A 72089-nucleotide genomic window follows, 5' to 3' on the forward strand; every position below is an offset into this window, starting at 1 on the left:
CTTTCTTCTTTCTTCTTTCTTCTTTCTTCTTTCTTCTTTCTTCTTTCTTCTTTCTTCTTTCTTCTTTCTTCTTTCTTCTTTCTTCTTTCTTCTTTCTTCTTTCTTTCTTTCTTCTTTCTTCTTTCTTCTTTCTTCTTTCTTTCTTTCTTCTTTCTTCTTTCTTCTTTCTTTTTTCTTCTTTCTTCTTTCTTCTTTCTTCTCTTCTTCTTTCTTCTTTCTTCTTTCTTCTTTCTTCTTTCTTCTTTCTTCTTTCTTCTTTCTTCTTTCTTCTTTCTTCTTTCTTTCTTTCTTCTTTCTTCTTTCTTCTTTCTTCTTTCTTCTTTCTTCTTTTCTTCTTTCTTCTTTCTTCTTTCTTCTTTCTTCTTTCTTCTTTCTTCTTTCTTCTTTCTTCTTTCTTCTTTCTTCTTTCTTCTTTCTTCGATTCGAAAGACAGTTTATATGAAATCATAAAATTAGTGTTACTATCGATTAAGCATTCCATTGGATACCGAAGTGATTCCCACTTTAGAGTTTTTGGTCATTATTTACGGTACTCTCGGAACCGGTATTCAGGGACCAGCATAAACCCAAAACGGTTCGTAGGACCATAAATTAATATAACGAATAAATTGGAAATAATTTTAAGCCCAACTTTGAAGAATTTTTGGAGTGGTCTTCTTCTATGACGGTTCTAGAATCAGAATTTCACAAATTACCATAAGTGATTTAATTTTAATATTTGTTTTATGAAATTCGTTTTGACTTTCTTTGAGAAACCCGAAATTGACATTTTTACGCTAATCCCCTGATCCGGAAATTCCATTCAATAACATGAGACGTTTCATTTTCAACTAGTTTCATCTAATTCGGTGCAGTCCCTGAAATCTTTACCTCTTTGCTAACAACATACATACAGCCACAAACATACTCACACATTTGCTCAGTTCATCGAGCTGAATTTGTCAGCCCTCGACAAAATTTACTATAGTTTGAGCGAATTCTATATATACTTTTTTATAATTTAAAATAAGGTGAAAACATAGCGGGGGCGGCCCGTTTGGTATGAGGTCATTTGACATAATACCGTTTGGCATAACGCCGTTTGTGGCATAATGGTCATCTGACATAATGCCATTTGTCATAATAATATTGGGATTCGCAATATTTTAATCTAATGTAAATTTTCGTTTGTTTTGCAAAGAAAACTCGAATGAAATGTGTGAATTTTATATTCGGTCCGAATATTTCGATAATATTAGGTGAAATAGCAATATTTTTTTATCTTTAAAATTCTGTAGTAAACAGAAATCTCCTTTGTCTAGTTGCGGGCGTTTGCCCGGATTACACAAAGCTAGAAGTTATCCCACAGTTAAGTCTGAACGAGCGGCAGTGAGGTCGGACATTAGGTCATTAAAAAACGATGAGGCGTAAGGAGTGTATCGAAAATAAGCTATCCACAAATTTTCCTTTCAAATTATGATAAAAAACAATATTTTATTCAAAATAAAAATTGATCCTTTATTGTACGAGGTTAAACTTAAGCATAATGAAAACCGGATGAAATTTAAGTAATTTTTTCACAAATTTTCGAACTTTTGATCGAACGCTCTTCATCAACTTCCGGACAAGTGTTGCATCGCATTTTTTTGGACGCTTCAGCCCAAATTTTTTTGAACTCCTGCATGTTCCCAGCTGCCTTACCAGTCTTCTTGAAGACCCTCTTCACGATTGCCCCAGTAACGTTCGATGGGTCGAAGCTGAGGGCAATTTGATGGATTGATATTTTTCTCCACGAAATTTATACCCTTTTCCGCAAGCCAATTAAGAGTGGTTTTGGCATAGTGAGCCGACGCTAAATCCGGCCAAAAAAGTGGAGTTGTACTATGATTATTATTTAAAGGCAGCAATCTCTTCTGGAGACACTTAGACCGATAGATTTCTGCATTTATACTTCCGGTAGTATAAAAAATGGTTGACTTCAAACCACAGGAACATATTGCTTTCCATACCAGTACCTTTCGACCGAATTTCTCCACTTTAATCGACCTGTCCGCATCGCTCACATCCTACCCAATGACGACAGTAAAGTATTGTGGACCTGGAAGTCCTCCTTTACATAAGTCTCATCGTCCATCGAAACGCATGCATCCGGACACTGCAAAAGACGCGAAAGCAATTTTCGGACCCTTGTTGCTGCTCGCTTCTTCTGTTCTACACTTTGTTTCGAGATTTTCTGCTTCTTGTAGGTCTTCAGGTGATTTCGCCTCTTGATATGCTGGATCATTCCGACACTCGTTCCTGCTTTTTTGGCCAAATCACTTATTGACATTGATTTATTCTTAATGATTAGAGATACCACTTTCAGGTCCAATTTTGGGTTGAAAAAACCGGGGTTTCTGCCTCTTCCTGGTAGCTTATCCAAAGAATAGTGTTCCCCATACTTATTGATGATGGTTTTAACACTGGCATGATGAATTCCAAACCGCTTCGCCAATTTTCGCATAGTAATACCCTTCTTACTTAGCCATGTGTCCAGAACCTTAAATTTCACTTCCTTTTCAATACGCGACATTTTGAAAACGAAGAATTTCAACCGCACAAACAAGTAAACAAACGAAAGCTGACAGCCAAACGCACAGCATGCTGTGATCTGAGCATAAAAAACCATTACAAATACATTCGTACAACACAAAGGTATGTGGATAGCTTATTTTCGATACACTCCTTAGCCGCATTAGACCTTTCAAAGTTGCAGTGAATTAGAAGAATTTCTATTAAGCCACATGTTCATCTGTTATGCCAAATGACTGTTATGCTTAATGACCATTATGCCAAATGACCATTATACTAAACAACCATTATGCCAAATAACCAATATGCCAAACGGCGTTATGCGAAACGTGGTAGCCCCAAACAAAGTATATTAAGTACAAATGTAGATATGTTAACATGTAGATTGTCCCGGGTTGGCGGTTCAATGCATAGGGTGCTGGTCTTACAAACCAGTTATCGTATGTTCGAGCCCCGACCTGGAAGGATTCGTAGTGTCAGTAGAATCGTAGCACCAGCCATGCAATGGTTCTGTACACTCTGAATCGGCTGCGAAGTCTGTTGAAACAGAATATAACCAATAAGACTAATGGTTCGAAATTCCCTACTTTTCCCCTATCTTTCAATATAAACATTTGTTTTTGCCTTTCTCTATAGAAAGGTATTAGAATTGCTGGAAAACCCGACTTTCGAACGGAGCCTCGGGGACCCATAATGTTATATCCCATTCGACTAAGTTCGACGAGATCGGAAAATGTCTGTGTGTGTGCGCGCGTGTGGATGTGTGTGCCCTTTTTGAAGATATTTTTACCGCTCATTTTTCTCAGTAATGACGCACCCGATTTTAACAAGCTTAGACTCGTTTGATCAAGTTCGAATATCAAGTGACTGTGACTTTTGGTTCCGGAGATATAATGGTATAAGTGACGTAACCGACAAAACACGTTGTTTTTTATCGCTCTAATATATATAAGGGTGCCAATATTTTGGGATCACCTCTAATTTCGTTAAGCGGTATTGTTCAAAAGTTTAAGCACCTCGAAAAAAGTTCCCATGCAAAATTTGAGCTACATCGGACATAGGGAAAGGGTTGCTACCCGGCGGTTAAGGTCCCGTTTATGTGCTAACAGTTTGCGGTTTTCATTGTGTAGTTGCACTCGCATGTCATTTTGTTCAATCTGTTTTTCCCTATAGATACTGATCAAAGTTAAAACTAGCTCCAACTTTGTTTAAAACCCCTAAAGGACTCCGTACTTGTCACCGTGTAATTTCGGAACCGGAATTCTTTAATGCAGTCTCTTAGGATCGCATACATTTTTACTCAATCTCAACGATCCCGTTTTTATTTTTTTCCGACATTTAAATCGAAGTTCGGACTTCTTAGTTTCATATACCATTCGAATCAATTCGTTGAAATTCCAGAATAGCTGTGTGTAAATGTAAGTATATGTATGAATTTAACATTTTTGTACAATCGCTTTCCTCGGAGATGGCTGAACTGATTTTCACAAGCTTAGATTTAAATTAACGGTCTTAAAATTCAAAATGGAATTACTGGATTTTAATCAAATTTGACTTCCGGTTCTGGTTGGTTCAGAATTTCCAGGGAAGTTTAAAAAAAACGAAAATATATGTTCTAACTTTTATCAGAGATGGCTAGGCATATTTCGGAAGCTTATAAGACCCCATACGAAATTGCGCAACTTTATTTTTATCCCTCATCCGAATCCTGAATAACAGGGTCAATAGTGTGAAAGTGTTTCTTGAAAATTGTTCATAAATATCTCTTGTTTGTAGATCTTATTAGTAGATGACCAAATATATACACTAAGGTCTTTTTTTATGCGACTTTTTTATGCGATGTTTCAGAGTTATGCGGTTTTATTATGCAAATTTTCAGAGTTATGGGGTGTTTTTATGCGAATTTTCAGAGTTATGGGGTATTTTTATGCGAATTTTCAGACTTATGCGTTTTTTTTTATGCGGTGCGTAAACTCGCATAAAAAATGACTTGCTAAGGTCTTTTTTTTTATGCGGTCTTTTGGACCACAATTTGTAGGTAGTATGTTAGTACAAACCGACTTCGGCTGTACCGAAGTACCTGAAATAGTGGAATCCACTAAATTTTCTCAGAGTAGGCTCAATTGATCTTAGAACTGTTTCAAGTTGATGCCAAAACAAAAAAATTTGCATTTTTTCAAGAGTGAAAAATATTTTGGGTAATGAATAAATGTACTGTAGCATGACGTTTCCGTTTAGATTTTGGGAATCATCAGTAGTTTAAAATGGAACTGATTTTCAAAAGTAATAACAATCACGTGATTTCTAAAGCCTCCAAAATTTTGGGTTTCGTTTGTTTTTCAAATGAATGTTTGTAATACTTGGCCGACTTAACAATTTTTTTTGTTTCGATTGTACAAGCTTTAACAAAAGGGTCATTCTACTCGTCGGGTCATTTCTGGATACTATGTACGGAACCAAAATACTCTCCATCGCTCTTTTAACATTGACACATCCATAAGGTAACATCATGATCTTCTTTTGAAAAATAATCATTAACATCCATTTCAAAATAACCAAATTTTGATATTTTTGCCTTTCTCATATAGAAAGGCTATGCAATCACTGTGAAAATCGACTTTTTAACCGAGGCCCGGAGGGCCGAATGTCATATACCATTCGACTCAGCTCGACGAACTGAGCAAATGTATGTGTGTGTGTCCGTCCGTCCGTGTGTGTGTGAATGTGTGTGTGTATGTAACAAAAATATGCACTCACTTTTCTCAGAGATGGCTTAACCGATTTTCACAAACAAAGATTCAAATGAAAGGTCTCATAGTCCCATAGTCTGCTATTGAATTTCATTCCGATCCGACTTCCGGTTCCGGAGATATAGGATGATATGTACCAAAAAAGTGAAAAAAATATGCACTCACTTTTTTCAGAGATGGCTTAACCGATTTTCACAAACTAAGATTCAAATAAAAGGTATTATGGTCCCATAGTTTGCTATTGAATTTCGTTTGAATGTGACTTCCGGTTCCGGAGTTATATGGTAATATGTGAAAATTTGAGAAAAAGTTTACACTCAATTATCTCTTGAACAACTCAACCGATTTTCGCCAACTTAGTTTCAAATGAAAGGTCTTATAATACCCTAAAAATTTATGGAACATTTTATCTGGATCCGACTTCCGGTTCCGGAACTAAAGCATGATAAGTGGAAAATTACCAATTTTATTAGTATTTTTCCACGAACGATGGTTAAAAACAGGTACAAATCCCATAAAACTGTCTGATAAATTCTTCTAGTTTGCAGAGCTTGTTAGTTTGTGGGCATAAAAACTAAATTCGGCAATACTGGTCCCCTCTTTTCCTGTTCCGAGAGCACCGAAAGTGGAGAAGAAAAACTCCTAAAACTAAATTCACTTCGATTTCTCTGCGATGCTTGAACCGATTTTCACAAATCTTGATTTGAATTAAAGTTCTTACTGTCTTTAAACCTACTGTGAAATTTCATTCGGATCCGGCTTCCGATTTCGCAGTTACAGGGCGATGAGTGTCAAAGTTTTCAAATCGCCATATAGAGTGACAATACGTACAACACCGAAAGAAGAAGAAAACACAAAACGAACAAGACGTGCTTTGTTCTATTTCGTACACGTTGTGTAGTGATGTCAATAATAATAATAACAATCCTACTACATGTTTCATGCTGCTGATTCATGTTGTTTAGCACGCAGTAGTAACAGAAAAGCAGGTTCGTTTCGTTAGATTCAGTTTAATTGGTTTAAACGAAATAGAGCATGAGATAGTAAGTATAAGTTTAACTACGTTCAAAACTGTTCCAATTTGTAGGTCATTTTTGTTGGTAGCAAACGAACCAACTTCGGCTATTCCGTTCATCTGAATCCGGTTTCGGGAGAATTGGAAATAGTGATTAGAAACTGCAAAAAGGATCTCACTTACTTTTCATGGAGATGGCCGAATAGATTTTCACAAACTTATAGGTTCAAAAGAAAAGTCTTACAGTTTCATACGGAATCCCTTAATTTGTTGTGGATACTACTTTCAGTTCCGGAACTACAGGTTAAACAGGATTTATAGAGTTTGTGAGATTAGATCCGAACAAATTATCCTATTCTTATTCAATAAACAGTTGTTTTTGCTAATTTCACGGTTATATTTATGATGTAATGAGTAATATGAGAAAGGCATCATTACACCACTAGGTTGATTAAAATAGTTTTTATTGATAGAAAATGTTAACAATATACCTCGCTCAACATTCGATTACTTTCCGAAGTTTAGTTTGTCGTGAAAGCAAAAACGAAATAAACCCTGACTTATAGAACCAATTATAAAATCGGAATCCAACCGGCCATGCCATAATCTTCGGTGTCCCACTATCACTTGTGCTCTGGACTCTGAAAACTAGAAATGATTTTAATTTCCAACATCATTGAACTTTACAGTAGGCGTCTCTAATTGCTCAACAAATTGACAAAAGAAACCGATCCCTTAGAATTTTCCAGGACCATAAAATCACAAGCTCATATTTCTAATGACGTCTTTGTCGATGAAAAATATCCGATAAGGCGATAACGAAATGATGAAATTCTGATCCGCGATAGACATTCAACACCAATTTCATCAGCGAAAACGTTAGAAGCTTCCATCCAAACGCAATATGTGACAGGAGGCGGTTAGAATCTAATTAAATGCCTTCTATGTTTCCCCAAGCAGATTGTCTAGCATTTACTTTGCTCCCTTCGAATTGAACAAACGGGTCCTTGTTGCAAGGTTACCGGGTGGCATCGAAAGTATTCCTTCTTTACCGAGAAGGTAGCTTCTCCCCTCCGTGAACCAGCATCGTCCGGAACGCGTCAACACCATCAACGTTTCCCTTCCGCGAATGATGGTTCACAAGGATAGAGGATGATGTTTAAGGCTAAGAAGGCAGCAGCAGCAGCATCATCAACGTCTTTACACTTTGTCTTACCACAGTCGGAGCTTGCAATCTTGGAATTTACATTGCATCATTCCATAACCTGTACCAACCACGGTAGGAGGAAACAGCATGCTTCACGATACTTGGCAGGTACTTGCTGTGGTGTAGATATCAAATTGTTCGCGGTGTTCGAGTTCCAACTCGATGTCGTCGGGGTTCTCGATGTGGCAAGGATGTGCAATCCCTCTTTGAATAAGTGAGAAAATATGCCAAGAGGAGCTTCGGTGTACGATGAGACCATATTATAATTGTATTTATAACGAGCATTGAGTTAGCACAGCGTAGTGAAGCCTTTCTCGGAGTGAATCGTCATTCAGAAATATTTGATTCGGTTTATTTCTATAGCGACGTAATTTCACGGAAATTCAACATGCTTTTACAAAGGAATAATTCTCCTCCCGATTCCGGTGTTACAATGTCGACACTGGAACGTGCGTTTGCTGAAAACAGGAGAGCTTTAATGTGTTACGTCAATATTTACGATCAATTTTCATTCAATTAATTAGCCGTTGTTGTTGAGCAAGCACTACTCTATTCAATCTAGTGAATGTGTAAACAGGATCATAATGCGGCTATCACAGCGAGTTTGGTTCGCCGTTAAAACAGAATAGTTTACCAAGGTGTGTTGACTAAACCGAAGTGTACATTTAATGCAACAAACAATCGATCGTTGAAACAGATTAATCATAGCTTAAATATATTTATCAGCTTAAATATATTGTCAGTACTCATCTCTTGGTAAATAATTATTATTATATCAGCATTGGCATTCGAAACAACGCTAGAGTTGTCACGTCATTCATAAGGACCTAGAAATGAAAACTCTACCTTAGTGACAGAATAATTTTGCAATAATTTTTGTCACAGAAAAGATTGAAAATAAACAAGATATAAACAGATTTGGAAGTTTTCTAGGTATAAGGTTTACTGTTTCACAGTGAGCCATGCCCAACCAAGAAGACGTAAGTAAGTCTGAGATGTCAGTGTGTCGAGCGTCAATTTGGATAACATGTTGCTACAATCAATTTGTACACGCAGCCAAATGTCATAGCAAAACCTTTTTGTGGATAATTAATGAAAAAAAATGACACAAAACAGAGTGGCATACACACTTATTTTCGGCTTGTCAGTTCAGTAATGTTTTTGCGGAAAAAATCATCACTATGATCTAAATAACCGAATTGTCCGCTATTCTTATAAAAATTGACATAAAATACATGTACCGAAAACTTGGTAATTTTGTACCGAACAGTTTGCATTTTGAAATAATTCGGTAAAATTGACAGAAATAGTACGGAACTACGGATCAGCAGTTAACGAATCGTTCGGTAAAAATGTCCGAATATAATTACTATACGCAAACACCTAGCACGACATTTTATATTTTAGTTGAATTTTAGCAAAGTGAGTAAATTGGAGTCGATTTTGAACAAAGTTCAATGTCTGGATGCTTCGTTATTCGAACTATTCAGTAAGTAATATATTTTTTTCTACAGCATTTCATCTTAATAATAGATGGATGCAATCACTTGTTTTTTTTTGTCGAAAATTTTAATTTAATTTTATAGAAAAATATTTATATTTTAAATAAATAACAAAATGCATTTGAATTTCAATTGTTTTGTTGTGTGTTTTCCGAAATTTCAAACATAAAAGTAACTATTCAATATTGATTTCATACTGTACTGAACTGTACGAATAACTGAACTAATTTTTTTTTTTTTGAGAATACGCTGGGTTATCTTCCCGTGCTGACTAAACAGTATAATATTACCGAACCCTAATCACAAATTACTGATCAGTATAGTGAAAAATGACAACTCGAACAGACTTCAGTTTTACGGAACGTTCGTCAATAAATAAATTGCTGAACTGATTGCGGTACGTTCAGCTGAGTAAAAGTCGGTAAAAATATTTCTGAGTTCGGTAAAGAAAATTAAGTGTGTAGTGTATAATGACAAATGAAAAAGCTTGTTTCATAATCCGAATACCAAGGGGCTAAAAAGTTACGTGGACTACCAAGGGTATCATGAAAAGTGGGAACCCTAATTTTGACCGATTTCATGAGATTTATCACCATTAGAAAGGTATGTTCGGTAGGAATGAAATCTACTTACTAATCTAGAGTAAAATAACCAAATTTTGATATTTTTGCCTTTCTCATATAGAAAGGCTATGCAATCACTGTGAAAATCGACTTTTTAACCGAGGCCCGGAGGGCCGAATGTCATATACCATTCGACTCAGCTCGACGAACTGAGCAAATGTCTGTGTGTGTGTGTGTGTCCGTCCGTCCGTGTGTGTGTGTGTGTGTATGTGTGTGTGTATGTAACAAAAATATGCACTCACTTTTCTCAGAGATGGCTTAACCGATTTTCACAAACAAAGATTCAAATGAAAGGTCTCATAATCCCATAGTCTGCTATTGAATTTCATTCCGATCCGACTTCCGGTTCCGGAGATATAGGATGATATGTACCAAAAAAGTGAAAAAAATATGCACTCACTTTTTTCAGAGATGGCTTAACCGATTTTCACAAACTAAGATTCAAATAAAAGGTATTATGGACCGATAGTTTGCTATTGAATTTCGTTTGAATGTGACTTCCGGTTCCGGAGTTATATGGTAATATGTGAAAATTTGAGAAAAAGTTTACACTCAATTATCTCTTGAACAACTCAACCGATTTTCGCCAACTTAGTTTCAAATGAAAGGTCTTATAATACCCTAAAAATTTATGGAACATTTTATCTGGATCCGACTTCCGGTTCCGGAACTAAAGCATGATAAGTGGAAAATTACCAATTTTATTAGTATTTTTCCACGAACGATGGTTAAAAACAGGTACAAATCCCATAAAACTGTCTGATAAATTCTTCTAGTTTGCAGAGCTTGTTAGTTTGTGGGCATAAAAACTAAATTCGGCAATACTGGTCCCCTCTTTTCCTGTTCCGAGAGCACCGAAAGTGGAGAAGAAAAACTCCTAAAACTAAATTCACTTCGATTTCTCTGCGATGCTTGAACCGATTTTCACAAATCTTGATTTGAGTTAAAGTTCATATTGTCTTTAAACCTACTGTAAAATTTCATTCGGATCCGGCTTCCGGTTTCGCAGTTACAGGGCGATTATAAGAAAAACTGCAAACCAGAGTAGTTAAAAAAAAGTTGGAACACTTACTTTGACTGCCCATATCCTAGTAGTTAGCAGTCCGATGTTGAAATTTCTATGAAGATTTGAAAATCAGGAAGCTTCGAATTTGTGCCATATCTTGAAATGCGATGACATATGTTTTGCCTTTCTCTATGGAAAGGTAATGGAATTACCGGAAAAAAAACAAGTTTCGAACGGAGCCTTAGAGGCCCATTTTGTTACATACCAATCAAATCAGTTCGACGCGATCGGAAAATGTCTGTGTGTGTATGTGCGTGCACCTTTCAACGAGTTTTTTATCGCATAATTTTCTTGGAGATGGCTCAACTGATTTTCTCGGACGTAGGCTCTATTGAATGCTACTTTTGCCCCATTGATCAAAATCAAAGATCAAATGACTGTCGCTTCCAACTCCAGAGATATGATGATATAAGTGACGCAAGCGACAAAAAACGTTGTTTTGTTTACCGCTCAATTTTCTCAGAGATGACAAAACCGCTTTTAAAAAATTAGGCTCCTTTGAAAGCTACATTTAAACTATTTATCAAGTTCAAATATCCAATGGCTGTCACTTCCGGGTCTAGAAATATAATAAAATAAGTGATGTAACCGACAAATCTAAGTGCTTTACAATGGAACAAAATTTCTTCGAAATGAATGAGTCATATTCGAAAGAATTTGACTCGTTTGAAACCTACCGTTAGGTTGTTGGATAAGCTCCTATACCAATGATAGAAGATAGAACCTCACAAAAGTTTTAATGAGACTATTTAAATCGCAAGAGAAAGGCATTATCACACCACTATTTTTATATACTAATTGATTGCATTTGATACTTGCTACAAGAAATGAACTTTTATATTTCGATTTTTCTCCAAATATTTGAAAAAAATAAGTATTTTCACAGAAATTTTCGAATCAGTTTTTGCAATGACTGAGTGGAATCATATATTGGAGAAGCCAAATGAATGAGAAACTCACCGAAAAGAAGATTTTTTGGAAAAAGATACGCTCAGAGACAGGACTCGAACCTGCGTTCTTATGCATTCCGTGCATACGCGTTACCATTTCGCCACCCTAATCTTTTCTGTGAGTTTCTCAGTCATTTGGCTTCTCCAGTATATGGGGCATTCCACCCAAAATCAGCCACCCAAAATGTTTTTTTTTCATATAAATATTTTTTTTCGGTAAAGAACTCGAAAATATTCGACACGCATTTTTTTATTTCAATATGATACGTGGAATTTTCGAGATGTTTTTTTTTAAAATTTCGCGATTTCCAAAAATTGACTTTTTTCAACAGCCTATACTGTGAAATCGAATGAAGATACAAAAATTTGTCCAAGACATGAAATGTACGTCTTTTCCTTAAAGTTAATATAATGAAAAAAGTTAAAAATTAATAAACAAAGAAAAAAATTTCAAACTTGGGCCTAATTTTTTTGATGAAAAATGAAGCCTTAAGGGTTTAACTCAATCTTGGCAAAGTTTCAGAGTGGAAAGATCAATACTTTCGGAGCAGTGAATTTTTCAATTACGACCCGCACGCGCGGAGCTGTTTATTGTTAGCAACGACTCAGACAGAAAACGAGTAAAATTGGGACAAGGTATTTACGTGAATAATAAAACAATGGTGACATAAAGTTTTTGCACAGTTGCAATTTTTCTATGATTTGGTTTTTCTGGTTTACAAAAACTCATTACTTCAAACGTGTCCTGGGAAGAGAAACTTTCATTTTTAATTCCTTGTCTCCGTGCGGCTCAACATAGTGAAACGATTGTGTTCCAGAAATAGTTTTACATTTTTCGATACGATTTTTAAGAAGTTTCTCTGCTTTTACATAATCTTCCGAACATTTGTATATTACTGAAATATTGGGAAGAGAAAATGCTTTCCTAGCCCACTCGTACAATTCATTCGCGGTCGAAATTTGACAATCATTGATCATTTGTGAACTTGCTCAACGTGCCATTCTTTTGATAGTTCCTCCAGCACCGTCGCATGGCCCTTTTCCATGAGCTGTCGGGTGAAAATTCCACTGTACAAAACGATGAAAATCATGCTCGTGATGAAAAATATTCGCAAAGTGTTTTACATTTTTGAAATGCTGAGGAGCGTCGTCAGAAAAATAGATGCACTTCCGTATACACTGAGGTCTTTTTTTATGCGGTCTTTTTTTATGCGGTTTTTTTTACGCGACTTTTTTATGCGAATTTTCAGAGTGATGCGGTTTTTTTATGCGAAGTTTCAGAGTTGTGCGGTTTTTTTTTATGCGAATTTTCAGAGTTATGCGGTTTTTTTTATGCGGTTTTTTTATGCGTAAATTCGCATCAAAAAAGACTTCAGTGTATGTGGTTAATATAGTGAAAAATAATGATTAAGAACTTCGAGAAAATATGCACAGCTATTGCGTCATGTTTTTCGCAATCAGAAATAATTACTAATGTTTTATGGTCGATTTTGCTGTTTATTTTATAATAGAAAATAATAGGGAATATAGTTACTTGGTCATTGTTCCAATGAAAGCCATTTATGGCGTTTTGAACAACGAAGACGTAATTTTCCGAAAAATCGCAAATTATTAATCATTCGTCACTCTTCAATTTTTTTTTTCATATTTTGAAAATATGAAGTTTGTTTTCGAGCAATGAAAGAATGCTTGAGAAATGAACGGCTGAAAGCAAAAGTCGGATAAGTGAAACTTAGTTTGGAAAACCCGTTTAAGTATTTTTGAATGCAAAAATCGGATAAAAACATCGAGCGCAAAAGTCGGACACGCACTTTGAAATGCAAAAGCCGTTTGAAAACATTTTTATTTCAAGAACCGGACAAAAATACTTTGAATGCAAAAACCGGACAAAAACTTAACCGGTTCTTCCAAAACAAATGTATTTATCCGGTTTTTGCACTCAAAGTTATTTCCGGCCAACTGTCGATGCGGTATAAAGCATGGGTCGCTAGTTTGCTACGGGTGGCGTGCTATGTAAGCACATTTTCGTTGAGTCTCGTCTTTTTCCGCAGGGAAAATCGAAATTCACTAAAGCACATGTATTTCGAATTTATTTTTTTATTTGTCTCAAATTTTGCATAAGCATTATCCTTGCCGCATTATCCTTGTAATCGGAAATTTCAAAACATAAGCTGCTATGCACTGACGAGTTTAAAACGAAACGTATAGATAGATAATGGTGAAAGTTTGATAATTTTCCATCTTGAAAAATCACTACACAAATTTTTCTCAATTCCAAATATCTTAAAATTGCCTGAAACGTTATGATCTAGTGCAATCTAAAAAAAATAATTTTGAAAAAAATCCACTGAAATCGGAAATTTATTTTTTATGTCGAATATCTTAGAATTGCCTGAAACGTCAAGATAACACGAGATCTCGACGTTCAATATCAGAAATCGTGAAATTCCAAGTCCCAGAGAATCGATTTTTTTCAAAAAATTTTTTCAAGATAACTCATGATCTCGACGTTCGATAAGGAAGTGCAAGGAAGTCGAAATTAAGTATAGGGAAATTCAAACGTTTAGTGAATCTGGAAGAGGTATTCAAACGATTGCTTTTAAAGTCTGATAATCTCTGTAATAGCATTATCAAATAGAGTAACAAGCAACGTGAGCGAATTTCATAGGTCATCGCTTTGAAATTGAGATATTTACGATCATTGTAAAAAGTCTCACCTTTTCTGAGGTCATCTACAGATTTCATTATAACTTTGGGTAGACAACTTTATTTTTCGTTTACTTCAGTGCATTTTATTTCTGAAAGTAATACCTTTCCAATGGTGAACAAATTCCGAAAATCGGTTGACTACCAACGAAGTTATGACTCGGTAAAGTTGAAGTGTTCAATATTTTCTATGCGACGTTTATGCCAAAGGAAAGAAAATAGGAAAGCAGATAGGGCATATTGGGTGCGTGAAAAAAACTACAAAGTTTTTGAATCAATCTATGAACTTCACAAAATTCGAAGTTGTAAAATTTATTGAGATCCGTTGAAAAACAGCTGAGCTATGACAGCTCGAAGTTACCGTTCCAACTTTTTTTTCAGGCTTGGTATTTGGAGTGTTAATCAACTAAAAGAAGAAACATTTTCTATCCGCCCAATGCTACTTTCTATTTTAATAATCGTTATATATCTATAAAACAATTTTTTAAATCGAAGCATACTGTTTAATCGAGGATGAGAGGTGAAAAAATTATTATATCAAAGAAATCGGTTAGTTTCTCTGCATGTTCATAACGTAACTATAGAAACATTAGCACTGCTGAAAGTTAGTTACTAAATAGCAACCGACCATTAGACGTTTTATATGAATAAAATTAATTAATTTTAGTCACAGATAACTTGCGATAAAAAGTCACCCGAGACGTCAACTTTTGGTGCTTTGTTACTAATAAGTGTAACGAATAGTCTCCAGAGTTGACATAGAAGTAGAACTTCTCTACGCTCATCCGGATAAAGATTTCAAACATTAATTTATTATAATACCAAGGCCTTTCGGTTCGTTTGATGGTGATTTCACTATTATGATCAGACTCCATCCAATTCCCTTGCTTTCATTTGTTCTGATCAGAACAATGAAAAACGTTAAAGCTATCTCGGCCGAATAAATTTGCTTCAGTACGGTTGGTTTCGTGCCCTTTGGAATTTCGCAACCGAAAGAGAAGTTGAGGATGACCTGAATGACCCACCGGGGATCTCGAGGCCAAAACGTTCTATCCTGCTCAAATATCTGCCCTAAGTTGGAAAACAGTAAAATGGAAACAAAGCCATTCCGAACTTTCCACCATACACACAAAAATACAATTCAGCACTTTGATTAAGTTTCTACTAAAATGGGGTTTTTATCACATGCTTACCAAATTGAACATCGTCTACCGAAAAGTAGTAGTACTTGTAAAAATATGAATTCATTATTTTCAATTCAAGAATTATTACATTTTTCAGAGTGAACGCTGTCGCCTTCTTTGGAATCTGAAAACAAAAGCGTCATCTCGAAGCGTTCCTTTCAATGTGAATTTTACTTGGTTCTAGCTCAATTCAGGTTTCAGTAGTCATTTTTCGGACAGTACACAAAACTGCAAGCAAGCTGCAATATGATGACCGACTTGTTTCGGGCTCCCTTCCCGAAGCAAATCTTCGCCCTAGCATTATTGTGTATTGTGCACTTCACTTGCAGGGATTTTCTAGGCAACATTAAACTGACTGTACGAACGAACTGAGAACAAGGATGGCAAGGTCTTAACCAATTGTCACAAGCTTTGCTACATTCCATTGCTAAGTAGTCGTACTATTCTGAAATCATTGCCGGTGGGCGATACGGCGGCTTGCGGCGTCAGCAGCAAACCGACTGGCTCCGGTTGGTTTTCGTCCTGGTTTGTTGTTTTTCCCTGCCTTATGTTGCATGCATTTCCCATTCAGGGTAGAAGAGAAAACACTTGATATAAGCCCAGTACTGGAGACTCTGAAAGGTTGAATCACTTGAAGCTCGCTTTTCAAGATTTTTCGTCTTCATGTCGAGCGGGGTTAAAATGTTTCAGGTATTTAGCATCCTGTGGACTGTGAGTGTGGAAGAAGTAGTCCTGATCCTATACTATACTTGTTTGGTACTAATTAATACATGAATATTTTTGAAACGATAAACCGAATTCTTTGGAAAATAGTTCTGTTAGTTAATCGGAAAGAGATTTTTTACTGTTATCAGCATTTTAATTTTATGATTGTTATTTCCACTTGAATACTGCCACATTCGAATGATTTAGTCACTAATCAAGCATACTGTGAATTAAGTCACACAACGGCAATACCAAATACTGCATTCTGATCGATGCTGTCCATACGCATTTGTTGCATGTTAAATCTAAAAGAAAGGAAAATACCTTCCCTCTAAACCTTCGGTTTGCCGTAGAACAGTACAACAACCATTCTTGTCGCCTACAAGATAGGAAATTAAAACATGATTTACTGTGAACTCAGCCAAGGACAAGTACAACAAATCTGATGGCTTTTTTATCCAAATCATACAAAAAAAAAGTGAAAATGAATCATGTTTAAACGATTTCAATTTATAGTTTATATTACAGAATGACTCATCAAACCGACTTACGTTCTACCACGAAAATGAGGTCAAAATGTTTGAAATGGAACTGACGTTCAGTTTTCGTAGACGAATTAGACGATTTTCACATACTTAGAATTAAATGGAAAGTCTTTTTGTATTTTACAAAAAGCTGTTTTAATCCACCTATGATGATATCTGCAAGATTCTTCAAAGCACTGTCCATTGAATGGAAACAGAAATATTTATTTGGGCGAAAACTAGCATACCGAAATAGTTTTGAGCTAAACTTAGAAGAATTTTTTTCCGTTTTTGAATCGTCGCTTTAAAAGACGGGCTGACATTTTAAAACCCACTTCACCCTGTAGTTCCGGAACCAGTAGTCAGATTCGGACAAAGTTCAATAGCAGCCTATTCAGCTAAAATACTTTTTATTTTGGCCTAAGCTTGTGAAAATCCGTTAGGCCATCTCGAATAAAAGGAGTGAGTTCCTTTTGAGTGTTTTAACAATTATTTCCGGGGCTTTTGGAACCAGATCCCAAGGATCGATATATCCAATGCGAATTTGTGTCTTGTGTGGTAATCAATTTACAAGACCTGTCAACTGAAGGAATTCATTTTCTATAATGGATACTTTTTGATTGGACAAACTCGGTCTGAGTCGAAAATTGTAGTTTTTTACTAAAACATTCTAATATTATTGAACACAACACTACTTTCGAGTACGTATCAAAAATATAGACAAAAAATCCCAAAATCTCGGGCATAACCGATCATCAATTCTGCGTTTACTGGGACATATATGAAATGAAATTGAAATTGTGTAACAGATTTTTCTCGTAGGTTAAAGAACCATCTACGATTCAAATGATTTAAGAACCATCTAAGATTCAAATGAAGGGTCTTAAGATCCTATAAAACACCTTGCTCTTTAGATAGATCCAACTATCGGTTTGGGGTATATAGGGTGATTAGTATAAAAATGTCTATTTCACATAATTTAATCAAGTTTTACGGGTTTGTAGATTTAGATAGTCGATAACCAAATAAACTTATTTCAGTTTTAGCGAATAAGCGAACTGAATAAGTTTTCGATTAGGAAAGTACCCAAAAATTTAATTCGCACTACGATTTCTCAAAGATGTCTACACTGATTTTCAAACATTTTGGAACAAATGTAAACTAGACAGCTATACTCAGGTGAATTTATCTGACTTAGGCTACACCGATTTTCGAATTCCGGTTCCAGTATCGAATTGTTTCTCAAAGCTCAATCGTTTTCTCAAAAAAAAGCTAAATCGACAAAGACAAAATTAATCAATTTTATCCAATTCTGACGATTCTAGAATTATAGGATGATGAATTTTTAAAATTCAATCCGATATAGAAGATGACAATCCCGAAAAGCTTTAAAGTTGGACTCAAAACTATTGCAATTTATTCGTCATATAGTCATACGAATCGGTTTGGTTTTATGCTAATTCCTGAATACCTTAAATAACCGTAAACTCTTAAGTGGAACTTACTTCGACATATCATAGAATGTTCAAACGATTATCACACGTTTGAATTCAAATTCAATCCGATTATCAGTTTTGACATTACAGAGTAATGAGTGATTAAAATCTCAAATTGCTGCTTAAAACGACGGTCATTAAAATAAAGTCATAAGAACTAAAACACCGAAGAATATTCATGCAAAAAGCACATGCGGATTGATAAAAAAAGGTATCATCTCACTGCTAGGTGGATAAGCACGTTTTTTATTTTAACTCTAATCTTAACTCAATAAATTATTGCACTTTATTTTACATATTTTTGCCTTTCTCATACAGAAAAACTATGCAATCACTGTGAAAACTTTTTATCCGAGGCCCAGAGGGCCGAATGTAATATACAATTCGACTCAGCTCGACAAACTGTGCAAATGTCTGTGTGTGTGTGTGTGTGTGTGTGTGTGTGTGTGTGTGTGTATGTATGTGTATGTGTGTGCGTGTATGTGTGTTTGGATGTATGTAACAAAAATATGCACTCACTTTTCTCAGAGATAGTTGAATCGATTTTCACAAACTAAGATTCAAATGAAAGGTCTCATGGTCTCGTAGCCTGCAATTGAATTTCATCCCGATCCAACTTACGCTCCCGGAGATATAAGATAAAATGTACAAAAACACGGAAAAAATACGCACTCACTTTTTTCAGAGAAGGCTGAACCGATTTTCACAAACTTTCAAATAAAAGGTCTTATAGTCTTATAGCCTGCTATTGAATTTTATTTGGATCCGACTTTCGGTTCCAGAGTTACATGGTAATATGTGAAAATTAGAGAGGAAATGGGCACTCAATTTTCTCGAAAACGGCTCAACTGATTTTTACAAACTAAGATTCAAATAAAAGGTCTTATAGATTCTTAAAAATTATTAGAACAGTTTATCCGAATGCGACTTCCGGTTCTGGAACTAAAGCGTGATAAGTGGAAAATTACCTATTTCATAAGTGTTATTTCACGAACGATAGTCAAAAACAGGTACAAATCTCATAAAAATGTCTGATAAATTCTTCTAATTTGCAGAGCTTGTTAGTTTGTGGGCATAAAAACTTAATTCGGCACTACTGGTCCCCTCTTTTCCTGTTCCGGAAGCACCGAAAGTGGTGGAGAAAACTCCAAAAATAGAAAAAATTATATTTATTGCTGGTTGGTGAACAGTTGTTTTTGAGAATTACACAGTAATATTTATGATGTTATGAGTAGGGAAGAGTGTTCGGTTACCGGCAGCCTTTTATTTTAAGCTCATAATTTCGGACTAACTGCACATTATGCGGACATATATACATCAATGGAAAGCTAAAGTTCCTAGGTAATATTTGGTTGAGAAACTAAGTCGATTCATTTGGTTGAAAAACTTTATTGCCAATTTGGTAAAGTGATAAATTTTGGCAATTTCAAAAAAAGGTTTGGTTACCAGCAAACAAAAAAAAATTCTCTAAAATTGGAAAAATATAAATAAAGACTGCAATTATTCGAAGAAAAAACGTGTTTAATCCACCTAGCAGTGAGATACCTTTTTTTATCAATCCGCGTGAGTTTTTTGCATGAATACTCTTCGGTGTTTTAGTTCTTATGACATTATTTTATTGTCATCTTCTATATCGACTTGAATTTTAAAAACTCATCACCCTATAATTCCAGAATCGGATAAAATTCATTAATTTTGCATAGGACCATAAATCCTATAATTTAAAATTTTTGTTTTTGAAATTCAATTTTTTGAGAAAACGATTGGATACTGGAACCGGAATTCAAAATCAGTATAGTCAGTTAAATTCACCTGAGGAATTGGATAGTTCAAATTTGATTCAAAATCAGTGCAGACTGACTAAAAAGCAAGATGTTTTATTGAATCTTAAGACCCTTTATTTGAATCTTAGATCGGTTCAGCCATCTATGAGAAAAATGAGTTATACTATTTTAATTTCGTTTGATATATCATCCTGTAGCTCAGGAACCAGAAGTCGGATCCAGACGTAATTCAGGAACTTTATTTGGAAGCACTTCTCGTATGAATCTGAGTGCGTAGAAAATGGTTGAGTCATCTCCAAGAAAATTGAGTGAAATTATTTTCCACACAAGCATTTGCTGATCTCGACGAACTGATTCGAATGGTATATTGGTGTCATGTTCTTCCAGCATTCATTACTGTCAGTAGTTTAAATCAATATAATTATGCAATTGTTTTTAACTCGAAAATGCTGCCATCTTGCCCATCATCCGATCTACATATGTCGTATTCGAACGATTATGTTGCCAAAAACGAACCGTGCTAAAATCGGTCCGAGGCAAACTGTCATGAAAAAGGATGTTGTACACAGTCTTAGTGGTACTTAGAATTAATCGTATGTAACAGTATAAAAAATCGTCTTTCGCGCTGCTCCCAAGCATTGCATTATCATATAGCGCTCAAAATTCTTACTACTGGAATAAGGGGAAAACTCGCTTACACAAAAATATCGATATCTCCGTTAAAAATAGACGGATTTTAACAATCTATGGCTTGTTGGATAGCTATTACCGTGTGGAATCTAAGTCTAAAAGCATATTCTGTTTTCAAGGTAAATTGTGACAGATATTGGCAGAAAACTGAAAATTTTGACATAAAACTTTGCATAACTCAAAAAGTAAACATCCGATCTCAAAACCATTCAATAGCGTTCTGGGTGACATGGAGACCTTTCATTTGCGACTAATTTGATCAAAATCGGTCCAGCCATCTCTGAGATCTCGACCTCTTAGTTGACAACACACACACACACACACACACACACACACACACACACACACACACACACACACACACACACACACACACACACACACACACACACACACACACACACACACACACACACACACACACACACACACACACACACACACACACACACACACACACACACACACACACACACACACACACACACACACACACACGGACATTTGCTCAGTTCGTCGAACTGAATCGATTGGTATATGGCACTCGGCCCTCCGGGCCTCCGAAAATTATTCTAAAGTTTAAGCGAATTCTATACCTATTTTTTATATTTATAAAAAAAGGTATTAAATCACGAAATAGATCGATTTCACCTCATAAATATTCAATCCACTCACCTTTCCGATTGATGCTTTTCAATTTATGATACTATAGAAAAAGTCAGAAAAAACTGTTGAGTTGATTTTCACGCAATTAAAATTTGTTTTAAGCACAGCAAAAAGTACAAGCGTCTGTTTGCTTTGGTATTCGACACAAAAAGGACGTGATGCTATTACATACACATGACATTTTTCGGAATGACGCTATCTGCTTTCTGTCAAAAGTGACGGTGGGGTGCCGGCAACCGAACACTGCCGGGAACTGACCATCTTCCTCTAATATTAGAAAGACATCATTACACCACTAGGTGGATTAAAACAGGTTTTTTTCTGATCATTTTTCATATTTCTTTAACAAAATCAGTAATCTTAAGATGAAATGATGAAATTGTTCATGTACGGAACAATTGTAATATCAATAAGGCCAAAAATTTCATTTACACACAATATTTGGTAATGCCTGATTGTTTCCTGTATTTTTTTTAGAATACAAAGTTTATCAAATGGTCGAGACATTGATTCGGAATCTATTTATCAAAAGGAGTTAGTGTGTTTGAATACTTGGCACTCGTACAAAAATGAAGCAGATTGAAAGCGTACAAAGTGAAAAAGGTGCCTAACCATGATAACAACCAAATTTTAACGCAAAAAGTCGTTCTAAGAAGATTTACACCAATTTTTTGCAAAAATTTCTCTGTGCCATAATGAAAGAATGAAACATGGACAAAGCAAAGGAGCGGCTGGACATTTCCGAACAAATACTTTACTTACCTAACAGCTATAGGCCTGGGGTGTCCTGTGCTGTATCAAGCATACGTCTCCACATAACTCGGTCCATGGCTGCTCGTCGCCAGCCACTCAAGGCACGGATGCTTCTGAGATCACCCTCCACTTGATCGATCCACCTCGCTCGCTGCGCTCCTCTTCGTCTTGTACCAGTCGGATTAGATTCAAGCACCATTTTCACTGGGCTGTCGTCCGACATCCTTATGAAATGCCAAGCCCATCGTAGACGTCCGATTTTAGCTGTCCGTACGATTGGTGGTTCTCCTAGCAGCTGTTACAATTCTGCACTCCGACATAGATGGTCCTCAGTACCTTTCTTTCGAAAACACTGAGGTCGCGTTGGTCAACATAGTCCAGGTCTCGTGGCCATAGAGAACAACCGGTCTAATGAGCGTTTTGTAGATGGTCAATTTCGTGCGGTTGCGTACTTTTCACGATCGGAGGGTTTTTCTGAGTCTGAGGCCCCACCAATTCCTTAGCTATTGATGATAGACGATGGCAAAGAATTTGGGAGAGTACCTTGTAGGCGGCGTTCAGTAAGGTGATTGCGCGGTAGTTGCAACAGTCTAGCTTATCGCCCTTTTTGTAGACGGGACATACCACCCCATCCATCCATCCCTGCGGTAGAATCTCCTCCTCCCAAATCCCAGAAATCATCCAGTGCAGCGCTCTAGCCAATGCCTCTCCTCCATGTTTGAGCAGCTCGCCTGGCAACTGGTCATTGCCCGTGGAATTCCGAACAAATACTGTGTCCGAATTCCCGAAAAAGTACCTGATTGGGCAGACCATATGCAGATGTGGTTGAAAATCCAAAAGCTTTCGAGAAAGCGCAAACTCTTCGAAACTAAGAATAAAGTAAATGGTACCGATGATTTGTTGAGAAGATAGAGATTTGATTTCGCGGGCGTATCTGAAGATATGGAACCTGCCTTTCTCTATAGAAAGGTATTTGAATTGCTGTAAAAACCGACTTTTGAATGGAATCTCGGGGTTCGACGAGATCGGAAAATGTCTGTGTGTGTGCACTTTTCGAAGATATTCTTACCGCTCAATTTTCTCAGAAATGGTTGAACCGATTTTAACAAACTTGGACTCGTTTGAAAGCTACTGTTGAAATATTGATCAAGTTCGAAAATCAAATGGCTATGACTTCTCGTTCCGAAGATATGATGATATAAGTGACAGAAAGGTCCAATTCCCCAAATGAAATGTAATACCAAGATTTTGTACTAATATATTCCATAGATCATACCTCATAATTAAACATTTTCTCTATTAAATTGTTAATACAATTTTTAAATCATTCAGAAAATCTATATAGCGGTTGAAACATGGGAACTTGAACTTGAATTTAAATTCCTTGGTAATTATCATGTAAGCCGGCATAATTTTCAAATTTGAAAATTAAACAAGTTTCCGCAGACCGGTAACATTTTTTTTTTCACACCTACCTTATTTTCGTCACATCTCCACACTACGGCAACGTTCGGTGTGCTCAAAATTCCCCAACACACGCACTGAAAAGCCGGTAAATGGAAAACCTGAACAAATTCCGAAACAATTATTCACCATCATAAACATTACGTCAGGCCGTCAGATTTTTCCTGAGTGATGAGAGGTGGGCGCCCACGCTTTTCATGCAGCTATTTCAGCTTTGACATTTGGGATGCATTGCAGGAGCCTGTTCGGAGTTCCATTTCCCGTAGGTGGTGGTGCAAATCGCTTCGAGGTGGAATCGCGCGAACAATATGATGAATGCGTCTACAATGTAGGTGCATACATACCGTGTATCGCGTATCTGTGTGTTTGTGTGCTATTGAAGCTCAAATAACTGAGTAGGGTTGGACAGGTCGCTTGTTGAAACTGGGTGTTAGAGGGCTTTCGAATTGCAACTACTAGACCATGCATCGATGAAAAAACTAACCGGAATAGGCTGACGTTTGCACGCAGCTTGCTTCCAGCTCACCGGCCGGAACTGCACCTTGATGGTATGGGCCTTGTCAGCGCAAATATCCATCATGGTAACAAAACATGCAGACGTGTTGGCTGGCGCAAATGTCTGTTAGACATCGGCGAAGCATGCCTTACAGTTAAGCTAGGGTAGTTTTTTTTTGAACTTTACTCTGTAGGCATTCTTACCCTGGCTGTAACTAGACACATTGGCGCATCGCTTCAATACACGGGCACGAAAAACGCACCGCTCATACCGCAATTCAGCATTGTGTCTAGTGCATAGCTCCAGATATCAATTCCACTGACGGTATCTTACTTCCGTGAGAAAAGCTACCGGACGCCGCAATCGATGAGCAGTGCTTAGATGCAATGCTACACAAGAAAAAAAATTGCATTTAGGTAAAAAAAAATTTCTCATATTACTCATATTTTCATACATCATTTAATTCATATATCAATCGAATACACTCGCCAAGATCCCAAAATATCTGTGATTATGTATGGGACAAAAATTAACACTCAGTTTTTTCGGAGACGACTAGACCGACTTCAAAACTCTATGATTCAAATGGAAGAGGTTCCATATTTTTTAACTATTTTCCTTTGGATTTTTTTTTTGTTTTCACAAAATTGTACGTGCTAGAGAATTTTTCAAACAATTTTCTTATTGGTTAAATAATTAATAAAACTCGTTAGTTGATAACCGATAACGATGTATCTATTTATTAATGTATTCATTCATTTTTTCATTAATTTGTTAGTTTATTTATTGATTCATTTATTTATGAATTTATTAATTTAATAATTTATTATGTTTTTTGTTTATTTATTTATTAAATAATTCATTTATTTATTCATTTTTGTCGTGAATACGACTTACTTTACCAAGAAGCGCCTTTTCAAAAATTAATATGTACCAGAATGGGTAGAACTTAATCGTGATTATCTTTTGTTGTGCTTAAACCAACAATATGACTGAACTGCTTTAAGCACTGACTATTGCTAGAGAAATACTCATGACTATTGCTTGTCTTTCTCATGCTAAGACGACGGCTTCGGTGCAGTGGGCGAATGTCAAATAATGTAAAAATTGTCACGTTTTATTCATTCTAGTCTGCGCAATTGACTTTGATGTATCAGTAAATTAAAGATAAAAAAACTTTTTGATATTTTCTTCCATTGAAATTATTGCAATTAGTACCGTGTGTACTTCTGCAGGTGAACTATTTTTTTACTCTGTTTTGTCCAGTCTCAGTAATTTATGTGTTAGAATAAACCTTGCACAATTCACACGATCTATCAACTTATGAGAACGATTTTAGATATTCAGAAGTGTGAAGAAACGTGTTAGTTTTATTCGTATTCACGTCATCCAGTTATGTCTCTGACATTACTCACCCAATTTTATTTATTTATTTATTTATTTATTTATTTATTTACTTATTTATCTAATTAATGTATTTATTTCGTTTATTTATTATCGTTAGATACGTACTGTACAAACGCGTATCATCAATGGCAGCATTTTTTATAACATTTGACAGCAGGTGCTGAAGGTGCAAAAATTTGAAAACAAGTGCGTCATCCACAATATTGACACGGTTAAACAAATTCTGAGAACAAAGTATGAATTGTCAAGTTATTTGTACTTTTACATAATAAGTACTATGGGGTATGAAACTCCCAAACCCCCCTCTCCCTGCGCACGGGCCTGGATAAAAGGATCACTTATTCCACCACATCCACAAATCGCGTACCAGATCTGGATCTTCTTTGCTAATTGATTATTTTCTTCTTTCGAACATCCTCCGGAGCATCGAACTGATCTGACATTTTGAAGTTGAGGTGCTTCCTTTTGTTCTTTTCATATAAAATGTATTCTATGATAACGATGTTTTGTATCTAATGTTTCAAATGAGCATGAAACGACTGTAACTGTTCACTAGTCAATGTTTTTGTGGAGCAGTTTTTCTTTATTTTTCAAAAATACAAGATTTTTGGTTTCACTCAATGTTTAATTGGACGTATTCGTAAAATAAAATATAAATTTGAAACTTTCGATGCTAGCAGTGTTTCTCATGTAGAATTCTTGAAAAAGTGTTTTTTTAAGAGTTGTACATTTATTTTATTTTTAATTCAAACGATGACTTTTAAACTTTGTCAATCCTCAAATACCTGTTTGACGAAGAAATTTTTTGGAACCCTGAACACGATGAAACAAACTTTCGAAATGTTCACCAAATTAATGTTTGATTCAGGGGTGGAAATAAGCAAATTTTTTTATTCACAGTAACTAAAAACAGTCAGTATTTTCTGTTCATATCACATATTTATTGTAGATATTATAATGAATTTTGAAACGAATGATTTTTGATAAGATAAATTTTGGTTTTACTTAGAATTTTAAAAGGTCTTCAATTTCATTTCCCACAATTTAAAACATAATCGCAATTTTAGTTCTGTTACCCAATTCTTTAATTCACGATGTTCGGTTTTTTTTATTCACAATCGGAAATCTTGATTCACATTTTCATGCGCAAAATTCACAACCCAAAAGTAGCATTCAAACGAACCTATGCTTGTAGAAATTGGTTTAGCAATCTCCGAGAAAATTGAGTAATTTATACCATGATATTTCCGAATCCGGAAGTTACACCACATTGATTTCCGAGTTTGATTCATAACCCACGAGTATCTTTCAAACTATCCTAAGTTTGTAAGATTCGGGTCAGCCACCTCCAAAAAAATCGTCCCGGGTTGGCGGTTCAATGCATAGGACTCTTGTCTTACAAGCCAGATGTCGTATGTTCGAGCCCCGACCTGGAAGGATTCTTAGTGTCAGTAGGATCCATAGTAGTGTCAGTAGGATCCATAGTCAGTAGGATCCATAGCCATGCAATGATTCTGTGCGCTAAGAATCGGCTGCGAAGTCTGTTGAAACAGAAAGGCCAAATTTCACAAAAGGAATGTAATGCCAGAACTTTGCTTTGCTTACCTCCGAGAAAATTGAACGGAGAGATTATTCTTTAAATGATGAACACACAAACACAGACATTATTCGATGTTGTCGAACGGTATCGAACATTGGGAGTCTCCGAAGAACCGAACAAAAGACAATTTCTCCTGCAAATCAATTACCTTTCTATAGAGAAAGGCAAAACAAATTTGCCAATACCATATTTAAATTAAAATAAATTCTATTATTGCGCTTAAGATTTACATGCAGAAAAAAACATGGCGAGAATCATCAAAAATAACGATTTATTTTAATGGAATAGTGACAAAAGTAAATCTAGCTTGATATTGAAAATATTGTTGTTAAAAACTACAAAACTAGATAATTAGTTTTGCCCAGACAGTTCAGCAAATTTAATTTTAAAAATCAGTTTAAACTAATAGAACTTTTAATTAAGTAAATATTTGATGTGCTTCAAATTTACAAACTTTTTAGTTGAAATAAATGATAAGATAGTTATTTCCTCTTACACTTTTGTTAGTTAAAATTAATATTTTTGGTCGATTTAAAGAAAAAAAATCTTCCAAACTAATTTCCAAGGTTACTTTTAAAATTACTTTTATTTAGAGTTCTATCCATTTTCAAACGGACAAATGCTTTCAACAGTACTTAGGATGATCGAATTATTCATATACCACAATCAAGCCCTGGTATATTAATTTTTATTACATCCAAAAATGCGGTGCTCCAACAGTCAGATCAAAATAGAGATCCTGAGATCAAATATTTTCTGTTAAAAACGTGTAGTATTACACAGTTACCCTTCTAGTGTGTATGAGTGTAACAAAAATGTGCACTCGATTTCCTCGGAGATGGCTGGACTGATTTTCATTAACTTAGATTTAAATGAAAGGTCTCTTGGTCTCATAGGTTCCTATTGAATTTTACCAGGATCGAACTTCCGGAAACAATGAAATTTTCGAAATCGAAAAAAAAATTTTGATGCCAAATCTTAGAATTGCATGAAACGTCGAGATTAAGTGTAATCTCGAAATAAATTTTTTTTGAAAATATCGACTTTCTGGAACTTTCAAAATTTGGATAAGTCGCAGAAAGCCGATTTTACGTCACTTATGCAGTCACAGCCATTTAATCTTTGAACAGTAGCTTTCAAACGAGCATAAGTTTGTTGAAATCGGTTCAGCCATCTCTGAGAAAATTGAGCGCGTTAAAATAATTTCGAAAACAGCACACACACAGACATACATACACACCCAGGCATTTTTCGATCTCGTCGAACTGGGTCGAATTGTATATAACACTATGGGTCTCCGATCATTCCTTTCGTGACCGTCGTATCGATCGGATGGTAGTTTGCATTAGAGCAGCTGTGCGTTAATCCATTCTAATCCGTTTCAAGGTCATTTAATATCAGATCTTTTGTTCGTGAGCTTGTGCAGTAGATCAATACAGTATAAACAATAAATACCGTTAGACAGTGCCGGGTGCTATTGTGTTAAAACAATAAGAACAGTGAACCGACGTTTAGTGTGGTGCCGTGAACCGGTGCTGTGTGCATATTTATTCTCGGAGGTCGTTGTAACTAACGCTTGGCCTCAGCGGCCGAGTTGCTACGGATCATTAGCTAAGTATAATATTTTTTCCCTTCGTGTCCCTTTATCGTCTTATATTTTGACTCCCCCTATAATTTGCGCGGAACCTCAACCGCGCTATGGCAAGTCCATTAAATTCTCCCCTGCCCCCCGAAGATAAAATGGAAACAGATTTTAAATCTGCCCCAAATAGTAAGACTCACCGGGTTAAACAGTATCCCGAAGAGCCTTCACCCTCGGCCGGCCTTTATGTGGTTTATTTTCGGACCAAAGAGAAGAATAAACCGCTTAATATTTTGAAAATATCTAAAGACTTGGAGTCGAAATATACAACATTGAAATTTATTTCAAAAATTCGTCCCGATAAGCTCAGGGTCTCGTTGACCAGTCTGAAACATGCTAATGAGATCGCTCGAAACGATCACTTTACGCGGGACTACCGCGTTTATATACCAGCTCGCGAAGTCGAGATAGACGGAGTGATCACGGATCCAAGTCTGACATGCGAGGACATTCTCAAACATGGGGTCGGATGTTTTAAAGATCCCTTGCTTAAGAATGTCAAGATACTGGACTGCAAACGTTTGCATTCAGTATCGATCGCCGCGGATGGGACAAAGTCTTATCCCCACTCGGACTCGTATCGGGTGACCTTCTCCGGCTCGGCTTTGCCGAAATTCGTTCTCCTGGCCAGGGTTCGTCTACCTGTACGACTTTTCGTACCACGGGTAATGAATTGCACTAGTTGTCAACAACTAGGACACACAGCTTCCCATTGTGGAAATCGGCCCCGCTGCTCGAAGTGTGGAGAGAGTCATGCGGATGGCGTTTGCGACAGAGACATTGAAAAGTGTCTTTACTGTGGGGCGGCCCCGCATGACCTCACAGCATGTTCTGCGTATAAATTGCGTGGAGATCATTTGAAACGATCTCTCAAGCAACGATCAAACCGCTCGTTCGCAGAAATGCTGAAAATCGCCACACCACCTGAACAGAACCCCTACACCTGTTTGTCTGCGGACGATTGCGACTCTGATGATCCTCAAGAAGGTACATCTTCAACTGTCCCTCGTAGTTTTAGGAAGAGGAAAAATATATCATCTCCTAAACTCCCTAGAAAGGGTTCGAAGATATCTCTTGAAGGCCCTCCAAAAGTAACAGCAGAAGGAAGTGTTGGTAAAAAAAACGAAAAGAAGAAGCCAAAAGCTCCTAGTTCCGGAGACTTGAAATCGGAGAAAGAATATCCAACACTTCCGGGGACACCCAAAACCCCGAAAGTCCCCAAGGAACCAGAAAACACATCAAGTGCTGGACTTGTAAAATTCAGTGACATTGTGGACTTTATATTTTCCGTCTTCAACATTTCTGACCCCCTAAAAGGTATTTTGATGACTTTCCTGCCAAAAGTTAAAATGTTTTTGATGCAGCTGACTGCAAAATGGCCCCTCCTCTCAGCAATCGTTTCCTTCGATGGCTAATTTTTCGAACGAGGTCAAGGATTCGATCACTGTTTTACAGTGGAACTGTAGAAGTATCATCCCGAAAATAGATCCTTTTAAATACTTAGTAAATAATCTGAAATGTGACGCATTTGCATTGTGCGAAACTTGGTTAACTTCTGATGTATCACTAAACTTCCACGATTTTAACATTATTCGCCTGGATCGAGATAATCCCTACGGAGGAGTACTTTTGGGGATCAAAAAGTGCTATTCCTTCTTTCGAATTAACCTCCCCTCGATATCAGGTATTGAAGTTGTCGCATGTCATGTCACAATTAAAGGCAAGGACCTTTGTATTGCTTCCATCTATATTCCCCCTAGAGCCTCAGTTGGATACCACTGGCTCAACAGTATCATGCAACTTCTTCCCGCACCGACGTTAGTTTTAGGAGACTTTAACTCTCACGGTGCGGGATGGGGTTGTCTGCATGATGATAACAGATCAGCTATGATCCATGATATTTGCGACAACTTCAATATGACAATCTTGAATACGGGAGAAATGACACGAATTCCCGCACCACCAGCAAGACCAAGTGCGCTGGACTTATCCCTCTGCTCGACATCGCTACGGTTGGATTGCACGTGGAAGGTAATCCCTGATCCCCACGGTAGCGATCATCTGCCTATCGTAATTTCAATCGCCAGCGGATTAAGACCATCGGAAACAATCAATGTTTTGTATGACCTCACACGAAATATTGATTGGAAATGCTACGCAATATCGATATCTGAGAAACTAGAAACAACACAAGAACTTCCTCCGGAGGAAGAGTATACGTTTATGGCTGGCTTGATTCTCGACACTGCGATTCAAGCTCAGACGAAACGTATACCCGGCGCGAATACTAACATTCGTCCTCCCAACCCGTGGTGGGACAAAGAGTGCTCATCACTGAACGCGGAAAGATCTTTAGCATTCAAAAAGTTCAGAAAATATGGAACACCTGATAATTATAGAAATTACGCAGCGCTAGATAAGCAAATGAAGAGCTTAGTTAAAGCAAAGAAACTAGGTTACTGGCGACGGTTTGTTGACGGATTAACAAAAGAAACATCGATGAGCACTCTTTGGAACACAGCCCGACGAATGCGCAACCAAAACACAACGAACGAAAGCGAGGAATATTCTAACCGCTGGATATTCGATTTCGCTAAAAAAGTATGTCCTGATTCTGTTCCGGAACAGAAGATATCCCGCGCCGCGACTTCGAATACAAACGAAACACCGTTTTCGATGGTAGAGTTCTCACTTGCGCTCTTGTCGTGTAACAATAAGGCCCCGGGGTTAGACAGAATTAAATTCAACTTGTTGAAAAAGCTTCCTGACTCTGCCAAAAGGCGCTTGCTGAATTTGTTTAACAAGTTCCTCGAGGGTAATATTGTTCCACACGACTGGAGACAAGTGAGAGTTATCGCCATTCAAAAACCTGGGAAACCAGCCTCCGATCACAATTCGTATCGGCCGATTGCTATGCTTTCCTGTATCCGGAAGTTGTTCGAAAAAATGATTCTCTTCCGTCTAGACAATTGGGTCGAGACTAATGGTTTACTTTCAGATACACAATTCGGCTTCCGCAGGGGTAAAGGAATGAACGATTGTCTTGCGTTGCTCTCAACCGAAATTCAAATGGCATTTGCTCGTAAAGAACAAATGGCATCAGTATTTCTAGATATCAAGGGGGCTTTTGATTCAGTTTCTATAAATATCCTATCTAAGAAGCTGCACCAGCATGGTCTTTCGCCGGTTTTGAATACCTTTTTACATAATCTATTGTCCGAGAAACACATGTATTTTGCACATGGTGATTTGTCGACAATACGATTCAGTTACATGGGTCTTCCTCAGGGCTCATGCTTAAGCCCCCTTTTATACAACTTTTACGTAAACAACATTGATGAATGTATCAACACATCTTGCACGCTAAGACAACTTGCCGACGACAGCGTTGTGTCCATTATAGGACCCAAAGCTGCCGATCTCCAAGGACCATTACAAGATACCCTCGACAACTTGTCGACATGGGCTCTTCAAATGGGTATCGAGTTCTCTACGGAGAAAACTGAGCTGGTCGTATTTTCAAGAAAGCGAGAACCAGCACAACTACAGCTTCAACTAGGGGGTGGAACCATAGCTCAGGTCTTCACATTTAAATATCTCGGGGTCTGGTTCGACTCCAAAGGCACCTGGGGATGTCACATTAGATATCTGAAACAAAAATGCCAGCAGAGAATCAATTTTCTTCGCACAATAACCGGAACTTGGTGGGGTGCAAACCCAGGAGACCTGATCAGGCTGTACCAAACAACGATATTGTCCGTAATGGAATATGGATGCTTCTGCTTCCGATCTGCCGCGAACACCCATTTCATTAAACTGGAAAGAATTCAGTATCGTTGTTTGCGTATTGCCTTAGGTTGCATGCAGTCGACTCATACGATGAGTCTCGAAGTGCTCGCGGGCGTCTTACCGTTGAAAAACCGATTCTGGGATCTCTCATATCGATTGCTAATCCGATGCGATATCTTAAATCCGATGGTGATTGAAAACTTCGAAAGGCTTGTCGAGCTCAATTCTCAGACCCGTTTTATGTCCTTGTATTTTGATTACATGGCTCAGAATATTAATCCTTCTTCGTTTGTTTCCAACCGTGCTCATTTCTTGGATACTACTAATTCTACTGTGTTTTTCGACACATCCATGAGAGAAGAAATTCGTGGAATTCCGGACCACGTGCGCCCTCAAGTGGCCCCAAATATTTTTTATAATAAATTTAGAACAGTCAACTGTGAAAAGATGTTTTACACTGACGGATCAAACATCAACAGGTCCACAGGCTTCGGAATCTTCAATCAGAACATCACCGCTTCGTACAAACTCAGTGATCCGGCTTCAGTCTACGTCGCAGAATTAGCTGCTATTCAGTACACCCTCGAGATCATTGAAACCTTGCCCAAAGACCATTACTTCATTGTCACGGACAGTCTAAGCTCAATAGAAGCTCTCCGGGCAATGAAGTCAGGAAAGTATCCCCCATATTTCCTGGGGAAAATACGGGAACATTTGAGAACTTTATCTGAACGGTCTTATTTAATATCGTTAGTCTGGGTCCCTTCGCATTGTTCCATTCCGGGCAATGAAAAGGCAGACTCATTGGCTAAGGTGGGCGCATTAGAAGGTGATATTTATGAAAGACCAATCTGCTTCAATGAATTTTTCAGTATCTCTCGTCAGAAAACTCTCGAAAGTTGGCAAACTTCATGGAGCAATGGCGAACTGGGACGATGGTTGCATTCCATTATCCCTAGGGTATCGACGAAACCTTGGTTCAGGGGGATGAACGTGAGTCGTGACTTCATTCGTGTGATGTCTCGGCTCATGTCAAACCATTACACCTTCAACGCGCACCTCCGGCGTATTGGAATCGTGGAGAGCGGTCTCTGCGCTTGTGGTGACGGTTATCAGGACATCGAGCATGTCGTATGGACGTGTACGGAGTATCGTGACGCCAGGTCTTTATTAAAGGACTCCCTAAGGGCCCGAGGTAGACCACCTGAAGTTCCGGTCCGAGATGTGTTGGCTAGTCGGGATATCTCTTATATGCTTCTTATATACCAGTACCTCAAACACATTAATATCCAAGTGTAATCTGTTATACCTCGCTCAGAAAGTATAATCTCCACCTACAGGTTCGACACTAACATCCGCTCGATTCTCTCGATCACCGTCCCTGTCCACCATCTTCATTGGAACTAACAAGATCTTTTTTTGTCACTAACTTTTCGTTCCCCCCTTCCATGTCTCTTCACCATCTCAATGGCAACTAATTAGATCTCTGTAGTTTTCAGACATTTTGTTTCCATACCCCCTATTTACCTCGGTTTTCACAATATTTACTTTTTTTATTTTCTCATCTCTTCGTAACATCACCATCACCGCCTACGGTCCTACGCTCCAGACGATGACCAGCATGCGGGCCACCCGCCGGGCCTTCGTAGCCTGGGGGTGTTTCCCGCGGACCCACACGAACCGAAAGGAAGCGGCCATATATAGCACCATTTGGAATTCATGCAATATTCAATTCACCGACACCTGCCGAATACCAGCTAAAAGCTTTTTTCAAAAATTCTAGACGACATAATCTAATGATACTATTCTAGTTTTAAGTTAGTCGTTAATTAAGATTAGGAAATACCCTTGGCATCTTAGAGCTTAAGCAGTGTGCCTGAAAATATATATTATACTATTGAAAAAAAAAAAAAAAACTATGGGTCTCCGATGCTCCGTTCGAAAGTCGATTTTTCCAGCAATTCTAATACCTTTCTATAGAGAAGGTCAAAAAAGATATTCACGATTAAGTTCTATTCATTCTTGTACAGATTAAATTTTAAAAACGCGCCCTATAGCAAGTCGTATTCATGGCAAAATTTAACAGATGTATACAATAAACCAGAAGTAATATTTTCTCATATTTTCAGGTTTTTCACTCATACAGTTCTAAAGTTACAGAAGATTTTCAGTGTGCCGTTTTCATCGAGTACACTATTCAAGATCCGATCATTCAACGAACTACGCCATTGTATATTACACGACATTTTGAAATTGCATTATCATTTAATTTTTAGTATTTAATTTAAATTACACATAGTTGAATCTATTAATATAACTAGTTGTGAGAGATTTTATCCCAACTAAATAGAAATATATAACAAGAATTCCTCAACGCATAGACAGCAAAGTTATATAAAGTTATAAATACTGACAGGCACCGCCGATTCGTTCAATTGGTCCATTTGCAAAGAGCTCCTTCCCAGTTTGACACACAACACGGACAGTGAAAAACCTTCCTCGAAGAAAACCTAGACCGAAAGTGTTGCTGAAGATGGCTTAATTGGTGTTACTAATTGGCATTGCGGCACCCCGCAAGCGTCGGGCGGCTTCCAAAAGCTTCAAAAAGAGAGGTAGCAAAAGTTTGGCCTAACTATCGCCGTCAGGTTCATTACGATTTATGGGACGAAAAAGTTTTCTAAAGGTGTATCATTATAGATGGGACCGGAAAATTTTGATGCGGAGCTAGAGTGAGGAAACCGGCACACTCGTCTGAACATAATGAACCAAGTTATTTTCACAGAACTGTGGTAAAATCTACAATTGCCTTAACTTTTCTCATTGGAACCGAGTGTATGCTTGAATTTTATCGTACTTTGCGTTTTGCATATTTTTATAACTAACAATGTACATCCGGGAATGCTTTCGAACAGTCAATAACTTCGGCAGGTGTGGTTTAATAACTAACAAGATGAATGGAAAGTACCGATAACTGAAACATTTTATTCTAGACCAACGAATTCCCGTTCCCGTTCGGTCCATTTCCACACGTACATTTTCAATAGTTTGTGCCTCATACAACGGATTCAGCATCCGATATACAAAGTCATCCTTCCAATGGAAAAACATCTTCATACAATGTGGGTGACTATCATAACTTTACTTCCGCCAATCATGATGATGATGATGATAATGCGGGTGCCACCAGGCGGCAAGGGAAAATAACAATGATTGATTTAATAATAGCACTGCGGAGCACCCAAGAGCGGGGAAAAAAAGCGAACCGAATTTTCTCGAGTGGTCAAACGAGATTCGCTGAAAAAAATATCTCCCTCGAATGCTGAGCAACCGAACGTCATTCATGTGTGGCTCTAATAAATATGAACCGGGCTACCCTCTCAAACGCAAACCCCGTCCGTTCAGTAGAAATCTCGAAGACAGCCGCATCTTTCGGATGGTAATAAAACCGGACAGATGTGTATTTGAGGCAACATTCATCAAATATTCAACATCAATTATGATTATGATGGAATATTTTGATTTTTATTCCGAGCTACAACATACAGCTGAATCACATCTATTTATCGGTTTCTTCATTCTGGTTCGGGCAGTGAGTGATTGGCTGATGTTATTTTTTGGCAAACCCCGGTGGTGTCAGATTTGCAGCCAATTGGGGCCAGATGGTGAACTGTTATGAAATATTGCTGAGCGACCATCTGCTAACTCGTTTTTCTTTCATGGGAAAATATTATTTTGTTTCGGAAAAATAAGGTAAAGTATCAATTTGAATACGCTTTAGCAACCTTTCAAAATTATTAGATTCTCTATCGTCGTGTGCTTTATTGAACGAAATTTATCACCATTTAGTTTGTCACGACAAAATTATTTAGCTGGTACCAAACGATACCAAAAGATTGTCAATTGGAAATCGTTGGGTGAGCTTCACGTCGTTCTTTACGACAGAGGAACAGAGACAACAGCAACACATTTTACTATACATAAGTTTTCATTTTGATATTATTAATTTACAAAAAACAAACAGTTAATGTAATGGATGATCTCTTGGAAAATCATCCGAATCCGATTCCGGATACTAGTAAGATCTTAAATACTCCAAGGGGTAAACAATATTCAGAGGGTGCCACTGGGCCATGGATAGTCTATTTTTGAAAAAAGGTATTCAATTCGATGCGAATTACAAAGGATTTGACATCAAATTCAAGTTAATAGAGAGAAAATTCGAGTTGTTGTTGTTAACGATTTGAAACAGGCAAACGATATTGTAAGCTGTTAATTATTTGCTGTTGAATATAGAGTTCACATTCCATCGAAGAAGGTGGAAATTGACGGTGTAGTCACTGAAGCAAGTCTGACAGCGTATGATTGGAAAATGGAGTTGGTCATTTTAAAAACTCCATGCTTTAGGGAATTAAGATACTCGAGTGCAAGCAATTGTACTCAGCATCTATTGTTGATGGAAATAAGACTTATCGTCCCTCAGATTCGTTTCGAGTAACATTTGCGGATCTGCGTTGCCTAGCCATGTCTAAATCGATAAAATTCGTCTTCCATTACACTTTCAAAAAAAGATCCCCGTGTTAAAGCTAAAAAGCCAAATTTTAAACCAAAAACTGTGCCTCCTGGTTTGTCAACTTCACAAACCAATCCAGGAACTAGCACAAGAAAACTTATTTGCTATACTTCTCCGTTATTCATTCGCTTCTTTTTGCCTTTCTCTTTAGAAAGGTACTGACTGACTTTTGAACGGAGCCTCGGAGACCCATAGTGTTATATACCATTCGACTCAGTTCGACGAGATCGGAAAATGTCTGGATGTGTGTATGTGTGTGTGTGCACTTTTCGAAGATATTTATACGCGCTCAATTTTTTAATGCTACTGTCGGGCCATTGATCAAGTTCAAAGATCAAATGGCTGTGACTTTTGGTTCGGGAGATATGATTGTATAAGTTACGTAACCGACAAAACACGTTGATTTTTACCGCTCTTATATATAAGGGTGATAATATTTTGGGATCACCTCGAATTTCGCAAAGAAATGTTATTCTTTTATAGATTAAACATTACTTCAATTTTTAGGTCTATATTCCTCTAAGAGCACAAGTTGGACAACGACAGCTTAATGAAATGGTCGAAGCGTTCCCTGTTCCACGATTGATTCTGGGAGATTTTAATTCGCACGGAATTATGTGGGGCTCCGTTTACAATTATAGTAGATCATCTTTAATATATAATATTTGCGAAAATTTCAGCATAACGGTATTAAATATGGGATGCATGACACGGATCCCAAGACCTCCTGCACGTCCAAGTGCATTAGATTTAACTCTTTGCTCGACTTCAATTCGACTAGATTGCACCTGGAAAGTATTTCTTGATTTACACGGTAGCGATCATTTACCAATCATCATCTCAATTAGCAGTAACAAAGGCATTGCTAACTCAGTTTATATTTCATATGATTTGACAAAAAATATTGACTGGTTCATATACCAAAGTAATATTTTAAAGTTTCTTAAATTCAATGGAAGAACTCCCCTCACTTGAAGAATATTACTTCCTCGTTTGTTCGATTCGGGAGTCTATCCCAAATAATGGTTCCATTGATAGCCCCTTTTCAATGATGGAATTTTCCATAACACTCTTGTCTTGTAACAATAACGCTCCTCGCTCTTGCAAAAGACGTTTGTTAGAATTGTTCAACAAGTTTCTTTAGCAAAATATTGTTCCACCTGACTGGAGGCAAGTGAAAGTTATCGCCATTCAAAAGTCGGGGAAACCAGCTTGAAATCACAACTCATATGGACCCATCGTGATGTTGTCCTACATCAGAAAATTGTTCGAAAAAATTATTCTTCGACGTCACGACACTTGGGTTGAGACGAACCGTTTGTTGTCAGATACTCAGTTTGGCTTCCGTAGAAATAAAGGAACGAATGATGGCCTTGCATTACTTTCGTCTGACATCCAAATTCCCTTTGCTCAATAACAACAAATAGCATCTGTTTTTTAGAAAATTAAGGAGCATTCGATTCAGTTTTCATTGATATTCTATCAGACAAGCCCCATTAACATGGACTTCCAACGATTATAATTAATTATTTGCACAACCTTTTGTCAGAGAAATGCATGTATTTTTCACATGGCGATTTGGCAACATACAGAATTAGCTACATGGGTCTCCCGCAAGGCTCATGCCTCAGTCCGTTCCTTTATAATTTTTACGTGAATGACATTGACAGCTGTCTAGTAACCCCATGTACACTTAGACAATTGGCAGATGATGGCGTAGTTTCAGTTACTGGACCCAAAGCTATTGATCTGCAAAAACCATTGCAAGATACCTTGGATAACTTGTCCGTCTGGGCTGTTCATCTGGGTATCGAATTATCTTCGGAGAAAACAGAGCCGGTCGTCTTTTCAAGAAAGCATGATCCCGCGCAGATTCAGCTTCATATGATGGGAAGAATGATCGAACAGGTTTTGACTTGCAAATACCTCGGGGTGTGGTTTGATTCCAAATGCAAGTGGTATCTGATAACAAAATATTAACAAAGAGTAAATTTTCTTCGAACAATAACAGGATCTTGGTGGAGTGCTCGCCATTGTATCAGACAACGATAATTTCAGTGATGGAATATGGATGCCTTTCGCTTTTGTTCCGCTGCCAGGTCCCATATTATCAAATTAGAGCGAATGCAGTATCGTTGTTTGCGAATTGCCTTAAGCTGCATGCATTCGACACATACAATGAATCTTGAAGTTCTGGCAGGAGTTCTTCCATTGAAGGATCGCATTTGGGAGCTCTCATCGCAACTACTAAAAAGATGTGAGGTACTGAGTCCCCTGGTTATTAATAACTTCGAAAGGCTAGTTGAGCTTCAATCTTAAACAAGATTCATGACAGTATATTTTAACCATATGTCAAAGGAAATCAACCCTTCATCGACCCATATGTTAAAATTCGTGACAGCCTCCTAAATGTCCCTGACTCAACTTTATTTTTCGACACATCCATGCAGCGCGAAGTGCGTGGAATGCCAGAACACCTATGCTCGATGAAAATCACAAAAATATCAACAAGTAAGTTTAGGCATATTGACTCTGAGAAAATGTTTTACACGGACGGATCACGAATTGAAGATTCTGTTGGGTTTGGTATATTTAAAAATAATTCTTCAAGGATTGAAAAAAAATAATGATTGAGGATTTAAGAACCTGCATCTGTCTATATAGCAGAGTTAGCAGCAGTTCATTATAATTTGAGTGTCATCGTCACATTATCTCCAAACCATTATTTTCCCTTCACAGATATTCTGAGTGCAATTGAAGCCATTTGCTCAAACGGTGCTGGCAAAAATGAACCGTTTATCTTTGGTAAAATAAAACAGTGCCAGTACGACATATTGAACAATAATTATCAAATCACAATAGTTTGGGTCCCGGCTCATTGCTCCATTCCAGGCAATGGAAGAGCCGATAGTTTAGCCAAACGTGGTGCTATTGAAGGTGAAATTTATGAGAGACCGATTGCTTTCAACGAATTCTACAGCGCGTCCCGCCAAAGAACACTTTCCAGCTGGCAAGCTTCTTGGGATAAAGATTATCTGGATCGGTGGATGCACTCAATTATTTCTAAAATATCGTCTAAAGCATGGTTCAGGGGACTAGATGTGAGTAGGAACTTCATTCGTGTGATGTTCAGACTCATGTCCAATCACTACACGTTAGATGCACATCTCCTTGGACTATCCGAGACTAAACATTGTGACTGTGGCGAAGGTTATCGCGATATTGATCATGTCGTTTGGACATGCGTGGAGTATCGTGATGTTAGATAAATTCCTTGCGTACTCAAAGTAGATTTTCCAATGTCCCAGTTCGCGACATTCTTGTTTGTCGTGACCTTCCTTACATGAAACTTCTTTATCATTTCACTAAGTCCGTTGGAGTTGCAATTTAAATTTTATTTTGTGTTAGACTCCTTTCTCTTCCATGAGTTCAACCAACAGCCAGCCATATTATATTGAATAAAAGTGATGAACTAATTCAAACAAACCTGAAATAGTTATAAGATCTTGTACAAAATTAATGTAATTATATATAGCAAATCGCGTGATAAAACAGTGTTTATATTAACTAATGAATAACAACATATTAATATGATATTTGAAATGTATTAGGTTTAAAGTACTATGTATTTTGGATGCCACGACGAAGAAAAACTTATGTACACACTTAAAAAAATCTTTGTGATTTTCCATCTTATTAGATGCACATAAATGGAGCGTCGCAGTTCACGCAAATTCACGTTAATATTGTGTCTAAAACTCCATGTCATAAAACTCGTTGAAATAAAAAAAGAATACTATAGCAACCGCCGCGACTTAAACCGAGAATCATTGGATCGCAAGTACGTCTGTTAATCGACTGAGCCACAGAAGTATACATCTGTTTGACTGTTAAAAGGTGCATTTAAATTCATACAGTCACGCCTGCTGGCAGAATGCAAGTTACAGTCGAAACCAGTAAAATTCAAGCTTATCTAACATTAAGTCATTACAAATGAAATTTTCCATCGTTTGACAAATTAGGTTCTTATGAATTACATCGTATGAGAAAATTAAGTCACCTGCATTTTTCAAATTTTTTGGTGTGTATATTGCCTATGAAATAAACGTATGATGAATATCATTGGGTTGTATAGGTATGAATTCTTATTGTTCTCATTGTTCAACATATGGTTTCTATGTGTCGGTTTTGCTTGATATGCTTTGTGTGACGATTCGTTTAACTCCAGCGGTTGAAATTTTGCGTTTATTTTTTGGGACTACATTTCACCTTGAAGCGGACGACAAACATAACTCTGCCCTGAAGTTTCTCGACAAAAAGTCCCGCTTGGATGTTCCAGAGAAGGTCTACAAATTGGTCAAAAAGTACTTGGTTTATTTAGGTATATATTTAATTTGTTCAAAGTCATCATTGGAATGATCGAACAACAATTATTACATTTTCCATATATTATAAAGAATCAGGCACGATTAAGAATGTAATGCCGTTTTCGTTTTTAAATTGCACTACACTGGTGTAGCGAAAGCTGCACTGAAACCGTTTGTTTTTACCAATTGCACTACGCCAGTGCTACACTTTTTCTGCACCGATACCACTGGTGTAGCACTCATAAAAAGTTTGGTGGAGCTCTGTGCAATGGAATCGTTTATTGTAGTCAATGGTTACTGTTTATGTTTTCGTCATTTTTGTTCGTTTATTCATGCCTCAGTGTAGCACTGCACCGGTGTATTGCAAATTAAAAACGAAAACGCCATAAGTTTCGTTATAATATCACAATCGCTGTGCAAGTTTTTATTTTCAAATTAATAACGTTGTTAATTATAATTAATTTAAAACAACGATTGAATATAAAAAACCTTAAGCCAAGTAGTGTACTGATGCCTTTCTCATATTACTTATATTTCCAAAAATATATTTAGAAGTTTCTGTCAAGAAATCAATCTTGAATAAAATAAAAAACTTTCTTTGGGTATGAACTAACTTAACCATGTCAAGGTGATAAATTTTTTTCTTTATTTTGCATCGTCGCATTAAATGATTGAACACACATTAAAACAAAATGTAGATTTAAACGTGGCAACCTTGCACGCTATACGAAATTGAACAAAGCACGCTGGGAACGGAGCAAAGCCACACGTACCGACGCGTACCCGTTTTGCACCGTCATTTTAAAAGACGATTTGAATGTTTTGACACTCATTGCCCTATAGTTTCGGAACCGGAAGTCGGATCTGGATAAAATTGCACAGTGTATTTAAAGACAATAAGGGCTCGAATCATGATTTGTGAAAATCGGTTTAACCGTTGCTGAGCGTTTTAACCGTTGGAAGCGGAAACCGGGGAGTAACAGTTCCGAGGTAGTTTTATATATTCACTAACTAACTAGATCTGCCAACTAGATGAATTTAACAGTAATTTTTATAAAAATGTGCAACTCGTTTCGCCATCACTTGTGAAACAAATACTCATGAAATTGAAAATTTTCACTAGCCGCTCTGTTATATCGGAACCGGAAGTCCGATCTGGATCAACTCAGATGCTGCTCAGATCCATTTATTCCTATCAAAACAATTTTTTTATCAATTATCTCTCCAACTTTTTTAAACATTCATTAGCTACCTTGTAACTTGACATTTTTTGTGATATAAAAAAAAGAAAAATCCGCTATCATTTTGAAAAATATTTTCTGAAATTGTCAAGGTTTTCCTCTTCAAGTTAATACAACTGCAGAACTTTTTAGGGTTTCGTTTTAAATCAGTTTGCACTCGTAAACATATGAGGAACTCAGACTGCGGTATTCATTACTAGCCAAATAAAAGAAACCCTTATTTTCGGGAGAACGGTGGGAGAAACACTAGGACGACAGAATGGAATCTTTGTATTTAACCAATTGTTTAACACAGAAAAAACGAATCCGCCATTTCATCAGAGTTCTGATATGTGAAAAGTACGTTTCATTCATTATCTGTTAGAGCTGTGGCAGGAGATCTGTGGATGCGACAAACTCAGCAAGCCGTTAATAACGACCGGCATTATCAAAGGTCAAATATATAAGGAGCAATGCCTCCCGAAGTACCTGCTGCCCTTTCTCCGGTTCCAAAAAGGTGACACTATGTTCTTAGATGGAGTGGTTTGGATCCAACGATGTATTCTTTTTGTGCTGAGGGATGCAAATACGTCAAACTGGTCAAGACTTCGGTCAATTGAAGATGACGGCAATCAGTGATAGCAGGGATAATAACGTGAATAACAGCTAAATTAGTAGCACAAAACTTCTAGGGCAAGAACAACTGGAGCAGACTTCATACAGGCCTGTGGTGTCACAGTGAACTATTCTACCTATTTTCTCTAAGCTGAACATTATCAAAAACATATATTTTGACAGTTGGACTAAGAAAAATCTGTCTTTTACTGTCACAGTCTCTCAATCAATCAAGAATAGTAATAGTAGTCCCGGAAACAACTTTAACAAAAATTTGCGTAACTGTATCGATGAAAGCCTCATTTATTCGTGAGTCGAAGAGTGATAATTTTTTTTTTGCTTACGAACAGAAGAAATTTGAGTGATTATGAAGAAGAGGAAATTGGATGAACTTTTGCAAAAATACAACTAATATATGTTTATTTATTTCCTTGAAGTTCCAACAGCATCTGAATTGTATGCAGTTTTGGTGATCATTTTTGTCCTTTGCCTTTTTATCGAGTACAGATTTTATTTCAAACAATAAACGATTTTCAGGATTGAGTCAGTTGTGCATTGGAAAATTATTACTTTTTTAGGTGTTAGGTTATGAACTAAATATTATCCAACTTCTTTTTGTCATATATTTCTTAATTGGAAAGTCCCTCCCGTGGTTGATGGGCTTGACGGTATTGCAAACATCATCAGATACAATTAATTATTGTTACAATTTAATAAAAATATGTGTTATAACTTTTAGTTTAATCATTGAGTTTATTGAGTGAGACATGAAACGATTTGAATAAGATGTTGATTGCAATACGCTCCAACATCCGGGGTTGGAGAGGCCGGTAGGGCTTAACTGAGCTCTTTTTTTAGGTTCCATTTTCATACTACCGGCCCTTATTACCGGTGTGAAGTGGAAATTAAGCGAAATTAACGTACCCCAGTCAGGTTTCACACGATAACTGAATAGTTGAATGGTGAATTAAGTTCATCTTTGACGTTTATTCTATGAGGTTTGTTATGCTCGTGTGGGATCTGATGGATGAGGCGATATGCGAGTGAAGTATAAGTGAAGTGGAATGCAAGAACGGTAATAAAGGCCACCGTTTCAGCTCAGGACTAACGATCGACCAATAAAAGAGATAGAAATTGGGTGACGGCACTCCCATTCATCTCAAATCCATTAGTCATTTCATTGGTTCCCAATTGGGTTTCACACGATGACAACAGGTGAACGGTGAATCGAGTCCATATTTGACGTTTATTGGTGGTTTGTGTACAATGGATTACTGTGGAATGAGATAGAATATTATAGAATAGAACGAAATAATAATGACCTAACCATGGACAAACCACTGATAGCTGTCAAACGATGTTCATCCAGTTTGTATTGTGAGGATGTATCGTTTGGGACCCGATGGGTGGGATGATGTGTGAGTGAAGTGTAAGAGTAACTGCATGCAAGAATGGTAATAAAGGCCACCGCTTCAGCTCAGGGTTAGCGATCGACCATTAGAAGAGATAGAAATTTGGTAACGGTACCTCCATTCATCTCAAATCCATTAGTCATTGCATATACGAGAACCATTTGTTATAGTGACATCTATTATCTCTGTTTGATAGATTAACTTCAGAAGTAACATGAAATTTGAAACATTTTGCTTTGCTAAAACAGCAGTATTGAACCATTTCCGAGCTACTACTATGCGTTATTGCTTCTTAGAGAAGAGGCTAAGATGACTACTGGCACACTAGTTTTAGTTAGGATCTATTAGAGTAGAAATAGTAACTCAATGTTATAATGCTTGCGTGTGGAATACATGTGGGTATATATGCATGGGTGAATGTGTGTAACTGTGTGTTTATGTATATGTTTTGTGTGTATGTACAATATACATTTTACCGTGCCTTTGAGTGCGTTGTATCAAATTGGTAGTGATACATTTCGATTGGGAGTCTAGGTTTACTTGCTGCTGAAAAAGCCTGAGTTTATGGTAAACACAGATAATCAACAATCGAAGATAATGAAACGGAAACATGTTCTAGGGGTGATGGCTAAATAATTAAAGAGTGAATTTATATTGCGTAATAGTCAAATATCACTGAGCGTTAGCGTCATGTTTACATTTCCTTATCCGTTGAACCATTCTGAGTGGCAAAACACACATAATGTATATACAGTACACTAACCCTTGATTTCTCTATCTTGCTTGCATGACACGCCGACAATGAGAGAAAGAATCGGATGAAGCAGAAGCGCTTCTAAAACTCAACAGAACAAGAGGAGAGAAAAGAATGGAATGAAGAAGAAAGGAAAAAAAAGAAGGAAGGAAGAAAAAAGAAAAGAGAAAAATTACCATACTGGTCCATAACAAGCAAAGTGCATCAAAAAAAGAAGGAAAAGGAAAAAAGGAAGAAGGAAGGGAAAAAGGAAAAACTATCAGTAAAAATTGCATTTTGGATTTGGGTTTTATTTTGGGTACACAGAACATGATAACAAGCAACACACAGAGTATTACAATCAGCAAGGAATGGGAATCATAAGACCAACAGAAGCAGTACGACAACAGAATGAATGTAGAGCTGAAAAAGGAGAAAAAATGTTTTTTTTTTCTTAATTTACGCCAACAAAGAAGAGAAATCGCAACGGAATGGAATGGAATATTGGTTAATATAGTTAATATTGGAAATGTTGGTAAAAAAAATAATATTATTGCATACAACTAATTTTTACATTCAAGGAACAAAATAACATGCCATCAAAGGACGGAGTGGAAATAATGTAGAAGGAAAAATACAACGAAACTCAGTTGAATTGAACTATGGGGGATATGGTAACACAAAACTAAAGGTAAGGAAATCAACATTATTAAAAAAATGCTGGGTAACAATGTAATTTCCTCATATTGAAAAAGGCGTTTATATGGCGCGCATGCGCTAATTCGGCCTGATACAAATTAACGGGGAGAGCAATACATTTTGGACAGGGCCGTAAAAAGCTGATTGGAACCCTTTCCCCACCAAAATGTAATATAAGGATATAAGGATATTCCTTAATTGGAAAGTATGTGTTACACTGTGGATTTAAGATACTAGAAATATTGTTCAACACCTCCATTAAAACAATTCAAATTTGTTTATGTTCAACAAATGGAGAAATTACTAGAGTAGATTCTAATATAATTCAAAATCTGCTAACTCAGACTATACGTTAAGACTTTATTGTTATGTATATTAAATTAGATTGTAGGAAAGTTTGAGCGATTAGACACAGGATACCAACATTCGCAGTCATATCTGCCCTAAACCGCAAAGCACCACACCGAGACCAACAACCGGTGAATGAGGTTTCGAGCATCATTACCGCAAAACGACGGCTACCTACGGCTGCTATGCTGGTTGGCTTCAAACAAGACACCAGTAGCGGCAGTATTTGCCACATAACGTCTTCCTTTAATGTGCGGTTCCATTACCAACTAATATATATTTCCTCTGCTGCTTCAAGCACAGTATAGAGAGCGAAACCATGTTTCCAGGGTCATGAAATGGCGGGGACGAAACCAAAGCGCCAGACTACAACAATCGCAGAGCGAGACCTCAATCGACCGCAGCAACAACGGGAACGCCCAGTAGCAGCAAGAGTGCATATTTCTTCCTGCGAACCTTGGCATCTAGTTTACGACGAACTGTACTGTAAATGCAACAGCCTGTACAGCATTGCACAGCACGAACTACAACCGACTGAAGCATGCCAAAGTGCATATAAAACGGAAAGTTGAACAACCCCATCCACGCAAGTCATTCAACCAGCACTTCCGTTCAAGTTGTCTCTGTGAGCCAATTCACCACTGACTAAGTTGTTGGAGGACTAAAAGGACATACATGTGAAAAAGGTTGCCCTAGATTGTCTACGTCATTACCCCTATATGTAGTGAACTGGCAACAAAAGACGCTGGGCACTCCTTTGCATGAATGATGGAACCACTTCCAACTCGAGATACATCCAAAGTGTGCTGGTTTATCGGATTTCCTCCTACTTACCAGCTAGTCGAATCGGACCGTTTCCATACCGAACCGTATAACGGAGCTATTTTCCGGTCGTTGGATTTAAAAGCTCTGTTGTGAATGACACAACATTTAATTGTTTTCCTAATGTTTTCCACGCTGCGCTCAGACACCCTCCTGAACTTTGCATGTTATTCCGTTGTGTTGGTATTTCAGTGAACAACTATTTATGATCTTAACCAAATAGTTGAAGTGCAGCGTGGTGAGACGCAACTAGGGTTTGATGGTCAACGGGAGAACCCGCCTGAGTATTGTGAGTGTCTTTTCAATCATTCAAATAATGGAAATTGATTTATTATCTTTTTTGCTTGCCAATATTTTTCTGTTAAAAATATGTATAATGCTATGCAATATTCCTTTCAGTGTATTCCATCCACGTTCTCACTGGTTACGCCAATGTCCAGCTGGAAAGACAAAAATCCACCAAAAGCGAGGGCCAGAGCCGTACGGATTTCCTTATGCTTCTGGAACCAACCCAAGAATTTACTGTCAGCAACCATGAATAGTTAAGCAGTTGTCGTTAGTTTAAGTTATTCAGACATGTTGAAAAAGGCCCGCCACTTTCAGTGCAGTCCACACTACAGCAACCAGTTAATCTTGACAAGGGTCATCAAACGCCGAATAAATGATTGCATGTGTTCCCGTTTTTATTTTTTTTTTGCTGTTGCTTCTGTTTTCCGCCAATTTAAATTCACGCATCGCCATGTGACAACTTATGTTTGAAGCGCCCGTTAAGCCGCGCTCTGTCGCAGCCTATAACATTTCGTATGCAGATTTCATTTGCAGATTAGTCAAAAATTGAATTATAATCATTATGCTAATGCTGCCGAAAACGAATGGTCTGATTATATGCGTGAGACGTTACCACATAAAAAAAGTAATCTCAGGCAGACGCAAGAGCTAAGAAGGTCTTGCAACCCAGCCGAGGAAAAACGCATATGCCAAAGCTCGTTAACATTCACGCCGTTAAATCTTCTGGCCGCTGCAAGATTTGCCAACCCTGCCCCAAACAACCCCACCAACAGAACGAACAGAAGGTTGTGCGAACACTCATCGTTTGTCGGCAACCGTCTTCCGCTTTTCGAACAAGGAGAAGCCCGTTCAGAAGAAGGAAAATTTTGGATCACTACCGGAAGAAAGCCGTTAGCATCGAGGCACGTCTTTGCTGGTTTGTTGAAATCGGAATGGTGAGTGCATGCATACAGACACATACACACACACGAGCCCGGACTGACACGTGCGTTCTGCAGACATAACTTGAGAGCATTTGCCATTCTGGTCGTGGAATCGCAAACAACGCAGAGATTTCCACCAAGTTTTATTATACGCGCGAATGTCTTATTTCTGTATCATCATTTCGTCCGCTCGAAAGGGGACACGGGCCGACAGGCCGAGCATCAAAGTCAGAAGCAGTAGCAGCACGCAGCCGAAAGTCAGTTTGGGAAATGCAAGACGATGCAGAACAGTGGGACTGTGTGATGCAAAACACAGTCAAAAATGCTTGACCTTTGCCCAGTGCGGATGATTCTGTTTTTAAAAATTCGATTATATGAAGATCTTATCCATGTAAGCACATAAACCATATCATAATAAAATCTGAATCAGTGTGGGAAAGCAAATATTTTATTTTTTTTACAAAATCGAATCCATCAAGGTACATAATTTTTGCCTTTCTCATATAGAAAGGTTATGCAATCACCGAAAAACGATATTTGAACCGAGGCTCGGAGGGCCGAGTGTCATATATCATTCGACTCAGTTCGTCGAGTACGCAAAATGTATGTGTGTGTATTTGTGTGTGTGTGTGTGTATGTGTGCGTATTTAACGTTTTTTTTGCACTAAATTTTCTCGGAGATAGCTTCACAAACTTAGATTCAAATAAAAGGTCTTGTGGTTTTATACAAAATTCCTAAATATTATTTGGATCCGACCTCCGGTTCCGGAATTATGAGGTAAAATGTGCAAAAAATTGTGAAAATAAATGCACCAACTTTTTTCAGAGATAGCTGAACCGATTTCCACAAACTTATATTCAAATGAAAGCTCTTTAGGTTCAATACTAAATTCCTGGATTTAATTTTGATCTGACTTCCGATTCCGAAGTTATGGAGTAAAATGTGCAAAACTAATGAAAATATGTTTTCTTGCTTTTTGATGGCGCGACCGATAATCACAAATTTAGCTTCAAATGACAGGTCCTGTGGTCCCATACGGAATTCTTAAATTTCATCCGAATTCGGCATCCGGATCCGGAAACATAGGGTGAAGTGTGTAATTTTATACTATCACTGAAAAGGGCAAATAAACGTAAAAAATTTCAAATACGTTAACTTTGGGTAACGGAAGTATCAGGAAAGTGATCGTGTGGTCCAAACCGGGAATCAGTCCAATTTTTCAGAAACAGCTTAGCCGATCTTCAAAAAGTCAGATTTAAATGAAAAGTATTATGTTTCCATAAGTTGACGTAGAATTTCATCCAGATCTGGCTTCCGGTTCCGGAAATACAGGGTAGTGCAGAGCTACCAAATGTAACTATCAACTTTGCACGGCGAAGATTGGAAAGCTTATGTCACTATTGTCTTTTATTGAGTGTCTGAGAGCCGATCTGCTATAACTTAAATTCTCTTGATCTTACACTCACCAGGACGCTCATTGATTGTCGATGCGATTGATATTATCTTCATTTCTCCTGTCACTGCTTGATTACGATGTGACTAAATATTAATCAAGCAGCATAAACATTGAATTAAATTCATTTACACCAATGAACTCCGAAATCCTATGTCTTTTTGCAAAGAACAATGAACTTTATCAATTCATGTTTATGTTAGAACTCTCATGAACTTTTTTTTACTTCAACAGAGAATAGGAGAATGAGAGAGAAAACAAAAAAGTGGTCTGTCTTTAACTGAGTATACTTCTACTTGGTCATAGAACTATCGAGTATCTCATTTGACAGACACTTTGACCGTTCTTGTACTAATTCAGTATTCAAAGAGAGGTCTTTTGAAGAACCCCTTAGTATTATAAATGAAAACATGAGAAATGATGAGAAATACACTACAGCATCACTAGATGGATTAAAGCAGGTTTTTTTTGTTACAGATTTTGTTTTAAACGTATCTAATTATCACAAATCAATTATTCTATTTCTTCATTTTCTTATTTTTTCTTCTGGTTGACTTGAGATGTCATCGATTGGAGGCACGACAAATTTTGCTGTATTGACAGCTAATTTTCGTCCAATGGACTTTCTTTTCACATGACTACCAGCGAAAACCTCGCTGAACTATGGCCCGAAACGGGAAATTAGCATGGCCCGAAACGGGAAATTAGGTGTCTTTACAAAAGTTGTTTGTTACCAAATAGCGCCACATTTCATGAAAAAAGTTACTAGGGTGGTCCTCATTTAGATTGAAATCTGAAATCTAACTTTCTTTATTGAACTCAAAAATGATTTTGTTGTACAATAAAGTTGTGGTAAATTTTATTTTGAGCAACTTTGTTGAAAAAAGCACCTCTCTAGCTTTTCATTTGATCGAGTTACATCAATTTTCCCGAGAAAAAGTAGGGTGGCTTCCAAAAAATCAATTTTTTTATTCTATTTTTTTTTTTGTGAAACGTTCTACCGAAAAGTTGTCTTCAGAAGAGTTGTTGATCTAATCACAATTTTGCTCAACCAAAAGCTTTTTCATATGAGCTACCAGTAAAAAATTATGATTGTTTTTTTTTATCAAAAACTAGTCAAGCTTCAAATATCGGTATTCATTAGATGCCAGATCGATAAAAATGTATCCTATGCGGTTCCTGAAAGGTCATAATATAAGTAAAATTTTAAGAGAAAATTGTAAGGACGTTATTTTTTTAACTTATTTAGATTAGTCTTAAAAATACCTTCAAAAACTCAAAAACATTGCATAACTCTTAAACGCCTTGTGTGTCTCATTTCTCGATAGGACAATGTATAGAACACTTGTAGAACTAATTTAATACTATTATTTTGCTGAAGAAAGTATGTTGATACGTTAAGGCGTTTAAGAGTTATGTAATATTTTTGAGATTTTTGAAGGTATTTTTATTATTAATTTAAATAAGTTCAAAACATAACACCCTTCCAATTTTCTCTTAAATTTTTACTTATATTATTACCTTTCAGTAACCGCATAGGATATATTTTTATCGATCCGGCATCTAATGAATATTGATATTTGAAGCTTGACTAGTTTTTGATAAAAACAACAATCATAATTTTTTACTGGTAGCTCATATGAAAAAGCTTTTGGTTGAGTAAAATTGTGCGCAATGATTAGTTCAAAAACTCTTCTGAAGACCACTTTTCGGTAGAACGTTTCACAAAAAAATAGAATAAAAAAATTGATTTTTCAGGAGCCACCCTACTTTTACTCGGAAAAATTGATGTAACTCGATCAAATTAAAAGCTAGAGAGGTGCTATTTTTAACAAAGCTGCCGAAAATGAAATTTCCTACAGTTTTATTGTACAACAAAATCATTTTTGAGTTTAATAAAGGAAGTTAGATTTCAGATTTCAATCTAAATGAGGACCACCCCAGTAACTTTTTACATCAAAAGGAGCGCCATTTGATTACAAACAACTTTTGTGAAGACACCAACTACAAAAAACTAATATTTAATAGTGAAAATATTTTTGTTATGCTAATTTCCTGTTTCGGATCACTATGCAATGTACGGATAAAAATTCTTTCTTTCTCGCGAAATACTTGAAGAGTGTCACTGTAAGTGATAATTTTATTCAAACTCTCTTTCACAATTCGTCTGAAACGAACAGTCGACAGGGCTTGCAAATTGAAGCAACGAATATGAACGAAAGGGTTTCACCATCTGTGCTATTCACACACATTCGTATGTCAGGTAGAATTCACAGCGCAACCCAAGCCAGGAGAGCTGCTTCGTTCGTTCATTAGTTCATGAATATGCCCGCTTGCTGAGACCTATGCTTCATGAGGTTAGCATTTGATGAATGGTTCTCATATTGTAGATGCCTATGAGGAAACTAGTTTCATAACTTTTAGTTCCGATGAATATTAATTTAAAGAACATTGCTTTTAGTGTTTCATGGATATAAACACAGTGTAAACTGCCAAGAAACAAATTGATCGTTTTGAAAATGGGCTCAAATGCAAAACTTCTGCTATAAAATGTTTAAAGTATGTTTGAAATGTGATCAAATTTGGTCTTGGAATGCGAACATTATGTTAGAAATGATTTCTGTAAACCTACTTTTTAAAAATAAACCGTAAACATTGCCTATATGACTTTGCTTCGCGTCTTGTAGCACACCGTGAGGCAAGGTCTTCTTTCTCGTACAATACTAGCGAGAGCGAACCCTTCATTTCATTACATTGTCATGGATTGCTTAGTTCATGTGTTAACAGAGACTGAGAGCACAGACAGTTCACTTGGCAAGGGGAATTGGTCTGCTCAGTAGCATATACTCTCACGCATCCAATTTCTCTCTAATATAGGTCTCTCATTCAGCTATGTCAAGCAAAGTGTTCACAGCAGATATTTTTTGTTGCTTCGTTCGTTTGAGGATTCACAATACAAGCCCTGACAGTCGACACAATTCGCCGCTCGCAGCCGGAACGACAGAAACAAAGAACAATACAATGTTGAGAACAATTAAGCGATATCGAAAAATGCTAACCAAACGAACGAAAGACAGTGGGGCGAAAGTTGGTAGAGACTCGAACAAATGTTGGCAGCAGTCTCTCAGATTGAAATGAAATTTTCTACAATCAAGCAAAAAAAACTAGCGATATTCATTATTTTGTAATATGTTTTTTAATCCACAAGGAATCGATGAGCTTTTCATTGATTTGATTAACAGTTTAACCGAATCATATATTTAACATAAGGTAGCATTACGAAATTGCATGATTGAACCATTGCACAGTGGGGAAATAACGATCAAAAACGCGACTTTGCTCAATAATTTTATAATAACATGAGGAAATATTTTCAAAATTAGTATTTATTATGCAAATTTTTCTGTAGAATCGATTTATGATAGTTAGAAGATCCGCAAAATTCACTATCATGCCCGTTTTGCTATAATCCTTTTTTTCCCTTTCTCATATAGAAAGGTTATGCAATCACTGTGAAAACCGACTTTTGAACCGAGGCCCCGAGGGCCGAGTGTCATATACCATTTGACTCAGTTCGTCGAGTACGCAAAATGTCTGTATGTGCGTATGTGTGTATGTAACGTTTTTTTGCACTAACTTTTCTCGGAGATGGCTGAACCGATTTTCACAAACTTAGATTCAAATGAAAGATCTTGTGGTCCCATACAAAATTCCTGAATATTATTTGGATCCGACTTCCGGTTCCGGAATAATGGGGTAAAATGTGCAAAAAATTGTAAAAATAAGTGCACTAACTTTTCTCAGAGATGGCTGAACCGATTTTTACAAACTTAGATTCAAATGAAAGGTCTTGAGGTCCCATAAAAAAATCCCGAATATTATTTGGATCCGACTTTCGGTTCGGGAGTTATGGGGTAAAATGTGCAAAAGAAATGAAAATATGTGTTCTAACTTTTCTCATAGATGGCGCGACCGATTTTCACAAACTTAGGTTCAAATGAAAGGTCCTATGATCCCATACGTAATTCCTGAATTTCATGTGGATCCGACTTCCGGATCCGGAAATATAGAGTAAAGTGGGTTAAAAATTGTATACCATCACTGAAAATGAGGAAAAATCTTAAAAAATATTCTAAATCGACCTCAAATATTTTCCAATTGATAGTTTTTATCAGTAGACGGTCAAACAAACCGAATTCGGTTATTCTTTTAAGAATCGAAGAAAATTATTTTGAAGAATACCACAGTATTATACATGATAGTATAATTGATATGAGAAGGGAATCATTACACCACTAGGTGGATTAAAACGGGTTTTTCTAACTTTACTTTGAAAACTAACTGTGAAACTCGGGGAAAAATTCAATTCCACAAATCGGTAGGTATACCTGACCTGCTCATAAGTTAGATAAATGGATTGTTTTTAATAAGATTGACCGCAAACAACTGTATTCTGTTTTACCCCCAGTCATCTTCTTCGTGAATTTACAGAAAAAAAAGTTCTACTGATCGGTGTTTGAACCAATTTTGGTTAAACAAGACAGTTCTATGTTTCGCATATAACCTCAAATAATAATTTACAGATAGTGTTCATGATCGCATGCTTCGTGCTACATCGTTTTACCCCAATTTTCCGACAAATATAATTTTATGTTGAATTCAGATTTACAATCCCGAAGCAGATCCAATATGACCTACCAATATTGGTTGGATCAGGGTCATTTCGCCGAAAGCCGTTTCGCCGAAAGCCATTTCGCCGAAAGGGTTATTTTGCCGAATGACATTTCGCCGAGTGCCATTTCGCCGAAAGCCATTTTGCCGAAAGCCATTTTGCCGAAAGCCATTTTGCCGAAAGCCATTTCGCCAAAAGGGTCATTTCGCCGAATCCTGAAAACGTCTTGAAATCGTAATTAGAATTGATTTAAATTAAAGACAAACGAAAGATGATAGCATTAACGCCCGTTTTGTTGACCTACCATTGTACTTCTTGAATAATGATTGATTGTTGTACTCTTGAATAAAGATTGATTCACGAACCTCAGAAAGTAGTTCCCAAGGAAACTTGTTGACTATTAGCTACTAAGCATCAAAGCAATTGCATAGGTATATCTACCAGGCAAATGTAGGTGGTATTTTCCGTTTATTAAGTGAAAATGAAAAAAATATCTAATGTGGCTACGCCACATCGTTTTAATTCATGTGCTGTCCGACCGCGCTACCGCTCGTTCGGACCTAACTAAAGCAAAGAAACCTAGCTTTGAGTAGACCGGGCAAACGAGGCGGTTACAGGTGTGTATGCAAGAGGCCGCCGCTTCCGACGGCGGTTCGGCGGCCGACTCAGCTGGCATCTACTCGGCGGCTTTGACAGTACTAACCTGTTTAACCCGTTTTACCCCAATTTAATTCATAACTCGTATTTCTGTTTAAACTTTCTTTCACATACCGAAAGCAGGCTGATTGCGGTTGATGAAAATCGATTGATATTACGAAGAAAGACATGTTTAATCACAAGATGAAGAAATCATCATTTAGATTTTAAACGAAATTGTTTATGAATTGTTAGTCAATTCTTCTCATAAAATATTTGAAAATATTGTTGTATTATGTTAATGCACATAAAAATAAATAGCCTACAGCTGGTTTATGAACTAGTCATTTTTTTACCTCCAATACATTTAAATTTTTATAAGAATTACATTCTAATTACTAATTAATTTTATTACTGGTGCACTGAAGATCGACGTAAATAATATTCCGAAAAAGCCATCTGTATTGTAACGTTTAATATACACATTAAAAGTGTTGGGAGAGTTCTGCAGTACTTGTTTACTGTAAATGGATTACTTAAGAAGTTGTCGTAGTCTGCTTGATGTCAACAACGGGTATATGGTGGTACTGCACTTTGGTTGTTCCAGGCCCCTTCTGACTATAGGGTCGGTTACGGTTCCTTCTTCCTGATCTTTGAATCTTGATTAATTTGATGTAATTTGTTGTTCTGTCTCTGTTGTACTGATAAAAAAAAGTTATGGCACAGTTCGATCATACGCATTTTACTCTATCTACATACCTTAAATCCACCCGCACTTAATTATCTGAATGAAATTCATTATAATCTTCTACCGACTCGGAGAATGTAGATCTATCTTCCTGTTGATGTTCGGTACTGAATTCGAAGAGAATTCTTACAGGCTCGTCGGCAACAATCGTCGCATTATAGTATGTTTACAATAGCGTTGATATCAGAGTTTTTTTTATATCATTTTTTTTATAGTCCCATGCAAAGTTTCTGAGTTTCATCTAAATCTGATCTCCGGTTCCACGATGTTAAAAAATGAAAATTATGTCACGCATCCGATTTTAATCACCTCAGAAACAACGGACAGACCTTAGAATACCATGAGAAATTTTCGATTCCTGTTCAGATCACAAAATTACAATATTGCAATTGTTGTTTCACGCCCTGGTTGTTTCAACTAAAATGTTGTTGATTTAACTAACATATCTGTTGATTTTGACATAACCATTCAGGTAACCGAAATTGTTGTATTCAAATGCTGTCACTTGGCGGAGAACGAAGACAGCAATAGGCAGAACAAAAAACCTCTTCATTTCACCAGAAGCGTTTCATATTGAAAATTTTCAATAGTAAATGAACGTCATTTATGTTAGTTACGTAGTGGTCGTTTTATGTAAGTGAAAGTATGCACAAGAATATATCAGTTAATTGTAAAACAAGTTTTCCATGTGTTAAATAGATATTCCTACAGTATACATGTTTTAATTTCATCTGAGAGTAATGTATTCTAGGACAGTTCATGTCAATGTTATTAAAACCGCTTAACGCTTTAAATTTGCTGCTAAAGTGAAGTGGTACTATTTGTATTTTCTTGAAAGTGTATCTGTAGCATTAGGTTTACCAGCAAGCCATTCTGCAAGTGAAGGAAAAATTTCCTAATTCCCTGTGACCATTTTTCTGGTGAGTTCCCTTTTGAGAATTGTAATCTTTTGGTTAATTTCCATATCCTTTGTGAGTTTAGTGATAATGATATAAGCAGTTAATTAGGTAAAATTTCGTTGTTCAAGTAGTAAACGATTAGCTGCCCCCCGAAGAGGGTAACAGTAAAAAATTTATTTATTTCAAGTGACGTTTTAAGTTCAAATGACTGGTAATAATTGGTTGAAACAACTGAGGCATATTTTTGCTTTCATGCATACAAGTAACTTTGCTGGGATTGTGTCTTTGCTCAATTGCACGAGTGACATCTCATTGAAACGTTTCATTGTTCGCTCAGGGTGTTTGGCATTGCTCAACTGAAACGTTTCATTACTTGTTGGGTGTCGTTGCTAAGCTGCCAGCATGATTAATCAAAAATGACAGATTAGCTAAAACAACAGTCGATTAGTTGTACCAAATTTTAACCAATTAAAATCAGAGAAACAACTAATATTTTAGTTGTTTTGCGATCGCTGGCTTTTCCGTGAAGATTTTTTTCATAATTCATATGTGATGAGAAGCGAATTATTTCAACTTGCCAAACAAAATTCTCTAGTTTGCAGATTATGATAGTTTATGACCGAATAAACTCATATCAGATTTTCATAAGCTCGAACTCAGATAAAAATACAAGTAGTGACATAAAAAATATTGCTGAATTTTATCCAAATACAATTTCCGGTTCCAGAATTACAGATTGATGTTTTAGGATTTCAAACCGTAACAAAAAACGAAGATTTACATTCTCTGTTACATTGAGCTTCCAGATGATTTCAATGTGTGCTCAAAATGAATCAATCAGTTTGCGTAAAACATATTCACTCATTTCCTAATTACATTTAGAAAAGAGCTTGAAAATCCTTGTTCGTGCGTTTTAAACAACTCGCTTTTAGCCTATGTTTAGTACCAATGAATTCTGTTTTATTTTATGATAGAAACTAACTCCAGTGTGCTTATTAACCGCATAGTCAAAAGTCTCTGTTATTTCCATATTGGATATTGTTGAAACATTCACTTGGGAAGTCCATGGAATTTACGGTTCATACAAGTACTTGAGTCCGGAACAAATAAATTTGTTCGTAAATATCGTCGTTACTAATATTTATACCAAAAAATATCCACCTGTAACATTTTTTTGTTGTTGCGCAGTGGTGTATACGGCCTCTAGTATCAAGAAATGGATATTATAGAGGATTGTGTTTGTCGATCAAGAAATGTTGGACTAACTCTTCCTATTCTTTAACCAATTCACGTTCGAGTCTGGCTAGATCTGGTACTAATCAAAGAATTCGAGGGCTACCAGTAAATGTACATTGACAGCTGATTTAATAATACCAGGACTAGTTATCTAGAGAGTAATTCCAGGAATGAGTAGACGAAAAAGTGACTAAATCAGAATCGACCTTCTCCGATATGGATGAAACTTTGCACATGGTTTCAGAATGGCAAAAATACATACGCCCTTTTTAAAAATCAGTCGTGAGTCGGATTGACCTCTGCATCGGTTTAAAACTTATGGTTTGCCATACTGAAGCCATGTGCAAAGTTTCATCCAAATCGGAGAAGGTCGAGTCTGATGATGTGCTAAGCATTTCTGGAATTGCTCTAGAGATTCTCTTATAATTTTAGCTCATCCCTATCAGTAACGGAGTAGAAATTTATATTTTTCGCGTTCTAAAAAAGTCTGAATACGCACAATCCAAAATAACTCAATAATCTGTCCCACTGTCCAAACGTCGGAGTGCGAAACGTACATATCGGTCCTGATGATATTCAGATCACATCAGCACTTTATATTATTGAATCCTTATTCATAATAAACATATAATGTCAGACTGCGGGCAAGTCGGATGAAATCTTCTTATTCGCTTTTTTCGCTTTCCGAAGAGCAACCACCGCAGCTCAATGGTCCCCACGAAAGCTGTTTGGGAAGCGTAGGCGCGCTACAGCATAAAAACATGATAAATATGCCACCGATGCGCGTCGGTTTCCGCTAGCCCCGGGATCGTGACCAACCGACGAATCTGTATTCTGTCAAGTTTGGTTATGATGAAGATGCTACTAACGACGATAACGTTTCCTTGACTCGGAAGACCCATTTTAAGGAAAGGACAGAGTCGAATGTAAATTTGATAATTTAGGTTTATGCAGTCGAATCGTATTAGGGCCACTCTGTCTACTTTCCCCAAATTTTATACGTACTATCTTCAGACATTTGAATCTACATTGTTCTACGGGTGTGCTTGATCTGATCAGTACCTTTATTTACTGTTTTACTGTGTAAAAATCGAACAGCGTAAAATTGAAATTGGAAGCTCTAGAGATGTAGCAAAACTACAACGCGAAAGTAACACAATCAAACAACGCCACACATGTAAACTGTGTACGTCTCCGTATATGTACTAGTATATGTACTAGGAATTCCCAGAGTTCAGTAAGTGTTTAGTTTTTTATATCGAGTCATTTTTTTTGCATGTGTAATTTTTTGTATGGATTTTTAAATTCCAAGAGTATAAATATTATTTTTATTACTCTTTCATTGTCCGTATAAATCATTACTGGTAAATGGAAACGTACCAGGAATTATGGATATTACACAAGAAATTTTTTTTTATTCAATAATTAATATAATTTTAAGGCACACTGCTTAAGCTCTAAGATGCCAAGGGTATTTTCTAATCCTTATAAACGACTAACTTAAAACTAGAATAATATCATTTCCCCTTCCTCGTCCATTTAGATTTTTATATCCGATGGACATAAGAATGATAATAAATAAATAAAAAAGATAATAAATAAATAAATGAGAGTCTTCCAGATGGCGTTGGTGAATATCTATGTTGGCCGCATCCTTCGGTCCGTGTGGGTCCGCGGGAAATACCCCCAGGCCGCGAAGACCTGCGGGTGGCCCGCATGCTTGTCATTACCTAGAGCAGTCCTCCGTGGGCGGTGATGGTGATGTTACGAAAGAAAATGAAAGATTAGTAAATATTGTGGAAAACGGTGTAAAAAGGGGGTGTGGGAACAAAATATCTAAAAACGACAGAAATCTAATTAGTTACCACCGAGATGGTGAAGAGACGAAGGAAGGGGAAACGAAAAAGTTAGTGACAGAAAAATAAGATCTCGTTAGTTCCAATAACGATTGTGGACAGGGACGAGGATCGAGAGAATCGGGCGGAGGTATAAAAGATTAGATTATGTTTGAGGTAATGATATATGAGAAGCATATATAAACTATCCCGACTAGCCAACATATCCCGAACCGGAACCTCAGGCGGTCTACACACTATATCCCCAATAAACAGCTAGCCTTAGTCTAAAGAAATGAAGAAATTTTCAACTATATTATATACAAGATTAGCCCAGTTTGTCGGTTCAATGTATAGGGCGCTGGTCTTATAAGCCAGTTGATGCATGTTCGAGCCCCGCCTTGGGAAGTAGAATCGTAGTACTAGTCATGCAATGATTCTGTACGCTATGAATCGCCTTCGAAGTCTGCTGAAACAGAGAGGAATGTAATCAGTAACATACCAAGGAAGGGAGGGAGAGGGGACCCTTCCCGAAATCAGAAACAGAAAAGAAAAGAAGTTTGAGAAATATTATGTGGCTGATGATACTTTAGATTACACAGTGAGAAAGAGGTTTTGGGTTACATGATGGTCAAAACTCCACTGCCTTTATAGGCACGCAACGACAGGTCCTTCAAAGCAGAACAGAGTCAAAACCATATAAAATGGAAAATGAAACCGGGTAAAATAATACATAAAATTAGTGGTCTAGTTTTTGAAGCTATACACGTTACCAAATTTTTTTGTGCCTTTCTGAGTCAACGCCTGAGTAAAAGTACTATGGAAATTTGTTTTTGTTCTGATTATAGAGGTTTTAACCTTAAGGTCATTCGCCTATTCTTGCTAGAAAAACTTTCTAACTCTATGTGCGCTGGGTTGGGAATCGAACACAGGCGGGTTGCGTGAAAGACATCGACTTACCCATCACTCTACACCCGTCCCCAATATTGAGAAATGTTCCATTTGTCGAAGCATTTCACTCGATGTTATCGTGAGATAGGACTAGAAAGTATTGCAAACTAAAATTTTCTTAAATTGAGGGTTACAAATCATATGAGTTATGAATGTTTACAATCGTTATAAAGGTTAGATTCTTGCGATAAACGAGATACGATGCGTTACTTTTAGGGAAATTATTGGTGTTACGAAGTGTTATATACGCCGCTCTTACGTGAGTTATAGTTGTTACGAAGCGTTACTTTTTAGTATCAGGTGTACAACTTTGCTTCCGCCGTTTTCCGATGGGTGGCTGAACCGGCTGAGGCTGGTCAAAATACATAGATGATAATGCCTTTAAAGTGAGTGTGTACAGTGCCTAACGAATTGTCATCGCCGTTTCAGTGACAGTTGTTCTTGTTTTCGTATTATTCACGCTCGAAAATGTCTGTTTATGTGCCCAATTCTCGCCATTTGCGGGAAGTTTTACTTTTCTGTTACAATTCGAAAAAAAATGCAACTGAGCGCATCGAAGGCTTTCAGAAACTTACGGTGATGCTGCTCTAAGTAAAAGAACGTGTCGGGAGTGGTTTCAGCGTTTCAAAAATGGTGATTTCGATGTCGAAGACAAACATGATGGTGGAAGAGAAAAAACCTTCAAAGATGAATAACAATTCACTACGAGCTCTTAAAACCGGGAGGAACCATCCCAGGAGATCGCTACCGAAGCGGCCACAGTATCAAGAGCGACATGGCACAGTCATCCTCCAACACGACAATGCTCGGCCTCACGTCGCAAAAGTTGTCAAAAAGTACCTGGGAACGCTGAAATGGGAAGTCTTGCCCCACACGCCGTATTCCCCAGATGTTGCCCCTTCTGACTTCCACCTATTCCGTTCGATGGCACACGGCCTGGCAAATCAACATTTTCAATCCTTCGAAGAGTTGGAAAAATGGATTGCTTCATGGATAGCGTCAAAAAAGGACTGCTTTTTTCGAGCCGGGATCCGAAATTTCCGGAAAGATGGGAGAAAGTTGTCGCTAGCGACGGACAATACTTTGAATAATACATCTGTAAGCACTTTTTCGCAATAAAGCTTTAAATTTTGGAAAAAAACGGCGGAAGCAAAGTTGTACACCTAATAAGTTATAGGAACTAAGAAGGGTTTTGATGCGTTACTTTTTTGTAGATTATAGGCGTTATGAAGCATTACATGCGTTACTTTATTATGAATCATAGCGTTACTTTTTCGGTGCGTTATAGACGTTACGAAGCGTTACATAAAATACTTTTTCGTGAGTTATAGACGTTACGAAACGTTACATGCGTTATTTATTAGTAAGTAATGGGCGTTCCGAAGTGTAATATGTATTACTTTTTTTATGAACTATACACGTTACGAAGCGTTACATACGTCACTTTTTTGTTCGTTTTTGGAGTTACATTTGTTACTTTTTGTAAGTTACTGGCGTTACGAAGCATTACATTCGTTACTTTTAAGTAAGTTATAGGCATTACGAAGCGTTACATGCATTACTTTTTAGTATGTTATAGGCGTTTCAAAGCATGACATGTGTTACTTTTTACGAATCGTTACACGCGTTACTTGCTTTCTAAGTTTGGCGTTACAATTTTTTGTTAATAATAGGCGTTATATGCGTTACTTTTTAGTAAACTATAAGCGTTATGAAGCGTTACCTGTGTTACTTTTAGTGAATCTTAGGTGTTACGAAGCGTTTATTATCTCGTGATATTTCTCAATTTATTTATTTATATATTTATTTGGGGAGCAGGGTGCGTTACATGTGTTACATTTGTTGTAAATAATAGGCGTTACGAAGCATTACTTGCGTTACTTTTTCGAGAATCATAGGCATTACGAAACGTTACATGCGTAACTTTTGTAAGTTATAGACGTTACGGAGCGTTACGAAGCACTACTTTTTTGTGAGTAAAAGATGTGACGAAGCGTCACATGCGTTACTTTTCTGTGCGTAATGATGTTACGAAGCGTTACATGCGCTAGTTTTTAGTAAGTTATTGGTGTAACGCTACGTTACGAAGAGTTACTTTTTTGTAAGTTATAGACGTTACGAAGTGTTACATGTGTTACATTTTTGTAAGTTATAGGCGTTACGATGCGTTTATATCCAGTGAGTTATAGGCGTTACGAAGCGTTACATGCGTTGCATTTTTGTAAGTAATAATAGGAAGCGTTTCATGTGTTACTTTTTTACGAATCAGTGAGCGTTACGGAGCGTAACGAAGCGTTACTTTTTGTAAGGTATAGATGTAACGAAGCATTTGTAAATCTCAGAAGTTACGAGGCATTACATGCGTCACTTTTTGCCTTTCTCATATAGAAAGGTTATGCAATCACTGTGAAAACCGACTTTTGAACCGAGGCCCGGAGGGCCGAGTGTCATATACCATTCGACTCAGTTCGTCGAGTACGCAAAATGTCTGTGTGTGTGTATGTGTGTGTGTGTATGTGTGTGTGTATGTGCGTATGTGTGTATGTAAGGTTTTTTTGCACTAACTTTTCTCGGAGATGGCTGAACCGATTTTCACAAACCTAGATTCAAATGAAAGGTCTTGTGGTCCCATACAAAATTCCTGATTATTATTTGAATCCGACTTCCGGTTCCGGAATTAAGGGGTAAAATGTGCAAAAAATTATGAAAATAAGTGCACTAACTTTTCTCAGAGATGGCTGATCCGATTTTTACAAACTTAGATTCAAATGAAAGATCTTGAGGCCCCATACAAAATTCCTGAATATTATTTGGATCCGACTTCCGGTTCAAGAGTTATGGGGTAAAATGTGAAAAAAAAGAAAATATGTGTTTTAACTTTTCTCATAGATGGCGCGACCGATTTTCACAAACTTAGGTTCAAATGAAAGGTCCTGTGGTCCCATGCGTTATTCCTGAATTTCATGCGGATCCGACTTCCGGATCCGGAAATATAGGGTAAAGTGTATTAAAAAGTGTACACCATCACTGAAAATGGGGAAAAACCTTTAAAAAATTTCTAAATCGACCTCAAATCTTTTCCAATTTGATGGTTTTTATCAGTAGACGGTCAAACAAACCGATTTCGGTTGTTCTTTTAAGAATCGAAGAAAATTTTTTTTTTGCCTTTCTCATATAGAAAGGTTATGCAATCACTGTGAAAACCGACGTTTGAACCGAGGCCCGGAGGGCCGAGTGTCATATACCATTCGACTCAGTTCGTCGAGTACGCAAAATGTCTGTGTGTGTTTGTGTGTGTGTGTGTGTGTGTGTGTGTGTGTGTATGTGCGTATTTGTGTATGTAACGTTTTTTGCACTAACTTTATGGGGTAAAATGCGCAAAAAAATGAAAATATTTGTTCTAACTTTTCTCATAGATGGCGCGACCGATTTTCACAAACTTAGGTTTAAATGAAAGGTCCTGTGGTCCCATACGTAATTCCTGAATTTCATCCGGATCCGACTTCCGGATCCGGAAATATAGGGTAAAGTGTGTTAAAAATTTTATACCATCACTGAAAAGAGCGAAAACCGTAAAAAGTTTTCTAAATCGACCTCAAATCTTTTCCAATTGATAGTTTTCATCAGTAGACGGTCAAACAAATCTATTTCGATTATTCTTTTAAGAATCGAAGAAAAATAATTTTGAAGAATACCACAGTATTATATATGACAGTATGATTGATATGAGAAAGGCATCATTACACCACTAGGTGGATTAAAACAGGTTTTATAATTTATGACGCATTGCTCCTTTGTAAGTTACATGTGTTATTTTTTTATTAGTTTTGTGCTTTACAATGCGTAACTTTTACTTTTTTGTAAGTTGGAGACGTTACATTCGTTACTTTAAATAAGGTCTAGGCGTTATGAATCATTACATGCATTAATCTTTTGCAAGTTATAGGCGTTACAAAACCATCGTTACATTCGAAACTTTTCTTGTAAATTTTAGGTGTTACAAAACTTTAAATGTGTCATATTTTCGAAAGATACAAGCATTACGAGGTGTTACATCGTTATATGCAACACACTTATGTCAGCGCTTCATCCAATCCTCGAAACATTTTTTCATATTCAGTTTTCAGTAAGGCGTATCATCAGATCCATCTGAGATATTTCCATAATCTCATCTCGGGTGCTGAAACGCGTTCCACGGAGCGGTTTCTTGAGTCGACCGAATAGGAAAACACGCAGGAAGCCAAATCAGGTGAATTCGGTGGTTGCTGAATGACGGTAACATTGATACTCTCTGTTTTACAACGAGAGATGAAAATGCTTCGTTGGATTCGGGAGAACTTCCGACACCGGATAGCTCATTGTCGGTGTAGGCTGAGACTAGTTAAATAGTTGCAACGACATCAGATTCGAGTTGTCCGGAGTAATCAACCTGAATCGCCAGAACAACCTTAGTACTTGCTTGAGTATCCCGTGTGGTTACCAGGAGATTTGGCATCAACTACTTTCACCGGGAAACCTTTCGTCGGTGCAGTTCACCTTTTTGAACTAGATGCGTAGATCCCGACGTAGCGCCGGATAGTGTCTTGAAGCGCCAAAGAACTGGAAGTCATTCTCCATCCGAAATCACCAGATGGATCTCTGCCTCCTTCGGGTCAACCGTAGAAGCCTTCTAGAGAACTTCCACCAAATAATTTCGTGACATAGCCTCTCACTTGGGTCATCGGATCTTCAGCTCACCAGAAGCCATGTCTATCGAGAATCGCCGGACCGACCTCGGTATACCAATGGTGAAATTGGATATAGTAGAATCTGAAGGCTGAAAGTGAAGTACATGAATACAAGTCTTCCCCCGAAGTAATCGATGCAGGTAATTCCGAGAGATTGAAACACGGAACGAAACAAAGTATATCATTTCCTTTTTGTCTGGTAGAAAATCATTTGCGATTTGCGTCTTATGTTTTATGAATGCAACGCAGAAGCAATACAAAATCGGAAAAATTGGCCCAAGCCTAAGAATTCTTAACACTGACGCGAACTCAGTTGAAATAAACAATTCGAGTTCCATTTATTATATGTATTAGATTTTTTGAAAACCTTCAATCCGTATTAGGAAAGTCTGCAGAATCAGGAGTCAGAAATATGCTCTTCATGCATAGATTTTCGTTCTTAAATCAAACTTATTTCGCTAATCAGTGTATTTGATCTAACTAATCAGTTTCGTTTTATCCATATTCATTTTTTGTGAGTCAGATACAATTAATGATCTGATCTTACCAGAAAAAAATCTTATTTTACTTTATAAATGAGGCGTTACCGATTACTCAATAGAAATAATAATACCCCTTACAACGAATTTATAAAAGAATAGGTAAAAAATCAGATAAACTTTTTTCCCTCGAAGCCAGAATCACTCCAAACTGCTTTGAAATGAAGCCATTGCAGTTATTTTGTTTACCGGAGAAAACTTTCGAGCTCGATGAATCGTCCATCAAAAAAAAGTCACGACCGCCAGAAGGCAGAAATAAATTAGTAATTGTGCTCGGTCTAAAATTATTGAACTTGATGCTGGTATATATCTTGGCAGTAGGCAAGCAAACCCAATCAAAGCACAACACAGAGAGTACCTACTCCGTTTTGGCTTTGGCGGCTTCTCGACTTCACGTAGCGATCTACAAAATTTCCCATAAATCAAACAATCAAAATTAATAACATTTCAGAGCAGACCGGTAGGTACTGGAGCCCGTTTTTTACCCTACACTGCTGGCTACGGTACGGTTCAGGTGCGCAACGTTGATTTTGAGTTCGGTGGTGCTTGAAAATGAAATTGAAAATTCTTTTTGCGAGACAAAAGTGCTTCACCAGCGGCGTTAAAAAAAATACTCCACTCGCCGAACGAACAAAAAGCATGACCACAGAAAGACAACGCAAAAACCTGTTCGAAAGGCTTTAAATTGAAATGATTCTCTACGGAATCGTTGAGACGCCATGAAATTGTATAACTACTCCCAGTTGGTGGTATTCCACGTTGCTGTTTGTACCCTGCACCAAGAAGTGCGTTGTCAGATAAGCGAATACAAAGGTAACATGAAGGTGCTCTCCAACGAAATCGAAGGCGCTTCCGTTGGTTTTGGAAACAAAAGCTGGTCAAAGTCAGAGAAATCAGTTGCGCTTTCGATTTCTGTAATTTACTCTACATATGTCATCTTCAAGAAACTATTTTGCGTAACTTTCCTTGCATTGACTAATCCAACTTGCTGGTGATAGATTCAAAGCTATTTTGGCACTACAAATTTTTTACTATGTGTTAATGTCTTGAATGTTGGACATGTTCAAAACGTAATACGTAAATAAATCCTATTCGCAGCGAAACTGGCAAAGTCAACATTAAGATTCAAACATCATTTACTAAATCTAATCCATGACAAGACGATAATCCGATAAACTAACAACAAAAGAATAATCAAATGAAAAGATTCAGTGGATCAATAGAGAATCGATCCCAAATGTCAAAACTCCGGTACCGATGGTCCTATTAGAAAAGAAAACACACTTGGAAGAAGATGGCTTCAAAATTACACTTGAATACATTTTTCATTTACTGTCAAATTGAACAAAAATATTTTCGCTATCGCGGGACACTCTATGAAACGTTAAATAAAATGGCGGGTGGGTAATGTCAGAGACATGACCAACTTGACGTGAAAAAGTAAAACATTGGCTCGCTGAAACTGAAGCTGTTATAAAGCACTATATCTACTCCTGTGTACAACAAAAAACAGGTTAAAATTGGGGCTAAATTAAAGATGTGTAATAATAATAAGTCCAATATCAGATATAACAAATAACAAAAGTATAGGAAAAATAAAATTAACTATTTATAACCATAATCATTTAAACTAAAGTAGGTTCTTGTATCTATAACCTAGAACCGTGAGCTCTGCCATTAATATAATTTCGTTAATGTTTCAATTAATGCACTTCTAATGTAATGGCAATCAGTTGTGTCTTATACACGACTCTGTAATATTTCTACCTTTCTCATATAGAAAGCTTGGCAGATCGAGTGATATTCGTCGAGCTAAGAAATATCTATGTGTCTGTGTCAAAAACTAGGTTTTCTCGGAGATGGCTAAACCGATTTTGAGTAGCTTTGATTCAAATAAAAGATCTCGTGGTCACATACGGAACTCCTGAACTTCGTCCGAATCCGATTTCCGGTTCACAATTATAGAGTAAAAGATTTACACCGTGAGTCAGTTGGCTTCCACATCTCATCCAAGTCAGTCGATAAAACAAAACCGCTTACGTTCAGGACGGAAGAAACCAAGTACAGTATTGTGTAGTGAACAATAGAACGATCTCGAAATGAGTGATCCAAATGAACAAAAGCTACCACCGATACGAAAGAATACAATTGTTGTTGACTTCAGGCAGTGTAAAATTCGACCTTCGATACGAGAACTTGAAGGTTTACTTAAGGAGCAAATGCATTTTGACATTAAACGTGTACATTTACTTCAATTTAATAAGACAAATAATGTTGTTTACGTCCAGTTTTATAAAGAGTTGGATGCAATTCAATTCGCAAAAGACAATAAAAATGTGCACTATGTGAAGCACGAAAACATTAAGTACAACATTCCAGTATATATGGAAGATAGTGCTATAGAAGTGCGTGTGCATGATCTTCCCTCAAGCGTCATCAATCCTTATATTCGCAAAACAATGTCCCAATACGGAGAGATTCTTTCTATCGAAAATGAAACGTGGAAGAACTTTTTCCCTGGTATTCTAAAGTGCGTACGTTTGTTACGCATGCGCTTGAAGGGGCCTATACCTTCTTATGTGACTTTCGGTCAGGATACAAGAATCCCGTGCAAATCACATGTTACCTATGACAATCAGATGGCCACATGTCAATATTGCCAAAAAGCTGTCCACTACGGTAAGTCATGTGATGAACTGGACAAGGAGACAACTACACCGAAGGACAACGGTGCTTCCTTCACACCAACCCCAAGCAACCCCAGTACAGCTGTGACAGCCATCAACAACAATGAAGCATCCCCTTCAACGAAATTATCAGTATCCCCTATAGAACAAAGTACACCAGCTGCAGTCAACAACTTACCCTCCAACCAACCAGCAACTGCAAACAATGTACAACCAGGCGCATCTACAGCAACTAGCAAAAAACTCAAGACGGAAATCAACAACAATACCACCGATGCGGCAATGGATGACGAGACGAGCCACGAACAAAGTGTCCCTCAATCCTCACAGGAGGGAAATGGAAGCTCCTCTCCCGACTATAAAAATAGCAGCATATAGAATTATAATTTCGATTATTTCATTTTGGATTTGCATTTCATTGAAAGGAACTATCAGGATGCTGTACGGGACTCATTCCTGCTTTTCAGAAGAACCAAATTGTTGAACTCACTACGATATTAAGAACTGTTCGGAACATTTTGCTCGAAGGATTCGTTGTACAGCAACAGATATTTTGTTCTCTTTCTCAGAACGCGTTCTGATTTTCTGGTGTTGACATGGGTCAAATGAGACAGGTTTTTCAGTGTACTATGTAGTGTAGTGTACTATTGAAATACTTCAATGCTTTGGCTATACACGTACACGGCTATAGTTAGATTATATAAATCCTTTCACAGATCACTGAGCTTTGAGCTTTAAAAATATGAGCAAGGCAAACGCGCCTTATGGATTATCCTCTTTGATACTCGTTTATACCAAACATTTCAGAAAAGTTTAATGCAATGTTTAATTATTTGAGTTTATGTCACACAACTGATAATTTTATCATAAAATTGTGATCATATTTCCGATGGCGTGTAGCAAAAATTATGTTGATTCGTTAGATACAACAAGAGATATTCACGAACAAAAACTTATCACTCTCTCAGAGGGTCAATTTTGAATAGGCACCCCATAGTAAAGTAAGTCGTATTCACGACAAAAATGCAGTTTTCCAAAAAACATTTGGTTTGTTATAAACAAGAAAATTTATATGGTGAAATAAGATGGTTTATCAGTAAATAACATAAAACTAACACTGAGACTACAAAAACGAACGTTCCTCATTAAATTCTGTACAGACTTCTTGGCGACAAGTTTTGACACTTTTTTCCAATCTTTTTCGAACTGTTGAATGGTTTCGGCTGCCGAGACATGTTTCCTAAGATGTGCCTTCGTTAATGCCCAAAATTTGATTTCGAGTAGTGGCAAGAAGCAAGATCTCATCAGAAGACAACAGGATCCTTGTGGCTTCGAGTCATGGGTAGAAGTCGTTTTGCCTTTCTCATATAGAAAGGCCCGGAGGGCCGAGTGTCATATACCATTCGACTCAGTTCGTCGAATACGCAAAATGTCTATGTGTGTATGTGTGTGTGTGTGTGTATGTGTGTGCATGTGAGTGTATGTGCGTATGTGTGTATGTAACTTTTTTTTGCACTAACTTTTCTCGGAGATGGCTGAACCGATTTTCACAAACTTAGATTCAAATTAAAGGTCTTGTGGTCCCATACAAAATTCCTGAATATTATTTGAATCCGACTTCCGGTTCCGGAATTATGGGGTAAAATGTGCAGAAAAAGTACGGGTGTGTAATGTCAGAGACATAACTGGATGTCGTGAATACGAATAAAACTGACACGGTTTTACACTTTCGAATTGATAGTTGATCGATTGTGTGAATTGCGAAACTTTCACCCTTTTCACTACTAAAATTTTCAACGATTTTTGACGTCGATTATCTCATTTCGGATTGGCATATTTCATTGAAAGAAACTATCAAGATGCTGTACAGGATTCATTTCTGCCTTTTAGAAGGACCAAATTGTGGAATTCTCTACGATATTTAGCACAGTTTATCTAGAACGATTTTCGCGCAGCGAAAAGTGCACGAAGCAAATAAAATTATTTTAGATTTTCCCTAAACTAATGATTTTTACCTTCGATTTACAAAAAAGTAATCCTAATAGTTCTTTAGATAACATTTAGAGCCATTAGAACGGCTGATTTTATATAATGTTGTCCACTTTCTTGTTGTTTTCTTTCGCTCCAATGCAAAGCACCAGCAGCTGATGCAATCGTTCTTGCTTGAATTGAAACTAGCTTTGCGTACAAACCGACACATCCGCACGCAGTGCCAAATGATGCGAAACTGGTTTAATACGTCTTCTCGCCTTGACGACCGAAAGGCAAATGAGAACTACGACCTGAGCGTTTGAGGTTTTTAACCACGCAGAAGGTGTGCTCTCCGATGCTGCTGTTTAAATGCGTCTTCTCGCCCCGACGTCTGCTTCCATCCAACGCACAAGAAGAAATGATCGATTTTCGACCACGGTTCCCCTTTTATAACGTTCAGTTGAAGATATGTGCCTGACTACCTCAAAATCGTCGTCCTTGCGCGAAAAAGCCAAGCAAAAGTAAAGAGTTTTCTGCGTTGTTTTAAAATTTTCAGAAAACTTAATTTTTGAGTTGTTTGTGGTTATCTCACGCTGTTCAAAATATTATCCTAAATTTCTGATCATATTTTTGATAAAATAGTGAAAGAATTATGTTTCTGCCATTAATACAAGTCGAGATATTCACGATTAAGTTCTGCCCATTCTTCCATAATGCTAATTTTGAAAAGGCCCCCCATAGTAAAGTAAGTCGTATTCACGACAAAAATGTGAAAATAAGTGCACTTACTTTTCTCGGAGATGGCTGAATCGATTTTCACAAACTTGGGTTCAAATGAAAAGTCTTGTAGTCCCATACAAAATTCCTGAATATTGTTCGGATCCGACTACCGGTTCCGGAGTTATGGGGTAAAATGTGCAAAAAAATGAAAATATGTTTTCTAGCTTTTCGCATAGATGGCGCGACCGATTTTCATAAACTTAGGTTCAAATGAAAGGTCCTGTGGTCCAATACGTAATTCCTGGATTTCATCTGGATCCGACTTCCGGATCCGGAAATATAAGGTAAAGTGTGTTATAAATTGTATACCATAACTGAAAGGGGCGAAAAACCGTAAAAGGTTTCTAAATCGACCTCAAATCTTCTCCAATTAATAGTTTTCATCAGT

This window comes from Malaya genurostris, chromosome 3 (genome assembly GCF_030247185.1).
Source record: "Malaya genurostris strain Urasoe2022 chromosome 3, Malgen_1.1, whole genome shotgun sequence".
NCBI lineage: Eukaryota > Metazoa > Arthropoda > Insecta > Diptera > Culicidae > Malaya > Malaya genurostris.